Source organism: Neoarius graeffei, chromosome 11 (genome assembly GCF_027579695.1).
Source record: "Neoarius graeffei isolate fNeoGra1 chromosome 11, fNeoGra1.pri, whole genome shotgun sequence".
NCBI classification, from domain to species: Eukaryota; Metazoa; Chordata; class Actinopteri; order Siluriformes; family Ariidae; genus Neoarius; species Neoarius graeffei.
Genome location: NC_083579.1, coordinates 78,800,890 through 78,860,487, shown reverse-complemented (window position 1 = coordinate 78,860,487; position 59,598 = coordinate 78,800,890). Strand labels below are relative to the sequence as shown.

General features: G+C 42.1%; 1 protein-coding gene across 2 annotated transcripts; it reads right to left on the bottom strand.

Moving 5' to 3' along the window:
* Positions 1-4,547: 4,547 nt before the first annotated feature.
* slc39a9 (solute carrier family 39 member 9) lies at positions 4,548-42,961 on the bottom strand. 2 transcript variants are annotated; one of them, XM_060934736.1, is made up of 7 exons: positions 42,372-42,961; positions 34,879-34,987; positions 22,375-22,572; positions 22,219-22,287; positions 21,528-21,613; positions 20,973-21,107; positions 4,548-6,013 (listed from the first exon to the last, which is right to left on the bottom strand). In XM_060934736.1, the coding sequence occupies exons 1-7, from the start codon at positions 42,465-42,467 to the stop codon at positions 5,786-5,788; spliced, it is 921 nt and encodes a 306-aa protein (XP_060790719.1). In that variant the 5' UTR covers positions 42,468-42,961; the 3' UTR covers positions 4,548-5,785. The 2 variants fall into 2 exon arrangements, with proteins under 2 accessions (XP_060790719.1, XP_060790720.1); XM_060934737.1 differs by having other exon boundaries at positions 22,375-22,569.
* Positions 42,962-59,598: the final 16,637 nt, after the last annotated feature.

The window sequence follows — 59,598 nt, the reverse complement described above, 5'->3', positions numbered from 1 at the left end:
AGCTGCAAGGTTGATATTAATGTGCTCTTTCTAATAACGTTATCATTTCTATCGGATTAGCTCATTCGCAATGACTTGTAAGGGTGAAATCTCCATTATTAACAGATTTAAACATGTGTACTTGTTGATAGCATTTTCTGTGAAATGTTTAACACTGGGCTGCACGGTGGTGTAGTGGTTAGCGCTGTCGCCTCACAGCAAGAAGGTCCGGGTTCGAGCCCCGTGGCCAGCGAGGGCCTTTCTGTGCGGAGTTTGCATGTTCTCCCCGTGGGTTTCCTCCGGGTGCTCCGGTTTCCCCCACAGTCCAAAGACATGCAGGTTAGGTTAACTGGTGACTCTAAATTGAGCGTAGGTGTGAATGTGAGTGTGAATGGTTGTCTGTGTCTATGTGTCAGCCCTGTGATGACCTGGCGACTTGTCCAGGGTGTACCCCGCCTTTCGCCCGTAGTCAGCTGGGATAGGCTCCAGCTTGCCTGCGACCCTGTAGAAGGATAAAGCGGCTAGAGATGATGAGATGTTTAAGACTTTTGGAAGGAGTCTCCAGTATCGGTGTTTTGCAAACATGAAAGGTAAGGCTGATATGGTAGATTACGTTTTCCAACATGGGAAAGTCTTCAGGCTGAAGAGCTTTGCAGTTTCTCAGGATCATGTAGAGCCGCCTTTTTTTTTTTTAACCCGAGTGCTGCATTCAACTTACCTCGGAAGTGGAAATTTGGAGCTTGGACTCATGTCAGAGTGGGAGGGTCATGGAAGCCTCATGTTTGTCTTTTGTTAACAGTGATGTATTGAGTACACAATACAGTATAAACAGTTTAGTCAGTGTTATACACGACATTACATCATGGCATTTTAGCAGACAGTCTTATCCAGAGCAACCTGGGGATCAGTTGGGGCTTCGGTGCCTTGTTCAAGCCATTCCTGCTGGTCCACAGAATCGAACCAGTGACCTTTTGGTCCCAAAGCTGCTTCTCTATCCATTAGACCATGGCTTCCCCACGTTATAGACTGAACAAATTAATGCCTACATGTTGATTAAATTAAATACGACTATATATAGTATAAGATTTAAAAAGTAAGAAGCACTGCTTTATTTACTGTTGAGCCTATGAGCAGCCATGTTGATTTGATGTCACTTGCTGAACTAGGAGTTGAGGAGACCATCCATCTATCCATCCATCCATCCATGTTGAGGGGTGTTTTATTTTTCCGAGTTAGGGTTGAGTAACTTCAAGGTGGGGGGGCTGTTAAGGGAACAGCTGGCTACTATAACCTGTGAGCAGGAGCTAATATGTTTGTTTCACAGATGTTCCACATCATATAAAATGATTAAATAATGTCATTCTTTGATAAATAACTTTGGGGCAGCATCACACCATCCAGTCGTGGATTATTTTCCAAGAATGGCAGACCGTGAAGTGTTTTACTCCTTACTTATGTTTTAAAATGTACATATATGTATGAGAGGAAGTAAAAAGTTCTAAGACAGATGTTATCATTTTAAAAGGTGTGAAAGACATCTCCCAGAATTCTACAAAGAAGGAATTCTCCAATGGAAACTTCGCTTGCAGAAGTGTTTAGACTTAAATAGAGGATATGTAGAGAAATAGCCTTGTTATTTTCATAAATAAAGATTTTTTTCAATTTGTCTTAAAACTCTTTGACTTGTATGTGTCTATAGAGGCACTGCCTAAAAGCAGAGCTCCTGCTGAGTGTAAAACAAGTTATTAAATAAGCCCATGCTATTTTTTTTTTAAAGAAAAAAAGCGCACTGGATAAAGTCCCATCTACAACCCCGATTCCAAAAAAGTTGGGAGAAAGTACAAATTGTAAATAAAAACGGAATGCAATAATTTACAAATCTCAAAAACTGATATTGAATTCACAATAGAACATAGACAACATATCAAATGTCGAAAGTGAGACATTTTGAAATTTCATGCCAAATATTGGCTCATTTGAAATTTCATGACAGCAACACATCTCAAAAAAGTTGGGACAGGGGCAATAAGAGACTGGAAAAGTTAAAGGTACAAAAAAGGAACAGCTGGAGGACCAAATTGCAACTCATTAGGTCAATTGGCAATAGGTCATTAACATGACTGGGTATAAAAAGAGCATCTTGGAGTGGCAGCGTCTCTCAGAAGTAAAGATGGGAAGAGGATCACCAATCCCCCTAATTCTGCGCCGACAAATAGTGGAGCAATATCAGGTGGGGTTTACATTAGACTGTATCAGCGGATCATCAGATTAACGTTTTTAAAAACGATTAGTATGCACACAGCAACGCCAATACACGATTCGCGTGCACACAGCAACGCCAATACACGGATATGCTAATCACATGACTAATTCGGCACGCAAGTTGAGAAATGTGTCAGTGCGGCTCATCGCTTCCTCCTCAGTGGCTGCGCTCCAAATTACTCCGCCCTGAACAGCAAGTGCCCTCTGGAGGGTGCGCACTCCAGCCCTGCACAGCTCACAGAGCGCGCGAGGTAAGCGCACGAGCAGTGATTCGGGACTGAGCCGCTGTGCGCAAGTCACTTACCACTTGCAAGTGGAAGGATGGCAAGCTTAAAGACAATCATAACTACACAATGGGCAGTATTTGCATCAGTATTTGCAGTATTTTCATACTTTTATACTCTTTAATGAAAGGTGATACAAGGCGGAAGTCCGCGCCGTTTTTCAGCAGTCGCGTCACATGACCAACGCCAGCGAATCAGGAAGGTGGATGTCACAGTGACGTTGTCCAATGATGACGCCAGCTAGAGCTCAGCACAGCGTATCCGCGTATTCTCAACGTTTACACAGCACCGGAGCTGACACGATCTGGATTGAATACGTGGACCCTGGCGGATTCCCGTTTCCCGGCGTTTTAATGTAAACGGACAGTGCATCCGCGAAGAAAACGAGACAGATACGGTCTAATGTAAACTTGGCCTCAGAAAGGAGTTCGACAGTGTAAAATTACAAAGAGTTTGAACACATCATTATCTACAGTGCATAATATCATCAAAAGATTCAGAGAATCTGGAAGAATCTCTGTGCGTAAGGGTCAAGGCCAGAAAACCATACTGGGTGCCCGTGATCTTCGGGCCCTTAGACGGCACTGCATCACATACAGGCATGCTTCTGTATTGGAAATCACAAAATGGGCTCAGGAATATTTCCAGAGAACATTATCTGTGAACACAATTCACCGTGCCATCTGCTGTTGACAGCTAAAACTCTATAGTTCAAAGAAGAAGCCGCATCTAAACATGATCCAGAAGCGCAGACGTCTTCTCTGGGCCAAGGCTCATTTAAAATCGACTGTGGCAAAGTGGAAAACTGTTCTGTGGTCAGACGAATCAAAATTTGAAGTTCTTTATGGAAATCAGGGACGCCGTGTCATTCGGACTAAAGAGGAGAAGGACGACCCAAGTTGTTATCAGCGCTCAGTTCAGAAGCCTGCATCTCTGATGGTATGGGGTTGCATTACTGCGTGTGGCATGGGCAGCTTACACATCTGGAAAGACACCATCAATGCTGAAAGGTATATCCAGGTTCTAGAGCAACATATGCTCCCATCCAGACGACGTCTCTTTCAGGGAAGACCTTGCATTTTCCAACATGACAATGCCAAACCACATACTGCATCAATTACAGCATCATGGCTGTGTAGAAGAAGGGTCCGAGTACTGAACTGGCCAGCCTGCAGTCCAGATCTTTCACCCATAGAAAACATTTGGCGCATCATAAAACGGAAGATACGACAAAAAAGACCTAAGACAGTTGAGCAACTAGAATCCTACATTAGACAAGAATGGGTTAACATTCCTATCCCTAAACTTGAGCAACTTGTCTCCTCAGTCCCCAGACGTTTACAGACTGTTGTAAAGAGAAAAGGGGATGTCTCACAGTGGGAAACATGGCCTTGTCCCAACTTTTTTGAGATGTGTTGTCATGAAATTTAAAATCACCTAATTTTTCTCTTTAAATGATACATTTTCTCAGTTTAAACATTTGATATATCATCTATGTTCTATTCTGAATAAAATATGGAATTTTGAAACTTCCACATCATTGCATTCCGTTTTTATTTACAATTTGTACTTTGTCCCAACTTTTTTGGAATCGGGGTTGTATTTTATGTAAATAAACAAAGATAAAGAGTCTGTTGTCCCGTAGTCAAGGGTTTATGAGATATGTTGCCTTGAACTTGTGATCAGGTTCCCTTTGGTGGTACATGCACATTGTTCAGACGTACAGATGGACAGCGTATGGTCGCAAAAGCCATCAAAAATCAGGTTGACGCATTACCATATTCTCTGAAGCGTGTAGAGGGCTCTGCTATAAACGTATGGTCCTAATAGATGAAGCTTTGCCACACACATTTAATTAGCTCAAACATCAGGCCAATAAAAAATTCTATTAAATTTTACAGCCCTACATGGTAGTGTAATATACGAAAATTATATTAAACATTTCTAAATAAAAACAGGCTGTTTTATTCTCATTAGAAATCATTTTCAGACAAAATAACCCAGACTCGTGAAAATGTACCATTATTGTGATTCAATGTAAATTTATTACAGTCCCCGTCACTTGAATTAAGCCCCTCGCCCTTATTAACTGTACTAAAAGCCTGAGGATAAACTCAGTACTGTCAGACTACAAGTGAAGTTTTCATTAAGCTCATCTGACTTATTTGTACACAATGCATTATATACAGAGGTTCTGCTTTGGGCAGGCACCACATTAATTACACTAAAAGCATCTGGCCCTGACCCCGGACCCCTTCAGCAGAGCTCAGAGATGCTTCTCAAAGTGAACAGCAGCTGAGTGCGAGTCACAGAAACAAGCAAAACAAGTAAAAAGCTCGAGCAGTTCCTTCCAGCCGATCAGCTTCACCCTAATGTAAACGGTTATGAAAATAGGCTGCATGGTCGATAAATTACACAGCTTTCCACCACTTTTAACATGACATGTGGTCCCTTGTGTGTGTGTTTAAAATCCTTACACCGTTTCACTTTTTCACCACCAAAAATAGACCCCATTTCTGTTTCATGATGTTTAAAAATGAAATATTAAAAACATTTGGCAGATTAGAAAATAGACATTAAATGGGTGCTGTGTAGCGACTAAACCTAAAACTCCTTCAGAACTATTTGTTCATGATGATAAACAAAATGATTTCTTCTCCACAATTCATGAGCAGAAAATACTAAATCGACCACAAGCTGGATGCTGGAAAAACTCTATTGCTATGCAAACGTCTACACGTTATGGCCATACAGCTCAGACATGGAGTCTAATCTGAAGCTCAGATGACTAACACCAAGTCGCTCGTGAAGAACGTCATTCACTGAATCCATACTGTTGTGTTGAGAGGGAGAGGAAAAAAAAATCAGAAAGAAAAACATGGAACTCAGATAGTCATCATCATAAAAAAAAAAAAAATAATCGTGTGACTCAATGAATATACTACACACATTATATTTAAAAAAAAAAAAAGTTGCAGTTCACCATTGTTAAAGAGAAACATTTCAGAAACTACAATGAGAGAAAAAGTGTATAGGAAGGAACAAAAAACACTATTAAAAAGCATGAACCTGTGGCATCACTTGTTTATGTACGGTACGGTTAATGCCTGCTTTCAGCACATAGCACTTTGGGGTTATGGTCATGTGATCACACAGTTGCCCCACAAGTCCATTTCTGTGCCACAGATCTGATCCATACGCAGAGACGTGATGAGAAGTCGGCCACCACTTTTAAAAAAAAGTGTTCACAACAGTCTCTTTTAGTGGTGATGGCCAACAGAGAGCACCAGAGGGATGAGGCAGCCGATGACGAGGGCCAGTATCTCCACCCTGCTCAGTCCTTTACCGCCTCCAGCTGAGTGACTGTGCCCGCCCGTGCCTCCCACCTCGGGCAGGACGTGCACCGTGGCGACGTAGAGGAAGGTACCGGCTGAGAACAGCATGGCCACTCCTGTGGCGTTGATGTCAGATAGTGCCTCTTTACTGCTCTGAATGGAGACAGGGTGGGGCAAAACATGGGAATAATTAAACACGAGTTGGGTGTGCATCAAATCTTCAATAATTCACTAATCCAGGGGAGTTCTCAACCTTTTGTGCTTTAAAGCCCGCCTATAGATAGTTTTCACATGACGTCACAGAGTCGGGGATTCCCTAGTGGCGGCCATCTTGTGGGTCAAGCTTACCGTACGGTCACTGAGCACACATTGTAACGCGCAAGTACAAAGTCTTCAAAAGAACCCAAGCAGGCTATTTAACCTCCTAAGACCCAAGCTGGTTTTTTTCACATGCATTTATTTCTTTTTGCTATTTGGGCTTATTAGAACCTGATTAGAATAAAAACTAAGCATCATCTTTGATAAGATGTACTTTTTGAGAAAAAGCATGTCCACATATGTGGATTCTTGTTCCGAATTTCTAAAAAGTGCTGTCCACGTATGTGACCGCTAGGCCCTAGGAGGTTAAAGCTAGCAATGGTGCACACCTGTTGTATTCACGGCTGTCGTAATAGGTCAGATGATGACGTCAAGCGAAGCTTTTATGGAATTCCCACTGTACGGGAGCACGAAGGCGAGCAAACAAAGAAGCTCAGCATACAAAAGAGAAATCTATGGCTTGCGAGAATCAACCGCAAGGATTATCAGCCTTCCAAACACAGCAAAGTCTGCTCCGATCATTTTATAAGTGGTAAGTTGTTTAAATAAACAATCAATTGTGTTTAAGTTTGTTTTTGGAAACCAAAACATCGTGTAAACAATCTCTGGAGGATGCCTAACTGGAACTGACATGGTACTGTAATACCAATAATGGATGTAAAATTTGTCTTAAATCAACTCGATATTATACACACACATTTATATGCAGTGTTGAGAGCTCTAAAATTCCAATGTTTACATACCTTGGCTGTAATTAGGACACGACTGTCACTTGGTTTTATATGGTGGACTTCGCGGACCCAGCCACAGACAAAATAATTGTATGACTCTAGCGACTTGTATGCTTTGAGGTCGTCAAGTGTGTAGGCACTTTTACTATTCACGAAAAAGTTCACAATATCAGGGTTCGATATGGATGGCAGCCCTGCATGGTCACTTGAAAATGCATCTTTGTCCACTTCGTAGGGGTCAATTCCCCCAATCAAGGCCAGTTTGGCTGCATACCGTTGTCGTGAGATGTCGTCTAATGTATCTATTTACTTCCGTTTGCTTGATTTTGCCGACATTGATCTTTATTTTAGAAAACTGACAATATAACTTTATAAATTCATCCGAGATAACATAGCCGGTAATAGCGATGGTCCGTTTTGTTAGCCCCACAAGATGGCGGCTGGAGGGCGTTCCTCGGAATGCCGTAACGTCAGTGAAAACTATCTATTCATACCTGTAACGAGTCAAGGGCCGGGAGGGGGGATCCACAATTATTTTGTCTCATCTATTCTATTAGAATCTAGTAATCTATTGTAGAGCGGATTAATGGGATGCAACATGAGGGCTCTCCGTTACAGACGGGAGCCCATAAATGCACTGAAAACATTTTTTTAATGCAGGTATTGTACTGAAATCTGTATGGAAACCAAAGCTTGCATGCAGGGCACTCGCAACCAAAAGGGATTAAAGTTGTTTTTTTTTTAAGATTGTGTGTATTTTTAGTCGTTTGTATTTGTAATTATTTGTGAATGTACATGCACGACCCCACCAACCCTGCTGATCAACTTATCACGTTTAAATAAAGTCATTCATTTACATCCGTTGAGTTCCCCGACTACCTGGTGCTGCAGACATCGTTCTACACGGACACACAGATGAAAACCTGGAAGAGCATGGAGGAGTACAGCTTTTTACATGTGGCTGGGGTAAAGAGCTGAGGATCAGGACACTACAGGATAAATCCTGTATCGTTTTTGCCTGGGTAAGGAGGAATTTCTGGGCTTTTATACGCGTCTTTGAGAAAGTTGCTAGGACACGACAAGTTTTAACATCGGCTGTAAACAAACCACAGCTGCTCAATTCTGAAGCCTCTCTGGTCTTCTCTTCCAGCCGGCATCACAGATCCAGATAATTTACCCACAAACATTTATTTATTCTGCACGTGCTCTGTGTGTACCTGTACGCTCATGCCTGCTCTCTGCACGTGTGCACACACGGAGGTTAAATGCAGAGGAGGAATGTGACAAAAATAAAGCTTGTTCATCTTAATTTACCCACAAAAGTATTTATTCCACTTGAAGTGTACGGCAAACCAGCTACCGGATTTGGGACACTACGGCATCCTGAACTATTTAGTATTTGGCTGCAAACTTGGAAAAAAGAAAATTTGTCCCAGTGGTTGAGAAACACTGCACAAGTCAGTGTGCTTACTCAGAGGAAATTAACGAGGCTAAAAAGCAATAACAAAGTAGGGTAAGCTAATATGCATTAACATACACTACCGTTCAAAAGTTTGGGGTCACCCAGACAATTTTGTGTTTTCCATGAAAAGTCACACTTTTATTTACCACCATAAGTTGTAAAATGAATAGAAAATATAGTCAAGACATTTTTCTGGCCATTTTGAGCATTTAATCGACCCCACAAATGTGATGCTCCAGAAACTCAATCTGCTCAAAGGAAGGTCAGTTTTATAGCTTCTCTAAAGAGCTAAACTGTTTTCAGCTGTGCTAACATGATTGTACAAGGGTTTTCTAATCATCCATTAGCCTTCTGAGGCAATGAGCAAACACATTGTACCATTAGAACACTGGAGTGAGAGTTGCTGGAAATGGGCCTCTATACACCTATGGAGATATTGCACCAAAAACCAGACATTTGCAGCTAGAATAGTCATTTACCACATTAGCAATGTATAGAGTGGATTTCTGATTAGTTTAAAGTGATCTTCATTGAAAAGAACAGTGCTTTTCTTTCAAAAATAAGGACATTTCAAAGTGACCCCAAACTTTTGAACGGTAGTGTATTAGCTTAGACTTTAACAGTAGTGTGTTTGAGAATATTTATATATCTTTTTTTTTTGTTATATCATCCACGTCTAGATTTAAAAGAAAAAAAAAAAGCAAACCCCACACTGCATCATGACAGACAGGATTATGTTTGAGTTTAAAATTGTTTAGTGTGTAGGTTGTGGGTGTTTTATACAGACCTGGCAACCTGTAACTGAATCAGTGCAGCCGGTCTGTCATGATGCAGCGCAGGTTTTTTTTTTTTTTTTAAATAAATAAACCTAGAGGTGGATGATATATTAAAAAATAAATAAATAAAAAATATATTTATTTATTTCACAGGACTGTGTTCCTCTGATAACAGAAACAAAGCGCCAGCTCTCTCTGCTTTTAATCTGTTCTTTCAGGATTTATTGTGCATGTCGCTCCTTGTTTTTTTTTATACCCCAGGTTGTTTGAAACCAATCTGGGTTTTCGGTGTCGAATAAGGAAGCGGCTTCACCTGTAAGAAAATCAAAACACTTTCACGAAGGAGCTGACTCGAATGTGAGCAGAAAAAAATAAAATGAGATTCTTAAGCAAACTCTTCCATCCTCACTTCTGATTTTCTGTTTTTGTAAAATACATTTTAAATACAATCGTGAATTTCTCTGGAGTTTTCAGGCTGAGCTCCTCTCCTCGTATTCTTTAACCGCTCGTTTTCATGTTGTTCTTGAAGCATTTGCTTCCATTTGTTAACATTTTTCTTGATAGTGGGGAGACGGTAACGCCTTTTATCCATTTCTCTGTTTGAACAAGCAAAAACAGCGCAAAATTAGCCATACAGAAGACAGATTAAGCTGCTTGCATGGAAGACGGTGTGTCTGTCTGACCCCAGCTGTAATTATCACGTGATGTGTGACATCATGCACAAGGGGTCTATACACAGTATGCATACCATACTACAACAGCGGGGGTTTATAAAATAACTTTCAAAGCAGTAAATGAAACAGAGACTAAGAAAACAGCCAAAACATAATGGCGGATACGTAGTGAGGGACGCTTTTAGGAACTGAAAAGATAAAAAAGCCTCATTTCTGTGGTGCTAGTTCATAATATATGCTCATTCCAACTTGCCTGGTCGGGCACATATCCCACTTGCCTGAATGCATGTTTCAGTTGCCCCGGGCAATCGGGCAGTCCTTAATGTCGAGCCCTGACACAGACCATTAGTTCATGAAAGGGTGCCAACTTTATGTAGCCATCCTCTTTCTCCTCTGGTGATGAAGCATTATACACTACAGTGCAAAAGTATGTGAACACCTGACCAATCCATTTCATTCCAAAAGGTGTTTGGGGGGAGCGGGGACATGAACATGTTGGAAGAGGTTTGGGCCCCATAGCTCCACTGAAGGTAAAGCTTAAAAGCTACAGCATAGAAATACATTCTGGATAATTGTGTGCTCCAACTCTGTGGCATCTATTTGGGCAAGGAACACACACACACACACACACACACACACACGGGTGTGATGATCAGGTGTCCAGAAAATTTTGGCCATGTCGTGTATTTGCTCCGAAGACAAAAATGCAGCAAGTCTGGGCTAACATTTTGGATATGAACTGTGGTATTCTCACATCTGATCTAAAGAGGTTATTCGAGTCCATCTAGCATCTTCATTTTCACTCTGAAGTGTTTAAATGGGAGGTGACTGCACGTTTGAGAACAGGTTTTGTGCTGCACTGTGCTGCGTTTTGCTCAGATTCGCCACCGTTTCCACACACTGTTTCTGGAAATTAAATATTTCAAAATTAATATGCCGAGCACATGCCGCGGGACTAAGCGGAGTTGCTTTGTGCCACTGAGAAATACATTCACCAACCACTTTATTAGGAACACCCATCCATCCACCTGCCGTTTGTTTTCTGCAGTTCTCTGATCAGCCGGTCCCTTGATAGCAGCATGATGCATAAAACTACACGGATACAAATCAAGAGTTTCAGTTAATGTTCAAACATCAGAATGGGAAAAATTGTGATCTCACAGTGAAGTGTGACTTTCTTTCTTTCACTGTGGTATGGGTGTTGGTTTGAGCCAGATGGACTGTTGGTTTGAGTATTTCAAAAACTGCTGATCTCCTTTCTGGGGTTTTCACACACAACAGTCTCTAGAGTTTACACAGAATGGTGCGGAAAACAAAAAACATCGAGTGAGTGAGCGACAGTTCTGTGGGTGGAAACAAACGCCTTGTTGATAAGAGAGGGTCAGAGGGAAATGGGCAGATTGGTTCGAGGTTTTTTGCCAGGAAGGATATAGTAACTCATATAATCACTCTTTACAACCGTGGTGAGCAGAAAAGCATCTCAGCATGCAACAGCAGAACAGAAGAACACAGTGGGTTCCACTCCTGCAGCCAAGAACAGGGATCTTAGAATCAACATGTTCCTATTAAAGTGGCCGGTGACTCATTCATCTCATTATCTGTAGCCGCTTTATCCTGTTCTACAGGGTCGCAGGCAAGCCGGAGCCTATCCCAGCTGACTACGGGTGAAAGGCGGGGTTCACCCTGGACAAGTCGCCAGGTCATCACAGGGCTGACACATAGACACAGACAACCATTCACACTCACATTCACACCTACGCTCAATTTAGAGTCACCAGTTAACCTAACCTGCATGTCTTTGGACTGTGGGGGAAACCGGAGCACCCGGAGGAAACCCACGCGGACACGGGGAGAACATGCAAACTCCACACAGAAAGGCCCTCGCCGGCCCCGGGGCTCGAACCCAGGACCTTCTTGCTGTGAGGCGACAGCGCTAACCACTACACCACCGTGCCACCCGGCCAGTGACTCAATTGGAAAAATTTAAACAAACAAAACTTCTGCAAAAGTCAAAAGCAAGCAGCTTGTTCAAAGCCTGAAGTTATTTAAACAAACAAACAAACAAACGGACTTGTGATGATAAATTCTGAATTCCTAATTTGTTTTGGTCCCCCCCCGTTCATCTTAAACTGTCGTCTTGTAACTTATTTGAAACATAAAGCAGGCACATTTTCCTTCTTGTCATACAAAAACCGATGATGGATACCACTGAGCTCGACATAAAATCTGGAGAGGTCAGAGCCTATTCCCCGCTGCAGAGATGAGTGAAGCCATCTGGCCGCCATCTTACCACTCGCATAGCGTGTATTTGGTTTAGGTGTGAAAGCATCATATACAATCAAACTTGCCCCAAGAAGAGCATCTCCTGACTTTTTATTCCCCTTCATTACCTCCTCTTATTTTCTCAACTTTACCCCCCTATTCCTTACGTATCTTTATAGCGCTCCCCTTTATGGTTTTTTCCTTCTCCAGTCCAGTCTCTGATCATTTTTTTGAACAGCTCTTTTATGACTAATTATTTTTAGGGAGATTATTTCAGTTTTTCCTCTTATACAGTGTATCTTTCTCGTTCGTATATTTCTTCTTCCTTTCTACAGGGGTGATAGCGTTCCGGCGCCGCGCCGGATTTCCGGCGTACCGTGGCTGGGGAAAAAAAACAAAAACAAATCTAGTTCGCCCATTGTCCTGTGTCATTCTGAGATGCGCAGATAGACAGTAAAGGGAATTCCGAATTCCTTTTACTGTCTATATGCACATCTCAGAATGACACAGGACAATGGGTGAACTAGATTTTTATTTTTTTTTCCCCAGCCACGGTACGCCGGAAATCCGGCGCGGCGCCGGAACGCTATCACCCGTTTCTATCTATATTATTATTATTATGGGGCGGCACGGTGGTGTAGTGGTTAGCGCTGTCGCCTCACAGCAAGAAGGTCCGGGTTCGAGCCCCGTGGCCGGCGAGGGCCTTTCTGTGCGGAGTTTGCATGTTCTCCCCGTGTCCGCGTGGGTTTCCTCCGGGTGCTCCGGTTTCCCCCACAGTCCAAAGACATGCAGGTTAGGTTAACTGGTGACTCTAAATTGAGCGTAGGTGTGAATGTGAGTGTGAATGGTTGTCTGTGTCTATGTGTCAGCCCTGTGATGACCTGGCGACTTGTCCAGGGTGTACCCCGCCTTTCGCCCGTAGTCAGCTGGGATAGGCTCCAGCTCGCCTGCGACCCTGTAGAACAGGATAAAGCGGCTACAGATAATGAGATTATTATTATTAACATAACTCAAGTTTATTTGTATAGCGCTTTTAACAATAGATATCGTCGCAAAACAGCCTGACAGAAAATTTAAGGCTTTAAAAATGAGCTAATTTTATCCCCAATTCTCTTATACAGTGCATCTTTCTCTTTCACATAGTTCTTCTTCCAATTTATCTATCCGTCAATCCATCCATCTATTTATTATACTGACACAAAGGCTGGACAATACTTCCTTTCTATTTCAGACAGTTGTTGAAACAGGATTATTTTCTCGTGTTATTTGCCCTTTTCACTTCATTTTCACAGTCGGGTCTTAACAGGTGAACTGAAGGCAAATTTATCATCAAAATTCTATTTCTCTCATTTTATTAAATATCGGAATGCATTCTGATCGCTATTTTGTCGCTGCTATAGCAAGTTCTGAGTGTTTGAAATATGCTCTGTAATATATCAGTCCATATGTCAAAGCAATGGCCGTAAACGAGATTCGTTGAGACCTGTGCGAGACATCGTAGGACGGAAGTAAAACGTACAGCGGAAATCAAAGTGACCGACATCTGCCAGCGTTGTCAAAAGATGCGCGCGCCCTCTTTCGATTGCTGACAATCAAGCCGGAAGTTTTGTTTGCTTTGAAAGCAATCAGGAAAGTTTGATAAAAGTACACAGTAATCGTCATTTAAACTCGTTTTTGTGCAATATTTTGTTTGGAAAACAGTTTTCAAAATGGCGGCACTGACACCTGGCTGACACTTCACGTTTCAAAGTTTCGTGAAGATCGCGCGGATAAGCGACGCCTGCCGTGGACCAAATGAACTAAATTCAACACGGCTAAAAACCGAATAGGCCGATAAGTATAATATTTAATTGCAATTAGTTGCCAATACGAGTCACGATATAAGGTTACTAAAACCCAAAACGTAATTGAATAACATGTTAATTAAGAAATAAAGCAAGTTTAAAAATGACTTCAGTTCCCCTTTAACAGTATTTACTGGTCACATAATTCACGGTCACAATATTCATACAGCTTGTGACCAATAAATACTGTTAAGACCCGACTGTGAGAATGAAGTGAAAATGGCAAACACGAGAAAATAATCCTGTTTCAACAACTGTCCGAAATAGAAAGGAAGCATCGTACAGCCTTTGTGTCGGTATCAGTGGTGGCTGGTAGTCTTTCAAACAGGGGAGGCTGGTCGGTTACGATATTTCCAGATTTTAAAAGAAAAAACATCAATTTTGCCCATACTCTTGCCTCTGATCTGGCTGATTGTTGGCAGCGTCACAAACTGTGAAATAACAGGTTCTTTTGGCCCATTAGCCTACTGTCCAATATACATGATGGTGGTGTTGGGGGGGAGGGGTATATTTTAACATTTTATATTTTAAAATTGTGGCATGTTGTTTAAAAATTGATCATTATTGAAAGCAGCTCTTTGTCAGGAACCTCAGCAGTAACAGCAGAGTGTTCTGGAATAGGCACAAGCACTGACCTTGGGGAGCCAAACATAGAGCTGGGTGCCACACATTTCATTCAATGACACTTTCCCTATATTTTACTTATTTTGACTGAGAAATGTTTTACTGACAATTTTGATAACCCTTCACTTTTAATCCAGGTCTGTAGTGTGAAATGTTCTCGGCTGTGTTTTTGTTTAAAGATGTTTTCCAAATTGTAGCTGTGTTTAATTCATATCCAGAAAAATATATATTCCAATATAATATACTCAGCATAAACATTTTAAATAGATTCTATATTTTTGGTCCATCCATGACATATTACTAAAGTAGCCTATTTACTTTTGTTGATGTGGGTCACTTGCTGTTAGCCAATTCACTTTCTCGTACCAGGAGAGCTGAAAGGAACGAGTATTATTCCCTACCTTTTTCACCAAGTCAATTTGAGGCGTTGGTCTACCCTGCTCTTTAATTTTAATTTTTTCCTCGAAAGGAAGACTGGCAAATAGCTTCGCCAAAATTAAATCAGCAATGCTTGGCATCTGTGCGCAGCTTTCTTGCTAGCTGACTAGCCCCCTCAAGTTCAAGTTCAGTCACTCAAATAAACGACATTTCTGGAACTAAGATAGCAAACTTGACAACACTATATTTACACTTTATTTACAATGAAAATATATACAAACTAAAAAAGCTGGTAGAAACCGTATGTAATGAATGAAATCGAAATGTAAGCTGATCTCTTACAATACACCACAGCACTTGCGAATCCGCATGGGACTGAACTGAAATTCACCGCTGCCTGTCTATATTTGAAACGAGCTGTCAATCAAAGAAAACATCCGGCCACTTTCACCAATCACCAGTCTCCTTGTGGAAAGCTTTGCCATGTCCCTCCCACTGTGAGGCTGGGAGTCTGTGGGCGGGCATTTTCGCAGTATTTGTCCAATAACCGTCTTGCATTTTGATATTGAAAGCGCAGAGCTCCCAAATGCCATTGAAGTCCACTGAGGCTGGGCTGCATCGCGCTGTCACGAGGGGGAAAAACTCACGCACACATTAGGCGAACTGGGGAAAGTTATAACGGAATGATTTCGCACTGTAGTTGGGTTGAGCACATATATTTCTATGATTCTGGATCTGAAATAGCAATGTTATAAGGTCGGCTATAACATAAGCCTAGCGCAATTCATCCTACACGATGTTCGTCATTTTTAGAGGAGGCTGAGCCTCCCTCGCTGTCTTAGAGCAATCGCCCGTGGTCGGTATAATAGATAGAACTACATAAATGAGAAGGATACACTGTATAAGAGGAAAAACTTAAATAATCTCCATTGAAATAATTACAGTAGTAAAAGAGACATTTAAAAAAAAAAGACTGGACTGGAAAAGAAAAAAAAAAAAAACCAAGCCAATAACAGTGAAGGGGAGTGCTATAAAGATATGTAAAGAAGGGGGGAGGGTAAAGGTGAAAATAAGAGGAGGGAACAAAAGGGGGGAAAAAAAAAGTCAGGAGATACTCTTCTTGAGGTAAATTTGATCAAATACGATGCTTTAACAGAAACCAAATACACGCGAGGCGAGTGCTAAGATGGCAGCCAGATGGCTTCACTCGTCTCTTCAGCATTGTATATAGAGCTCAGGGGTGGACACAAATTTGTGCACCCAACTCTGTGACTCACCTGATGTTTACTCATCCCCTTCATTCAATACTCGAGCAACCAGAACGGAAACAGTTATGGCAGCGTTAAACCATACTGTTGCCTAGATACGCATCTCTAGCATGCAGCGCGCCGAACCCTACACCTGAGTTAATAATGCTGGACGGTGGTAAAGTAGCTCTCTTTCTGAATCATTGTGGCTGCATACAGAAATCTGTTAAATCTGGTTAACGGTACATACCAGTGACTGGTCCGACCCGTCTACTCCAACAGGAGCGATATTCACTGCGACATGATTTATTTTTACAGAAAGTATCCTCTGTGGAGCCTTTTCACCTCAAACTGGTCAGACATGTTATATTTACACAGAACGGTTTCAGAAGACCAAAACACCACAGTCCTAGAACCTGCAGGGTACTGCTGCACAAGACCCGTCACACTCCCAGCCCTTTTTTCCCCCCGGACATGTTTCTCTGCACCAAGTTGTCAGTTCGTGTACGGAATAAAACATTGTGACATGCTATTCTGGAAAAACAATCAATGAACTTTAGGGTGGTGTAATGCAGCACAATATGCATGGATGCAAACGGCGTGCCTTTTGGCGGATGCCGCCTTTTTCATGGCTGTCTGGGGGACTTGTGTGAATTGCGCAGATCCGATGAGTTTTTTTTTTTTTTGGGGGGGGGGGGGGGGGGGGGGCGTAGGAGTGTCTGATTATAATTTCATCAAAGTAAATTCTGTATTAAAATTACTAAATAAGCAAATGCCGTTACAGTCCATAAAACATAGGAAGTATAAGTATGAGAAGAAAACAGTAAATCAGAAAGCTGCGCATGTAAAGCCAGTTGGCTGCGCGCCATTATCTGCTGCTGGCTGCAATTCACTGCACGCGCAAGGATTTCCATCAGTCCAACGCAAGTTACGCAATTGGCTTTACGTATTCTTTAAGTTCGTTTCTTAAGACACATTTTTTAGTATGTTACCTCGTTTGTTGACAGTTTCGGCGAACACTTCCGCCTTCTTCAAAACGGTCACCAGATGTCGAGTGGTGACGTGCCTTATCAGCTGATGTTACTCTATGGAGGCGTGAACGTCCCGCCCAATTTGACAGGTAGTTCACGCCTCCTGCTGTCAGGTCGCTGCCCCAGGACGGCGCTCCAGGTGTGTGACAGCGCGTACGCTCCCTCATCCCGGTTCATCGTCCTCTGCGCCCGCTTTCGTATCTCCACTGCCTCCAAAATCCAACGCTGGTATCTATTCTCTTCAGCGCGAATGACTCTGGCCTCTTCCCAATTCATTATATGATTTTGTCGTTTGCAGTGGTCTGAAATGGCTGATTTTAAGTTTTCTTGGTTTGCTTTTTCTTTTTTGGATCTTGTGAGTCTTTTTGTTGTTTCTTTTTCACATTCTAATTGGTGTTCTTTCCTGCGAGTGTGGAAGCATCTGCCCGTTTCACCAATATAGACTTTATTGCATGAACGGCAAGGGATTTCATATATGACATTGCATTTATTGTCCAGTTGTATTTTGTCTTTGGGGTGAACTAATCAGACATAATGAATTTTCACTACATATTTCTGATTTACTGTTTTCTTCTCATACTTATACTTCTTATGTTTCATGGACTGTAACGGCATTTGCTTATTTAGTAATTTTAATACAGAATTTACTTTGATGAAATTATAATCAGACACTCCAACTCCAAAACTCATCGGTTCTGCGCGATTCACACAAGTCCCCCAGACAGCCGTGGAAAAGGCGGCATCCGCCAAAAGGCACGCCGTTTGCATCCATAAATATGAAGCAGGGCTGCGTTTATGACACCGACGCTGATTAGTTTCTGAAAATGGCATGTCCAAAAAGTGTGTTCTTCCTCTGATACCACAGCACTTGATCTATGATTGCACTGCTTTATGACTGAAAGAACACCACATATTTATCAGTTTATAACAGGCTTGAAGTACTCCAGTCTGACTCGTGCCCTAATTTTAAGGACTCGTGACTCGACTCGGACTCGCGCATTAACTTAAGTTTATTAACAAAAAGGTCTGCGTGTTATTAATGTTTTCATTTTTAAGAAAAGGAATATTTTACTTACTTGCCCATTATATTTTACTCCAACCTTTAAAATTGAGTAAATAATTTTGTTAATTAAATACATGAATTAGTTAGTTAGGGAGTTAGTTAATTAATTGTTATTAAAAATACATGAACAGGAAAATGTGGCTTTTTTCTGTTAAGAAAATTTTCATATTTTTTCAAAAATATTGTGAGGAAGACGAATCGTCAACCCGAATCATTACATGCTTCCTGACTAGGGTTGCACGGAAGCCAAGATTCGGTTTCGGATTCGGCCGAATCTTGGCCTTTTTAAAGGGGTTCGGTTTCGGCCGAACCCTGGAGCACCGACCGAACCGAATCCTACGTGCAGCGCACGTGCATGCGATTACGTCGTCAATGTTTAGGAGAAGATAGCCTCCATTGTGCTTGCAGTTGAAATCGAAAATGGAAGCAGTGAGCTGAAAGAGTGTTGTGTGGCAGTGCTTTCAAGTGAAAGAGGGAAATTCAAGTCGCGCAACATGCACACTTTGCAGTAGAGTTGTCTCGTGGTGGGAAAGATGCTAAACAGTACACAACATCTCCGCTGTTAAAACATCTTCGCTCAAAGCATCCGACGGAGTACGAGTTGTGCATGGCCGAGTCTAACGTCAGTGAGGCTTCAGGTACCGCAACCGCACATACCCCTTTTCCACCAAATCAGTTCCAGGGCTGGTTCGGGGCCAGTGCTGGTGCTGGTTCACAACTCGTTCAACTTGCGAGCCAGCTGAGAACCAGTTTGCTTTTCCATCGCTCGCGGTGCCACGTCATTACGTCGCTGTATACGTCAGTTATGTCGCTACGTTTGCATAAACCTTGGCGCGAATATCGAAGCAAAAACAACACGGAAGCAGCAGCAGCAGCAACAACAACAACAATAATAATAATGGATGACTTCGCGTTTGTACAGCTGCTGCTTCTCGTCGCTTAAAAATGGCGATCTTTCGCGGTCTTGTTATTGTTGTTGGTCTTAACAACTCCGCCCCCCCGCTGACGTAAGCGGTTCTTTCCTCTGGCCCAGCAGAGAGTTGGTGCTAGCCTGGAACCGGTTTTTCTGGCCCCAGAGCCAGTTCTTTGTCAGTGGAAACAGAAAACCCGGTTCCAAACTAAGCACTGGCCCCGAACCAGCCCTGGAACTGCTTTGGTGGAAAAGGGGCAACAGTCACAGATAAAAAGTGGTACTCAGACCACCATTACCAACGCTAGCTATAGAACTAGGTTATTAATAAAATAGCCTACGTGGAGACGTGTTCGAGTTTTTTGTGCTACACTTTGTTTAATGTATCTAATTAAGCCTACAGTTGTAAGTGCTTGAAATTGAAGTGAAATACCGTATTTTCTGGACTATAAGCCGCTACTTTTTTCCTAGGTTTTGAACCATGCGGCTTATACAAAGGTGCGGCTATTCTGTGGATTTTTCTTCCACCGCTAGGGGCGCTCTAACCGGAAGTAGAATCAAAAATAAGATAGACGAAAAATCAATGCAAAGAAGAATTAGCAGATCTTTAGCAGATAGAACACGCACGACAAATTACTAACTGGTAATTATTTTCAAATCCAGCGAAGATGATTAAAGTGACTTGTGGTTTCAAACACAGGAGAAATGAAGGTAAATAAATCCCGGTTATTTTCTCTTGGTTCTGTTCCGTTTTAATCAGCAAAGTTGCTGCCGTGTTAAAAGGCACTGTTCGGAAAGAATCTGTTCAGGTACATACATGTACATTTACAGTACAAAATCGTTCTGTACATGCAGTAAATATCTAATTTTTCAACATAGATATCTGTGGCTTATAGCCCGGTGCGGCTTGTATATCTTTTTTTAAAAATTTTTTTTAAAAATAGAGCGGATGCGGCTTATATACAGGTGCGCTCTATAGTCCAGAAAATACGGTAGCCTATAATTTATGTTCCATGAGTGTAAGCATTACACATGATCAAGATCCCCAGCAAGTTTTTTTTTTCTGAGGAAAACAGATTCAGCATTAAATATCACCTTTTTGTTTGAAAATTAAGTAGGCTTACATGTATGCAAGAGTTAAAATGTAAATGTGCTGTTTTGCTGCATTCTATCTGCAGAGATTCTTTTTTTCTTTTTTTGTTCAACAAAGAGCACTTTAGCAACGGCTCACTGTTACTGACAGGCCTTATTCTTTTAGCAATAATGTCACTTTTTGCTCTTTTTCTTTGTTCTTTATAATGGACAGTATACTAAAGCCTGTACACTGAATGACTTTAAGCTGAAAATTTCAGTGGTGTTCTCGAAGTGTGACTATTCAAATACAGAAATAGTGGCAGAAGTTATTGCCTGTTTTTACAGTTTAAAATAAAATATTCCTTCTGGATAAAGTATCTCTATCTTACTATTAAGAAAAGGAAATGTGCAATGTTTTTCACTGCATTATAATGTACTAGCTAATGTTCGGAGTAGGATTCGGTATTCCGTTTCGGATTCGGACGAATCTTAAGCAGTGGATTCGGTATTCGGCAGAACCTTAAAAATCAGGATTCGGTACATCCCTATTCCTGACACTGCTCTAGATTTCAATACTTTACATTTAATAACGTCGCATCATCCAGACTCAATCTACAGATGTGTTTTGTTTTTTTTTTTCTTGAGAACACACACACACACACACTCTCTTTTGGTACAATTTATCATCATCACCCTTCTCCACCACAAGGTGTTCTACCTGGCTGAGGCCAAGGAAGGTGAGCATAGCCAGAACAGGAGCAGCCAAGGCGAAGACCAGCAGGTGTTTTCTGATCCGGTTCCTCTCTAAACCTGCATGCATGAGGAATGAGACGAGGCCAAAGGCAGCAGGAGCCTGTCGAGCACAGAGATAAAACACTAAAGCAACACAGAGACCTGCATTTCCCTCCAGCAAGAGCAAACCTCACAAATTATATATCCTCTTTGGATTCCAATCGAGACTAAAACATGATTTATAAAAAAAAAGTTTCCAAAGAAAACAGAGAATTTTAAATTATAGCTATAAGGATGAAGGACCAAAAAGTTCTGCTTCTTTTGAAACTTTGTACTTCGCTCCAGTCCACTGGAGTTACTTCCTGGATTCCTCTTTGATTTTATGATGTGGTTTATATGAAGAGTAAAAATGTTCAAAAAAAGTTGAACACTTTCATCTCTCAAACTCAAATCTTTCAAAAAGTGTTGTATTTGTATTTATTTTTTAGACTGTTTATTAGGTTTATAAACACAGCTGTACAGGGATTGAAAACGTCTTCACCTTATGAAGCATGATGGCCACGAACACAATGAGTTGGACGCTCGTCTGTGAGGTAGAAGCTGCTGCTCCAAGGGCAATTCCATCAGCTGACGAGACAAAACACATCGCGTCACGTCACGTCATGTATGATGTATACACGTCCAAGCGAAAGCAGGTTCAAACGAAGCATGGAGGACATGAAGTATATCAATCACAAATATTTTAAGTTCGTTTCTTAGACAAGGATATTTTTTAAGCTTGTTACCTCGTTAACAGTTTCGGCGAGAATCTCCCGCCTTCTTCAGAAACAGTCACCAGATGTCGAGTGGTGACGTGCCTTATCAGCTGATGTTGCGTTACGCAGAGGACGATGAACCGGGACGAGGGAGCGTATGCGCTGTCGCACACCTGGAGCGCCGTCCTGACAGCAGGAGGCGTGAACTACCTGTCAAATTGGGCGGGACGTTCACGCCTCCGTAACGCAACATCAGCTGATAAGGCACGTCACCACTCGACATCTGGTGACCGTTTCTGAAGAAGGCGGGAGATCCTCGCCGAAACTGTTAACGAGGTAACAAGCTTAAAAAATATCCTTGTCTAAGAAACGAACTTAAAATATTTGTAATAGTTAGACATAATGAACAGCCACTACGTACATCAATCACATACCACAAAACACTCTGAAGGATCTGTCCTGACTCCATCTACTCACCTGCAGCATGGACAACCAAACCAAGCGTAGTGGTGATTTTAGAGCTGGCTGCCCTCGCTGCTTCTGGATCTGGGAGGGGGAAAAAACAAACGACTCAATATTTGAAGCTCGTCAAATCAAACTATAGATCTGAGAGTCTGTGTTTGGTCCACCGACCATCACTGCTGTGCAAATGTGAGCTGCCAATCTGGTCCACCAGCAACATGAAGACAAATCCCATCACCAGAGAGACGCCGATGAAGGCATGGAGCTCCTCATGACTGTGCTCATGTTCGTGACTCGGCCTGACCGCCGATTCGGCAGCTTTCTGCTCCGGCGCAGAGACCTCGGCCGGACCGTGAGCGTGGTCTCCTGCTGCAGGAAGAAATACGCAATAAGAAACCGGTCTGATTTCATGTTTTTAAAAAAAAATCCTTTCAGCTTTTGTTTCACTAAGGAAAGAAAATAACTCATAGTAGAGCGGCGGTGACAATTATCGACACCTTAACGATCTTTTGGCCGTTGCAAAAGTAGAAAAGACTTTCGTTATGTAAACTGTGCCTGAATAATTACTCAAACTTCCACTGGGGTGCGTGCGTGCGTGAGAGAGAGAGATTCCGGATTACTTAGCGCATCAGATCACTTGACACCGTTCCACAATTATCAACATCTAGATGATTATTTATGAAAAAAAAATAATATTTTTTATATATAATGTGGTATTAAGTTAAAACAGTTCCATAGACTTATATTTAATACAAAATATCTTCTATATAAATATATGGATGTCGGCGTTTTACGTAAACGAGGAAGTAATTCTAATGTTTGTCAATTAATGAACTGATAATGTTTAACCTGCGTCAGAAAAACTCTCCGTTCCACTTTAAGTATTTTCGTAGATCGCATTTTGTTAATCATTTGCTGTTGTTTGTATTAATTTCTAGTTTTGTCGTTTACCAATAAATGTCAACAGCATGGATACAAGTATAACATTTTCAAAAACCTGAAAAGTCTGACGAGGTCAGACGTGCATGGCGCAGCCACGCGGCGGGTTACAAAGGGAAGTGAGCCTAGCCTGGGCCCGCCCATCCTAAGTGTGACGCAACACGGGGGGCTGTTGCGAGCTTAGTCTGGCAAGGCAAGCTATCTCCAGCTCTTCCAAGCTCCCGAAAAATCGGGAGCCAATCAACTTTGAGCATCTCCAACGGCCCTGGGTAGAGGCGTGTTCAAGGCAGTGACGTAGTAGAACTGCGACCGGAAGCCATAGATTGTTTACAGAATCATGCTGTATTGAAAGCATTCAACGGGAAGTTCTCATTGAAAACGGAGCAAAGAGCAGCCCTGGAGGTATTTATTGAAAGGAAGGACGTTTTCGCCTTGCTCCCGACCGGCTTCAGTAAGAGTTTAATCTACCAGTTAGCCCCGCTGGTAGCCAAATCAATGGGGCTGAGTGAGAATCCTATCGTCGCGTCACATACGTCAGAGGAAAGAGTGATGTGATTGGTTTAAGCTTCGTCACAGCCTTTTCTGGCTTCGACCAGTAGCAAACTGAAGCATTTCAGGGAGGCGGGTCAACCACGCGCTTTGGGAAACGGTTGGGCTGAATATCTATGCCAGATCAAATGCTCGCAGAGCTTTGAAGTCATGTTAGCCAGACTAAGCTGAGCCCACCTTAGGGCTCGAAAAAAATTTTAAATTACAAGTTAAAATGGTCGTCTCTCATGCAAACATTTATAATATTAATAGTTATATGATTTGCATATTCACATCAAATGTTTAATACATTATCAATTAATCTGAAATAATATTTCAAGTACAAGGCTTGATATTTCAAAAACATCGAGCAACTACTAAACCATTTTTAAACCATTTGTACAAAATCTTGGGGTAACGTTTGACGGTGGGCTTAAATTTGATAAACAGATTAGTTCTGTTGTTAGAACGAGCTTTTTTCAACTTCATCTCTTGGCCAAAGCGAAGCCGTTTCTCAGTCGGCAGGATCTTGAGAAGGCAATTCCTATTGTAATGCCCTGTATGTTGGCCTCAGCCAGTCTTCAATTTTACGTCTTCAACTTGTTAAAAATCGGGCCGCAGCGTTCTGTACAAGCACGTCTAGACGTGAACACATTACTCCTGTGTTGTCGTCACTCCACTGGCTTCCAGTCCGTTTTAGAATTGATTTTAAACTTCTGTTGTTTGTTTTTAATGCCATCAGTGGCCTGGCTCCCTCTTACTTGTCTGAGATTTTAACTATTCGTGATCATGGTAGGGCCCTGCGTTCTTCGGGTCAGCTTCTGTTAGAAGTTCCAAAGTCGAGATATAAACAGTGGGGTGATCGTTCTTTTGCTGTTGCTGCTCCCAGACTGTGGAACAATCTGCCCCCCGACATTGGCACCACTATTGATCCCGGCCTTTTTAAATCAAAGTTGAAGACCCACTTTTTTAGATTGGCGTACAATCCTGACTAGGGGAGTCTTGTTTTTGAGGGGTGCTTCGTTTCGTCCGTTTTATTTCATGTACTTCTGAAAGGCTTTTGGTCATCTGCAGCACGGTGGCATCTTCCGCAGTTAAAACCTGTGTTTTTATGTGTTTTGGTGTTCTGTTTTATGGCTTTGATGTAAAGCACTTTGGGGACCTTTTGGTTATTGTAAAGGGCTATATAAATAAAATTTGATTGATTGATTGATTGATACTAATTTAAAAGTTGAAACAACCATTTTTAATATGCTTTTGCTGTGATACCTTTTTTACAATTTAAAGCACAGCTCGAGCTAAAATAAGGGGCCACATGTCTTGATGTCCTCAGAAACATCTGGATTTTAGCAAATAAGATTCAGCTTTTTCCATATGCAAAAATATCTATATTTTATAATCCATTACTGACTCCAAATGAGTTTTCAACCCAACAACCACATTAGAAAAGATGATAAAAAAGCTAACAAACTTATTTCAAGACCTACCTTACTTTTATTTAATAATGGAAAGGTAATCAAATGTTAAAAAAAATATATAAAAATATATAAATATAAAAAAAAAATAAAATAAATAATTTCAACTCTAGAAGAAAGCACACTGCATTTGCACATCACAATATCAGATGACAATTTAAAATCACCAATAAATGTTTTGAATTCACTTATTACTACATAGAACAAAAATCAGAAAAGTGATTCGTCTCATCGGCGTGACTTTTAAGTCCCTTCTTCCCGCTGGAGCCGTACTTGATAGTCTTTGAACAGCGGTCACAATACGCAACTCCCGGGACGTCCGGTTTTCTCAGCCATATTCCCAATTTGTCACCGTTTTTGTCACACTCGCTTAACCATTCCCATCTCCATTTATTTCTAGACGTCTTTTCTAATTCTTTTGTATTGGAGCCTTCCGATAAAAACTTCATTTTGATATATTTTGATCAGCAACCAGAGGCAAAGCACGTGGATCTGTCGCAAGGGAGGGAAGCGAAACAAGGCTTATTATAAAAGCTGAAGTTTCATTGGACGGCAGTTAACAGTGAGCCAATCAAAAGCGCTGTTCTAACTTGCACCAAAAGAAACGGCGACTCATGGGAATAGCTGTGTTGATTGGGTCGAACAACGTGCTACGTGCATGAAACATGAGATCACACATGTATAACACCGTGAAACAACGGGCTAGCCAGGACCGCTCGTCGGTGAGCGGCGTATAAATTGAAGGAGGTTTGTGACAAAGACGAGATGAAAAGATTTATCTCGTGCAGAGACTGTACCGCGGTAACCCGGTAATACGCTGAGAGTGAGACAGTGAGAGGGCCACCCCTACACCCCACCCCCCCGAAAATCTCAACGGATTTACACGATTTGGAAAAATGACTTTTTCAGAACCGAAAAAAACCTTGCACCCAGGCAACAGACCTTGTAACCACATGGAAATCCAGGTCAACGGCCGCATCTCATTCCTCAAACCAAAATATAAAATGTCTCCTCACTCATTATCTGTAGCCGCTTTATCCTGTTCTACAGGGTCGCAGGCGAGCTGGAGTCTATCCCAGCTGACTACGGGCGAAAGGCGGGGTACACCCTGGACAAGTCGCCAGGTCATCACAGGGCTGACACATAGACACAGACAACCATTCACATTCACATTTATAAAATTATTATAAATCACAGCACTTTTTTTTTTTTTTTAAAGTACTTCATCTACTTCAACAATGTTACACAAAGATCGATCCATAACAGTTGTAAATGTCGCTTAATTCCACAGGGTGTCGATAATGGTGGACACCGGTGAAAGTGATCACTATTATCGACACCTTACGTGATTCTCAAATGCGCGTTTAGATACAAAATGGCGGCTGTCAAATGAAAAAGAAACAAAGTAGGTTTCGCCGCGGAGATCATGAAATATCGGTGAATTTGATCAGTAAAAACATGTCCATGAGCTTTACACCATGCTTACCTGCGATGATGACGTCCGGGTTTTCCGGAAAAATTGCCGATCATGCTTTAAAAAAAAAATAAAAAATCCATCTCAGCTGTGTCATCCGACGACAAGCTCAAAGGGTGAGGGGGCGGGTCTTCCGGCTGATTGATTAACCAATAACTATTGGAACTGAAACTCACCTTTGTAAGATTATTTTTTATTGGTGTCGATAATTATGGACGGTTTATAATTGTAGCCGCCACTGTAGTTCATGAACAACATGCAAGTCAAGTTGAATGAAGCAGCTTTTTCTTCTTGAATGTTTAAACAAACTGGTCTCACGGTTGTCAAACTGCAACAGTTAGTGATGGTTAGAGGATTGTAACGGATTATCAATCAGGTGGTTAATATGTCGGATGGAAATATCTAGAACTATCGGGTTGCCAAGAAGGCCATGTTTGTCTGAGCGGACACTTTCCTTCACCATCAAACTGCCAATCGCATTTGTACAAAATCGGACAGGTTTCCTGCTGCCCGATTCATTACTTCCTCGACCATTTTGTGATCACTTTCCCCTTTTTCCGAAATGGATATAATTCTCAATATCTAGTCTTTCCCCCCCCCCATAACATTTTCAGGGCTGTTATAGGAAGGAAAGGAAAAAAAATTGAGAGGAAAAAAAAATGCTAAACAAACATCTCCGTACAGAACGCTTTACCCCATCTACAATTATACAAGTCAGCAAACGAAGAATATACATTTGTGAGAAGTGATGAAACAGAAGGAACTCTGTCCTATACAATGAATATTATTATACATACAGGTTTTATAAAGACGTTCTACATTGATCAACCCATAACTGGAACTTATTAGTGCACAAAGAAAGATAAGATCCGATCACGAACCCTTCTCCCAACGTTAACTCTTCCAGACGTTCATACAATTTGTCCAAGTCTTTCCTCAGTGATCAGACCAGATTGGTGTCGATACCTCACACTGATCTCTGTCCTCAGACTGCCCAACGCTCCAATCAGCCGTTCTGATCAGGGCAGTTTTGACGGGGTGAGAAGGGAGCTGTGGCGCTTTATCCTGATGATATTTTGACCAAAGCACGTCTCATGCCCCTTTTCCACCAAAGCAGTTCCAGGGCTGGTTCGGGGCCAGCGCTTAGTTTGGAACCGGGTTTTCTGTTTCTACTGACAAAGAACTGGCTCTGGGGCCAGAAAAAACGGTTCCAGGCTAGCACCAACTCTCTGCTGGGCCAGAGGAAAGAACCGCTTACGTCAGCGGGGGGGCGGAGTTGTTAAGACCAACAACAATAAGACCGCAAAAGGTCGCCATTTTTAAGAGACGAGAAGCAGCAGCTGTACAAACGCGAAGTCATCCATTATTATTATTGTTGTTGCTGCTGCTTCTTCCGTGTTGTTTTTGCTTCGATATTCGAGCCAAGGTTTATGCAAACGTAGCGACGTAACTGACGTATACAGCGATGTAATGACGTGGCTCCACTTAGCACCGTGAGCTATGGAAAAGCAAACTGGTTCTCAGCTGGCTCGCAAGTTGAACGAGTTGTGAACCAGCACCGGCCCCGAACCAGCCCTGGAACTGATTTGATGGAAAAGGGGTAACAGACATTTCAGTAAGACCTCAGGGAACGGTGTAATCTTGTGGAAAAGGGGTATGATATATGACCTTTAAAACGAGTGCGATTAAAAACCTACGATTTTCCTTGCAACCATGAACAACTTTCAGGGCTGCAGTAAGAATCATCATCTGACCAATCAGAATTGAGCGTCCATCGTCACTGTGGTTGAACAGATATTAATTGGATACTGACATCCTTTTAATGACCCGTTACCCAGGTAGGGTTGGTTTGGGACCAAAATTTTGAGTTCAGTAAGGTGCCTGGCATGGTAGAATGGTAATGGTACTCACTCAGGACCAATTCAGTCTGTAAGTAAGTAAATATATTTCATACAAACATCAATATGAGTCGCGTGATGAATCAAGATAGGAAAACGTCATGACTTATGAGACCCGATCAGGAAGCGAACATGGGGGTCTGTGTCACTTTTACAGTAAAACGCCGGCTAACCTGGAGTTTTCGTGCTCGTTGTCATTGGCTGTCCATCGCTAGTGATGATGACTGCTTCATTATTATGCGCAGACACGCAGATAGGCCGTGAAGACTGCACCAGAGTCGTCCGCAATGGTGGCACGAACAGCCTGGCTGAGCTGCCATGAAATATCTGGCTCACATTTACTCAATCACCACAGGGCTTTCTTATTCTCCTCTTCTGACAAAGCACCTTGCACAGTAAGGTAAGACAAGTGATGTCATGCCCCCATTGCGTTGTCTCTCTGGACCTCCAGACCTGATGCCGAGTGGTGCACAAAAGTGCCACAGACCTGATGGGTATAGCAGTTGCCCTGCAGTGACAACTGACTTGTCGAGTGATGCCGTCCATTGGCCATTTGAGTGGCTCTTCCACATGCCATCTGGTGGTGTGCCATTGACCCTGTTGGGTTCATCAACCACACTGCACTGAAAAGCACCCTGCTGCCAGCGCCTTATTGGCAATGTACTATTTAACCCATAGCTGGAACCCAGGCAGGTGCTACCACTCCGGATCAGAGCAGACCTGGGCACAATGGTGATTAAGGGGTAACTCCACTTTCCCCAATACTCAAGTCGTCCCAGACCTGAGACTCCCCACCGATTGCAGTTTCAAGTCACACCCAGGACTAGAGTTTTCATACGAACACGAGGCCAGCAGGGTTTACAAAAGTCTCCGCTTTAGGGGCTTAGTTATGGACGAAGTCTTGGTGCTCTTTTTCTTTTGCTTGGGTGGCACGGTGGTGTAGTGGTTCGCACTGTCGCCTCACAGCAAGAAGGTTCTGGGTTCGAGCCCAGCAGCTGGCGAGGGCCTTTCTGTGCGGAGTTTGCATGTTCTCCCCATGTCCGCGTGGGTTTCCTCCGGGTGCTTTGGTTTCCCCCACAGTCCAAAGACATGCAGGTTAGGTTAACGTGGGGGCGGCCTTGGGCTGAAGTGCCCTTAAGCAAGGCACCGAACCCCCAACTGCTCCCTGGGTGCTGTAGCATATCTACCCACTGCTCTGGGTAGAAGTGTGTGTGCTCATTGCTCACTTGTGTGTTCACGGCTTCAGATGGGTTAAATGCAGAGGAGGAATTTCACAGTGTGCTCAAGTCTGTGCTTGAGTGTACGTGTAACAAATAAAGGCTTCTTGGCTTCTTTAAAAGTTGAAACTGGATTTTTTGGGGGGATGCCATACTCTTTAGACAAATTTGTTGCTTTCTTGCAATGCTTTAGATGGTCCAGGATACGAGGTTTGTCTTTGATGGCGTCATGTCCGCCCAGCTTGAACTGCTACTCATGTACTGTTCACATGCACAGCGCCATTAGGGCTGATAACCATGCACCTGTTCTGGATTAGAGCGCAATCACAGCATGCGCTTATAACAACTCTCACCACACACAGACTTTGTGAAGTACAGTGCCTTGAAAAAGTATTCATACCCCTTGAACTTTTTCACATTTTTCCACGTTACAACCACAAACTTAAAAGTTTTTTATTGAGATTGTGTGATAGACCAACACAGAGTAGCACATAATTGTGAAGTGAAACGAAAATGATAAATGGTCTTCAAATTTTTAAACAAATAAAAACCTGAAAAATGTGATGTGCATTAGTATTCAGCCCCCCTGCGTCAATACTTTGTAGAGCCACCTTTTGCTGCAATTACAGCTGCAAGTCTTTTGTGGTATGTCTCTACCAGCTTTGCACATCTAGACACTGACATTTTTGCCCATTCTTCTTTGCAAAATAGCTCAAACTCAGCCAGATTGGATGGAGAGCGTCTGTGAACAGCAATTTTCAAGTCTTGCCACAGATGCTCAATGGGATTTAGGTCTGGACTTTGACTGGGCCGTTCTAACACATGAATATTCTTTGATCTAAACCATTCCATTGTAGCTCTGGCTGTATGTTTAGGGTCATTGTCTTGCTGGAAGGTGAATCTCCTTCCCAGTCTCAAGTCTTTTGCAGCCTCCAACAGGTTTTCTTCCAGGATTGCCCTGTATTTAGCTCCATCCATCTTCCCATCAACTCTGACCAGCTTCCCTGTCCCTGCTGAAGAAAAGCATCCCCATAGCATGAGTGTACGACCACCATGTTTCACAGTGGGGATGGTGTGTGCAGGGTGATGAGCAGTGTTAGTTTTCCGCCACACACAGCGCTTTGCATTTAGGCCAAAATGTTCAACATTGGTCTCATCTGACCAAAGCACCTTCTTCCACATGTTTGCTGTGTCCCCTACATGGCTTCTTATGCCTGTCTTTCAACAATGGCTTTATCTTGCCACTCTTCCAAAAAGGCCAGATTTGTGGAGTGTACGACTTATAGCTGTCCTGTGCACAGATTCTCCCACCTGAGCTGTGGATTTCTGCAGCTCCTCCAGAGTGATCATGGGCCTCTTGGCTGCTTCTCTGACCAGTGCTCTCCTTGCTCGCTCTGTCAGTTTAGGTGGACGGCCATGTCTTGGTAGGTTTGCAGTTGTGCCATACTTTTTCCATTTTTGAATGATGGATTGAACAGTGCTTCTTGGGATATTTTTTTATAACCTAACCCTGCTTTAAACTTCTCCAGAACTTTATCCCTGACCTGTCTGGTGAGTTCTTTGGTCTTCATGATGCTGTTTGTTCTTCAGTGTTCTCTAACAAACCACTGAGGCCTTCACAGAACAAGTGTATTTATGCTGAGAGTAAATTACACACAGTGGGACTCTATTAACTAATTAGACGACTTCTGAAGGCAATTGATTGCACTGGATTGTATTTAGAGGCATCAGAGTACAGGGGGCTGAATACTAATGCACACCAGTGTTGGGCACGTTACTTTCAAAAAGTAATTAGTTATAGTTACTTTTCCCAAAAAGTAACTGAGTTAGTAACGGAGTTACTTTGTCATAAAAGTAACTAATTACCAGGGAAAGTAATTATTCCGTTACATTTTGTCCCCCCCCCCCAAAAAAAAAATCAAATTCAATTAGTGTAATCATAATAAAAGTGAATGTTAAATGTGTTTAATGACTGAAATGGACACTTAACAGAACCAGTTAGTAACATTATCTACACTATATTAATATTTTTGTGGGACAATGTGAGATAAGACATCTATCAAATGTAATATATTTTTGCAGTTATTAAAATTATGTTACTAATTACTGGCCACTGACGAGGACAAACGCTTTGTTCCTCGACATAATGTGCATTGCACGTAAACACTCTTGCCTTTTATTTCAAGTAATGAAAAGTACTGGCTGTATTTCGAATGTGAAAGCGCAGTGCTGGGCTGACCGCTCGCCATCGCTGGCTCTTCCGATTCAAAGAGCGCGCAGTAGTGCAGTAGGCGTGGCCTACCTACATATGTTGTCCAAATCTACTCTGATTGGCTTACTGTGCCGTTGTCTCGTGTCTCCCCGCCCCACACTAAAGCAGAGTAAAGAAAGGCTGAACGAGCAGCGTGCCAGATGAGAACAGCTTTAATAAAGTAACGCATAGTATTTTATTGTAAGTAACGGGAACGGCGTTATAACGATGTAAAAAGTAATTAGTTAGATTACTCGTTACTAAAAAAAGTAACGCCGTTAGTAACGCCGTTTATTCTAACGCCGTTATTCCCATCACTGATGCACACCACATTTTTCAGATTTTTATTTGTTTAAAATTTTGAAGACCATTTATCATTTTCATTTCACTTCACAACTATGTGCTACTCTGTGTTGGTCTATCACATAAAATCTCAATAAAAAACTTTTAAGTTCGTGGTTGTACGGTGGAAAAATGTGAAAAAGTTCAAGGGGTATGAATACTTTTGCAAGGCACTGTAGCTCGTGTCTCGTGCTATCAAGCCTTCGGTAGCACTGTATTGATTTTCTGGTTTCTGACTGTTTTGCATTTTGCCCTTTGATACCCTGTCCGTGCCTTGCTCGACCATTTCCTGTTTCTCGACTCTGATTTGGATCAGTTTACAGGTGTTTGTAAATTAAACTCTTCCAGCGATTCCGGCTGTCTATCGTCTGCCTTTTCCGACAGACGGAGCATCTCAGTGCAACTCGCTTGCAGAATAAAGTCCTTTTAAAGGATTTTTTTTTTAAGTCAGTGATTGCCGTTCTTGATAAACATTAGTGATTGACACCGAAGCTTTGTTTTATGGCGTTAACACGTATTGTGAACTTGACTACGGACTTTATTACTTCCTGTTTGCCTTTGGTGGGAAGGAGAGCACATGGCTCAGTGATGGTTTTGGTGAAGACTCCGACTCACTGTCATTAAAAGCAGGGGACGCAAACTTGGCTCGTTATATGTGAAAGTTTGTCGGAACAGAGTTCTTTATAGCAGCAGGGTTGCAGCGCGTCACCATATCTCGCTCAGAGAGCCTTGTTTCCTGACAATATGATGTCACTAGTTCTTTCAGCAGTTGCTCAATCCACAGCAACTTCCCAAACGTAGCTAAATAACTCAAGGCAGTGTGGCAGGTCAATGGTCACGGAGTGTGAGAGAGATCTTCCACCGTTAGCGTTCGACTTGCATCACGCCCACGAGCTGCCGGCTTCGGCTTAAAGGGCAGGTGAAAGAGTCTCAGTATAGTACAGTGATAAAAGCAGCAATGCTCACTACTGATATTTGTGAAATGATACTGTACCGTTTCAAATGTCAAATATATTGATTACGCTAACTTGCCGGCAAACGGAGCAACCCGATACCCAGGTTTGCAAAACATCACAGACGTGACTACGGCGTGCTTAAAACAACCCCACGACACCTGTGCTGTTCCTCTGCAACATCAGTGCTGCGTCAACATAAACGGACTGGATCAGATTTAAAAACATGTAAAATAAGATTTGACATTTGATCAAATCAGCGTTTCGGGTCAGGATCAGCCCTTAAACATGCCAGCGTGGAATCAGATCAGTGAATGAACCGGAGCACTGATCCACCACCTGAGGTGATGGGGCAATTATTTTGTTTTGCTTTTATTTGGGCTGACAGTCACAGAGACTCAGATTGCTGGCGCGCCCGCGTCTATTTCAAATAACGAACGGATTGTCGAGAGGGGCAGGGGCCAATATGGACGCGAGCATTTTATACCCTATTTGGAACGTTTCGTGGCGTATTACTTGACTTCATGGTCTCAATATCGAAAATCTTGCACAAATATGCAACTTCCAACATAATTATCTGGATATTCAACAGATTTCAGCATCGGATGAATTTGTTTTGACCGTCGCCATATTGAATATACACATCAGACCCGTTCGTGTATTTACGCCGCCCCGTTTGTAGCGTCCCAAGCGAGTAAAACCTGATCCAAGTCTTTCGCTAGGTGGCGTCTTACGGTCTATGTACGAATATTCGAAAGAGACAAGAAAACATGGATAAGAAAAAAAAAAGAAAAATACATCTATTTTGTCATTCTTCGGCAGAAAGAGAGTACATTCACCTGAAAAAACTGATACCCCTGATACCCAAGGTAGTCAGTCATACTAGATTTACAACTACTATTACTATAACATCAACCACTACTACCACTAGTGACTACTACTACTATAGACCTACACCAAACTGAAAACAAGTTAATCAAATAAATTAATGAAATTAGAAGTAGAGATGATTAGAGACGAGCAGAATTAGACCGTCACAGCATGCAAAAAACAAACCCATTCTTGTGCTATAATTTACAAAGAGGAGATAATATAGATGGGATATATAGTGGCCTGTGGTTGAATTCCAAAATATTGCCACTGATTAAACAATATCTCAATATATTTGGTTGAAGCACTGATTTTTGTCATCTACATTGCTTCATATGGCTTCTAGTACCAAAAAAAAAAAAAACAGAATTGAGAAGAAAAAACCAGCCCCTGGGCTGCCCCAGCTGTTCATTGGGCTCACTTCGCTCACTAGGTTCACTTCAACTGAAGGATAATCACTGGGCCCCCCCATTGTAGAAATGGGCCCCTGTTTTTCCCCCAGGAGGGGCCCTGTGGGCCCCTTGACCTGCAAAACAATCCGAGTCTCTGCAGTCAGAGTTTTGGACTCAAACGTGCAGAAGGAGTGTATGTCAGGAATTTATCGGCTGTCTTCTGACTGACAAAAGAAAGTCTGTATAACTGGTTCTGTCATTATATCGGCTTACGAACGTCAAAACCTTAATATGGGGTTTGAAGTGAGTGAGTGAGAGAGAGAGAGAGAGACTCACCTTCCATCACCTCCTCATATAGTGCATGGACTCCCTCGGGAATAATGACAGCCAGCGCAGTACCACATAACAGTCCTGCTCCCAACACCGTCACCAGCTTCAACTTTTCCTGAAGGTGAAAGAGGACAAGAACTAAGATTCGAATACAGAACCAACTTCATCTCTCATTTACTCAGAATAACAGCAGTTTAATTGAGATTGAAGGTACGGTTAGTGTCACGGATAGAATATGATCAGACAGTTCAGTGTTCCAGCCAGTTCATTTCACCAGGGTGCCACGCCCTGCCCTCAAGAACATGCACCCTGCCCTCAAATACCAGTGCAACACCTATATTTCAATACGCCCTACTCATAATTCTCCAGAATTTTGCAAGCACCCAGCACATACCATCCACCACAGAAAGAAAGTGTGCCCTAACGAGTGTTAGACAGTCACGTTGACCAATCACAGTACACTATTAGCACGGTCACAGTCACGCTCGGTCAACTATTTTGTCTTACTACAATTAACGAATCAGTGCAGCAATATATGTGTTTGAAAAGCACCGATGCCTACAAATACATGAAAGAAAAAAAAAACAATTGGGAAAAGCAGAACAGAAGCAGATGGAGAAGTTGAGGACTGTCGATCCAGAGAAAATCTAGTCGCTAACATTAACGTTAGATGAGAGCTAATCTAATATTAAAGCTATACTGCCTTTCAGATTTTTCAAGTGTCGGTCATAAAAAGAATTTTCCCCGACACTATTTTTGTTTAGTGATCGATAGCTACTGAATTCAAATCACAGACTTCCAATTTTATAAGTTTTTTTTTTTTTTTTAAATAGAACAATTAATGAATTTATCTCCACGTGGCCCTAAATTCTCCGCTATTTTTTCCTGCTTCACCATGACCCAATTCAAGATACTACATCATGAATCACGTGGTGGGCTTTCCCCGTTCACGCAAGGCATTGTGGGATACAAATTTGAAACAGGAGAGAAAAATGGAGGACGTGAGTGTGCGAATGAAACCTGAAAGAGCGACTACAGTAATGGAAAGAAAGTGAGAAGAAAAGACGTTATGTTCTATACGAAGGAAAGGAAACGCAGGACCAAACTAATAAATATGGGCGCTCAGCGAGCACCTCGGTGTGATCAGCTGTTCGTTTAGCGACAGAATGATGGAACTGTCAGTGCACGCTCAAAGGGAAACCTGTAGATGGCAGTAATGCGACACTGTGGATGCCAGCTGCCGTAAAACCCAAAAGAAGAAGGTAAACCTGCGCATGCGCACACGGACTTCCTCTGTCTGCTCGACTGCGCAAAGCGAGCGATTTCATGCACATTATTTGCTTTAATCGCCTCAAATTAAATAACTTCCCAGCCACAGAATGGCCTGATATTTTGTGAAATATTACAGTAATAAACATATCACAATCACCACATTTCAGACGGAACTAAATTTCACCGATTTTATGAAATCGAAAGGCCGTCGAGCTTTATTATCCCAGACTAACACTGATGAATTAATGCTATGAGTATTATTTCTATTATTAACTCATGTTAGACCTAGTCGAGGCTAATTGGACTGCAACCATTTCATTTTAAATAAGCCTAATTGTTTAAAAAAAAAAAAACCCACAGGAACAACGAGAGGGTTTAATCTTTTTGTTTCAGGAATTTTTTCTGATACATTTGCAATAATTTTCACCACTGACTTTTTGTGCCTGATTAATACCGTAATATTTTAAATCAGGATCTCCCACTTAAAATATCAAACTGGAACACAGGGATGAGAATGGGACATTTAAAAAAAAAAAAACTCTGAAATGTCTGCCAAGGGCAGACATAATGCATGCAAAGCGTGCATGGGGGGGTTTCAAAGGGAGGTGCGCCTTATTTATTTATATATCGTGAGCGATAATGGAGGTAACCGTAACCCGTAACGATATATTAGATTCCTCCTGACTCTATCTTTGACAATTTAAGTAAAACGTACCTTTGTGCTTTTTTGTTTATGTGCTCCTGGATGTTTCTAGCTCCTCCGTTTCCATAATTGATCACATCTGAGCACAGAATACACAGAACCTTTCCCGGCACGTCCACTTTTCGGATATGTTCCGTCAGGCACGTCGTCACAGTTTGTGTCCCTATCTGCACGGTAACGCTACTATCGAGCCATGCCCATCGGAAACAGTTCTTTATCCCGTTCGATTTATCGATTTCCCTGGCACGATCCTCATTTTTGCGGTCCAAAACTTTCGCCATATTGGCGAAGTAACTTTGAAAACTAACCAAAATAACTAGAACTTAAGAAGTGATCAAAACCGTGTACGTATAGCTTGTTTCTCCGTGAATTGTAGAAGTGAGATGAAACTAGCGCCAAAACGTTGCTGGAAATCGTCGTGAGTTGTCGTTAGCATAAATATTGAAGAAAGCAATGACGATTTCCGTTATCACAGCTGCAACTAATTTTGTGATGAGCGTTGCCGAAAGATGCTGGCGGGCGGTCGGTCCTGCCTGCTTGTGCCACCACAAGCCTCGCGCCGACCCCTACCCCAAAAAAATTCTCAACGGATTTACACGTTTCACAAAAATGACATTTTCAGCGGGAAAAACTCAGAATTCCACAGATCCGCGGAAAATTCTCATCTCTGGGAACAAGCCGAAAGTTTTTTTTTATTTTTTAAAATTTTGGCTGTAGTTTTTATTTTTGTTGGGAGGGAGGGAGGGAAGGAAGGAAGAAACTGATTAAGGAATAAGCACAAAGAAAAGATGAAAGAAAAAAGTGAGAGAGAGAGAGAAAGAGCCTGAAAAAAACAAACAATTAATTCACTTCCAAAACAGATGTTTGGAACACTTATTTAAAAAAAAAAAAAAAAAAAAACACTTTATTGAAAATGTACAAAATCAATATGAAATCATGTTCCTATTAAATAGAGGGAAGAACAGAAATCATCAAAGGGAACAATCTGATAATCTACTGTAAACCATTCATCATACAAAACTGTAAATAAATTATGGAGGAAATACTGGAGTTAAAGATGTCCAGGGATAGAAAGAAAAAAAAAGGAAAACAAGCAAGAAAACTAATCTCTCTCACACACACACACTCATCCATCCGGGGGAAACAGTTTTCTCTCTGTGATCTAATTCAGTGGGAAAATGATTTAAATTATCAGACCATCTTTCTGCTTTGGTTCCTTTTGCAAATTTTAATGATCTTAAGTCTAATTTTAATTTCTTCAAGAAAGAAGCTGATTTGAGGATTTGATTCTTGTGTATTTAAAACAAACAAACAAAAAAAAAACCCTTAGCCAGACAGAATGATATCGCGCGAGTCGAGAGTTCCTCGTGTTTGTTGTGGAAGAGCATATCAAATCTTTTATGAAACATTTGTTTTGAAAACATTCAGCAGGGACTCAATCAATAAACATTCAGAGCGGCGGCTACAGTCAACAGTCCATAATTATCGACACCTTTTCAGATTTACAAAAAAACCCCAAAATTTGACAAAAGGTGAGTTTCAGTTCCAACAGTTATTATCAGCCAGAAGACCCGCCCCTCCCCCCTAGCCCTTTGATCTTGTCATCTGATGACGCAGCTCGTTACTTGCACGGTGGTGTAGTGGTTAGCGCTGTCGCCTCACAGCAAGAAGGTCCGGGTTCGAGCCCCGTGGCCGGCGAGGGCCTTTCTGTGTGGAGTTTGCATGTTCTCCCCGTGTCTGCGTGGGTTTCCTCCGGGTGCTCCGGTTTCCCCCACAATCCAAAGACATGCAGGTTAAGTTAACTGGTGACTCTAAATTGAGCGTAGGTGTGAGTGTGAATGGTTGTCTGTGTCTATGTATCAGCCCTGTGATGACCTGGCAACTTGTCCAGGGTGAACCCCGCCTTTCACCCGTAGTCAGCTGGGATAGGCTCCAGCTTGCCTGCGACCCTGTAGAACAGGATAAAGCGGCTAGAGATAATGAGATGAGATATTTTTACTAAAAAGTCTATGGAAAAATTTTAAACAAACACTGTTTTGTTAATTTAATGCTACATACTGATTATTTTTAAATAAATAATCTGGGTGTCAATAATTGTGGAATGGTGTCACGTGACCTGATAGCCTCAGTAATCAGGAATCAACTCTTTTTTTTTTTTTTTCCCCCCCAGTGGAAGTTTGAGTCATTATTCAGCCACGGTTTACGTATTGAAAGTCTTTTCTACTTTTGATCGGCCAAAAGATCATTAAGGTGTCGATATTGAATCTCTCTTATCTTTCTGTTTGGCGTGCTGGTTCAACAACCTGTCTTTTAAAAACAAGAATTCCCTTTTTCAAATAGTTAAGTGGTCTGGCAGGCTGACTGGAGAGCCACAACTTAGTCCTGAGACCCTGTACACCAGACAGTTGCAGAGGATAGCTGGTTCCATCTTGGAAGATCGCTCTCACCCACTGTATAAGGAATTTCAGCTCCTTCCATCTGGTTACAGATACAACCTACCTGTCTGCAAGACAAAGCGTTTCAGAGGAAGTTTTGTCCCCTCTGCTATTAGAGAGATTAATAATATAACTTCTAAACAGGCTGTAATAGCACAATTTGTTTTATAATTAATTTTTAATTTGCTAATATAGTTAAGGATCTTATCAGTCTCATTTTATTACATATTCATCAATCTATCATGGCTGGTATATTGCTTTTTTTTTTTTTTTACACAATGTGACACTGTCACTCTAGGACAGTGATTCCCAACCAGTGTGCCGTGAGAGATCATCAGGTGGACCGTGGGAAATTATCCAATTTCATTTAATTGTTCCGAAAATTATTATTTATTTAATGCAAATCATTTGTATTTGTTCATCTATGCCAGCAATGTATAGTGACGGGCAGAACAATTAAATACTCTTCCACTTGATGACAGCAGGTAGCTAATTAACCTGTGTATCTACCTGTTGCCATTCAAACAATAGAATTAGTAATGCTTCAGGTGTGACGGCAGTGATAGCGATGGATAAATATTTGAAAAGAAAAAGTACACAATCCAAACTAGCCTGGGCCCGCCCATCCTAAGTGTGACGCAACACAAGGGCCTGTTGCTAACTTAGTCCAGCAAGGCAAGCTATCTCCAGCTCTTCCAAGCTCCCGAAAAATCGGGAGCCAATCAACTTTGAGCATCTCCAACGGCCCTGGGTAGAGGCGTGTTCAAGGCAGTGACGTAGTAGAACTGCGACCGGAAGCCATAGATTGTTTACAGAATCTATGCCGGAAGCGCTTCATTCACTAGAAACATTACGAACATGGAGCAGCGGCAAGCCTTTGACACAGCGGTAGATGCTGTATTGAAAGCATTCAACGGGAAGTTCTCATTGAAAACGGAGCAAAGAGCAGCCCTGGAGGTATTTATTGAAAGGAAGGACTTTTTCGCCTTGCTCCCAACCGGCTTCGGTAAGAGTTTAATCTACCAGTTAGCCCCCAGTTTCCGTCGCGTCACATACGTCAGAGGAAAGAGTGATGTGATTGGTTTAAGCTTCGTCACAGCCTTTTCTGGCTTCGACCAGTAGCAAACTGAGGCATTTCAGGGAGGCGGGTCAACCACGCGCTTTGGGAAACGGTTGGGCTTAATATCTATGCCAGACCAAATCCTCGCAGAGCTTTGAAGTTGCGTTAGCCAGACTAAATCCAAACTGGGTCCTGGAGAAAATTCTGACCCTGATGAAGGCCCTAGTATGAGTAGAGGTCAGAAGAAAGCAAAAAAGGTGATTTTCCACAACCTATCTACGCGAGCTGGGCTTTTCAAGCATGACTGCTATAAAAACTAAAAAAGGAGAGAGACTCAGAGCTGTTAAGGAAGATTCGTGTGTCTTTCTTCAATTCCTGCGAGTATATCAGCTTTGTGTTCAACTAAACAGGCCCAGGTTTCACACTCAGTAAGTAAATTGAGACGAGATGATCGTTATTTCAGTATATATACACTTTGTGACATTTTTGTTTGGTGGTGTGCTGTGGGATTTTGCGAATGTAAAATATGTGCCGTGGCTCAAGAAAGGTTGGGAAACACTGCTCTAGGATGTGTTACTTTGGTACTGTCTAATGTTTACTGTTTTTAAACATTTCTGTAATATTTCAAATGTTTGTATGTTAAGTGTGTCCTTTGTTTTAAATGTTTGTATGAGTGGAGATCACTTGGCTGCATACCAAATCGACCTTTGGGTACAAATAAAGTTATCTAATCCAATTTTGATTTGATTTGATTCGATCAATGTAAAATGAAGTACAAAATACATTAAAATCAGGATTACACAATAAAGCGCAAGCACTTATTTCCATTGTGGCCCCATTAAAACACGTAAAACAGCAATGACAACGTTATGATTTGACTTAATATTGACTCACTGTACTATGTAAATGGTGAAAATAATAATAATAACAACAACAACCACAATAATAAAATAATAATAATAATAATAATAATAATAATAATAATAAAAATTAGTAAAATAAAAAAAGTGTTATTTTCTTGCTGTCTAAGACCATTAAGAAAATAACACTTTATTTTACTAATTTTTTTTAAATTATTATTATTTTATTATTGTGGTTATTATTACTATTATTTTCACCATTTACATAGTACAGTGAGTCAATATTAAGTCAAATCATAACGTTGTCATTGCTGTTTTACGTGTTTTAATGGGGCCACAATGGAAATAAGTGCTTGCGCTTTATTGTGTAATCCTGATTTTAATGTATTTTGTACTTCATTTTACATTATGATCGAATAAAATCAAATCAAATCAAAATTGGATTAGATAACTATTTGTACCCAAAGGTAGATTTGGTGTGCAGCCAAGTGATCTCCACTCATACAAACATTTAAAACAAAGGACACACTTACCATACAAACATTTGAAATATTATAGAAATGTTTAAAAACAGTAAACATTAGACAGTACCAAAGTAACACATCCTAGAGCAGTGTTTCCCAACCTTTCTTGAGCCACGGCACTCCACTCCACTCCAATCCAATCTACTCCACTCCAATCCAATCCAATCTACTCCAATCCAATCTACTCCAATCCAATCTACTCCAATCCACTCCAATCCAATCTACTCCACTCCACTCCAATCCAATCTACTCCACTCCACTCCACTCCAATCCAATCTACTCCAATCCAATCTTCTCCACTCCAATCTACTCCACTCCACTCCAATCCAATCCACTCCAATCCAATCTACTCCAATCCAATCTACTCCAATCCAATCTACTCCACTCCACTCTACTCCACTCCACTCCAATCTACTCCAATCCACTCCACTCCAATCCAATCTACTCCACTCCACTCCAATCCAATCTACTCCACTCCAATCCAATCTACTCCACTCCACTCCACTCCAATCTACTCCACTCCACTCCACTCCAATCTACTCCACTCCACTCCACTCCAATCTACTCCACTCCAATCCAATCTACTCCAATCCAATCGTAGCCGCCACTCGAGTAAATAAAAGAATCATTATGAGCTGAACTCACCTCTGAGAAGTTGACAGCCAGCGGAATGGTTCCGGCAACATAACAGCCCACTAACATGGCCAGTGAAAGCAGGCTGATTGAACTGAAGTCATCCATTTCACACCCGAACCCGAACCACAAACCTGCTGTGCGTCCTCGGCTCGGTACCGCGTGTTGGATTAATTTCCCAACACCGCACTGCAGCTCAGGAACAGTGTGATGGACAATTAAAGCTAACAACTCAGAAACCAAGTCGCTTTCCTTCGTCCTGGTGAGCAGATTAGCAAACCGTGTTTATTTTACACCCAGTCGAGTGTAATTCACACACGCATTCGGATATGTTTCCTCACACTGAGCTAAACCCGACTAGCCGGTCCACTCAGCCGGTTCTGGTTCGGCTTCTGCCACTGTGGCAAAAACCTGTAGCTCCTTCTCTTCGAGCACTTAGCCTACCTAGCCGGCTAACAACCCGTCATCCGATCCTTTAATTACAGTCTCCGGTGAGACCGGAGTGAGTGATATTACTGTGGAACCGAGAGAGATTAAATCTCCGCCATCACTGCACTCACAGCTGCTCTTTCAGCTTCCGATCAGCGCCAGCGAGGAAACTGTGTAACGTTGGCAAACTGAGAGCACTTCCGGGTCACAGTGTTCAAAATAAAAGCTCATAGAAATAGTCATTCCCAAATAGTGCGATTCGCCCTATTTTACTGCACTACATTAAGGGTCTAATGAAGGACCTGTACGCCCTACCTAGTGCACTACGCGCCGAGTAAAACTCTAATTGAGGTTCAGCCAGGCGGTTTGACAAAAGTCTGAGTCATATGCCAAGAAGTGTTGTTGAGCCTTTAAAAATAATAAAATTAAATGTTTCTAGATTAAAATATATACAATCAAGCCCGAAATTATTCATACCCCTGGCCAATTTTGACTTAAAGTTACTTTTATTCAACCAGCAAGTTTTTTTTTTGGACCGGAAATGACGGAGGCTTCTCCCAAAAGATAATAAGACGATGTACAAGAGGCATCATTGTGGGGAAAAAATAATAAAAATAAATATATATATATTTCTGAGCTTTTATTTACATTTGAGCAAAAATTGGCATGTCCAAAATTATTCATATCCTTTGCAAACTGTCACAGTCTATGGGAAAATCCAAAGTTCTAGACCGTTCCAAATAGTCCAAGCTGTTCTAAAGCATCCTAATGACCCTGATTAATTGGGAACAGCTGTTTTAATCAAGTCAACAGGTGAAAAACAGCAGCTCTCTGCAGTTAGCTTGTGGACAGTCATGGCGAAGACAAAGGAGCTCGTTGAGGGCTTGCGGCCGCGCGGTGTGACTGCGCACAAGTCAGGGAAGCGCAATAAGGCCATATCTAAATGTTTTCAAGTTCCAGTGGCTACAGTGCAAAGTATTATTAAAAAATACAAGATGTTCCGCACTGTGGAAAATCTCAGAGGACGTGGTCGGAAGCCAAAAGTGACACCTGTGCTGGCCGGGAGGATGGTGAGAGAAGTGAAAAAGAATGCAAGGATCACCACCAAGGCCATCCTGGTGAATCTGGGCTCTGCTCGTGGCAAGATCTCAAGGCAGACAGTCCAACAGGCGCTGCACACTGCTGGGTTCCACGGACGCAGACTAGAGGTCTGCGTGGGTCGGATTTTTCAGTCCCGCCCGCGCCCACAAAAAAATTATGATTTTCAGTCCCGCTCCCGCCCCCGCCCGCAAATCCCGCCCGCAAATCCCGCATGATGCAGACGTTCGCGTTATTTCTCAGGAAAGTTCTTGTCTTGACACAGCGTGATGGTGCCCCGCCCCCTACTTTGAGTGGATTTGAGCATAAATATCTACAGCTCACATTTGTTATTGTTTATCTTGTTTCTGAATACAGCATGCAGTATCTCTAATAATAATAATTAGTGCTGTCAAACGATTAAAATACTTAATCGCAAATCGCACATTTTTATCACATGAGAAACCATTGTGATTCCCTGATCAGTATAAAAAAGTGAATGGGCTTGCTTTGTACTAATGTTTTGCTTTTTTTTTACTGCAAAGCAGAGCTAGTAAAAGAAGTGAATTGATTTACTGCTTGCGTTACTCTACAACTTTAATCAGAGAGACAGGTTACACAGTGACGGTAGGCTTGACTCAATGCTATCCTAGAAATCCTTCCTGTAATATGCAAATTTGGCCACCTCTGATTGGACAGCTAAATTTGCATATTACAGGAAGGATTTCTGGGATAGCACTGAGTCAAGCCTACTGGCACTGTGTAACCTGTCTCTCTGATTAAAGTTGTAGACTAACGCAACAAGTAAATCAATTCACTCATGTTTCTCTTGCTAGCTGGGTGTGAACTGCAAGTCATTAGAGTGATCAAAGAATTTCCCCTTAGGGTGATCAATGGCAAGTTTAAGATGCCATTCCTCACTCAATTTGGCAATCTCTGCAAATTTAGGCATCTTAAAATGTTTTTATTAATGCCAAATAAAATATATAGCACAAATGATATATGATAGACATAAATTAATAATTTATAAATTTTATTTCAAGCACGTTTTTAGTTAGCGGGACTGCAGCTTATCACCGCTCCCACCCGCGCCGCATATGTGCACTCCCGCTCCCGCCCGCGCACGCATATGTGCACTTCCGGTCCCGCCCGCGCCCGCAATGAGCTTTCAAAATTTGTCCCGCGCCGCACTGCTTTGCGGCGGGTCCCGCGGGACTCCCGTGGGAGTGCAGGGCTCTAACGCAGACCAAGGAGGACGCCACTTCTCCAGATAAGGCACACAAAAGCCTGCTTGGCCTTTGCAAATGCTCATCTGGACAAAGAAGACGACTTCTGGTCTTCTGTTTTATGGTCAGATGAAACAAAAATTGAATTGTTTGGCCACAATGATGTGTCCTTCATTTGACGTCAAAAAGGAGAAGCTTTCAACCCTAAGAACACCATCCCCACTGTCAAACATGGGGGTGGGAACCTAATGCTTTGGGGGTGTTTTTCAGCTAATGGACCAGGGAACCTAATCACAGTAAACGGCACCATGAAAAAAGAGCAGTACATCAGGATTCTCAACAACAGCAACAACATCAGGCGGTCTGCAGAGAAACTTGGCCTTGGGCACCAGTGGACATTTCAGCACGACAATGACCCAAAACACACAGCAAAAGTGGACTTAAATCCAATTGAGAATCTGTGGAGGGAGCTAAAAATCAGGGTGATGGCAAGGAGACCCTCCAACCTGAAAGAGTTGGAGCTCATTGCGAAAGATGAATGGGCAAAAATACCAGTGGAGACATGCAAAAAGCTGGTCAGCAATTATAGGAAGCGTTTGATTGCTGTAATAGCCAATAAAGGCTTTTCTATTGATTATTGAGAAGGGTATGAATAATTTCAGGCTTGACTGTGTGTGTGTGTGTGTGTGTGTGTGTGTGTGTGTGTGTGTGTAAATATCAGTAAGCAGTAAAGCATGAAACAAAGTCAATATTTGGTGTGAGACGAAATTCCCTTTGCTTTAAAAATTAGTAGTCTCAGGTCCAGTGAGGGCGGCACGGTGGTGCAGTGGTCAAATTAAATTACATAATTAAAGCACATCATTTGCTTTAATCCCCTCAAATTAAATAACATCCCAGCCACAGAATGGCCTGATATTTTGTGAGATATTACAGAAATAAACATATATCACAATCACCACATTTCAGAGGGAACTAAATTTCACCGATTTTATGAAATTGAAAGGCCGTCCAGCTTTCATTGCCACTGTGTGTGTGTGTGTGCATGCATGGTGCCCTGAGATGGCTCGGCGTCTCATCCAGGGTGGATTCTCCCACCTTGAGCCCAGCGTTGCCCCAGACCCACTGTGTCCCTGACCAGGATAAAGCACTGACTGAAGATGAACGACTGAATGAATATTTCTTCCTTCTTTTGTTGATAATTGTTGGATGTTTACTTTTCAACGTCTGTGATTACATCAGTTGTGTCCTATTATTCACATTGTGAACATAATTTCTTCTTTCCCTGTGTGTATCGATCACTTAATGCTCCCACCATCTACTTTTGGCTCGATTATGTATGAACATCTTCCTGTCTGATTATTTTCCAGCTATTTGGTATGATTTCTTAGACAAACCAGATTTCATGCCTCTCTATTTACGATTTACAAGAACGTGTTAATGCCTTGTTGCTGCATTGCTGCTCTTATTCAGCTTCATCTCAGGGTTTTAGCAGACTTAATATCATTTTTATAAGGGTGAAAAAGCAGCCTAAAAGAGGAAAACCAAAAAATAAAATGACAATTCAGTGAATCAGACTTGTGTCAAAGTTTTAAAAATGGAAGGAAATATTGAAAATTATACTCATTCATCTCATTATCTCTAGCCGCTTTATCCTGTTCTACAGGGTTGCAGGCAAGGTTAGAAAAAAACCCAATCAAAACTGTAATTAGAAAATATTCCTTGTGTAAAGATGATCAGTTGTGGTCTACATCAATACAATACACATAAATGCAAAAAACATGAATTATATAGATGTACTGTATTAAATTATGGTTTAATTATGGTTATAATTAATAAGTGTATTCATTTTTTCAGTATCATAAGCATTCATTATACTCAAGTAAAGTACAAATCTCCAAAAAGAATTACAAGCACAAATAGTATTTCTTGCACCATTTTTCTTGAAGCGATGATGATTAATTATATTTGTCTTTTCAAAGGTTCTCTGCAAATCCGATAAAACAGTTTAAACACTTTTATTATGTTTAACGGAAAATGAGAAATCGATTAATATGATGATTAACATGCTGCCTAAAACAGGGGTATGATGATCAAAAGCATTAGAACGGGCACTAGAGGGTACTGCAGTGTTATCTGGTCGTCTTCCTCCAGATAACTTCGGCAGACTGAGGATCCAATCAACTGGCAGCTCCACATCTCTGATACACACCAAACTGTTTTATAACTCCATACTTATCTGGAGACCAAAACAAGAGCTCAAGAGCTTATTATTTTGCTATATGTTGCTCTTGCATGTGATTCCACACCATACGGAGCCACCAAGACCTGCAACTGCTTAACTATTCGTTTCAGATCTGATGTTTTGTTCTCTGCATTTCAAAATGTGCTTGATAACTCTTCCCTTGGTCCATGATGCTAAATCAAAGAAAGGAATGATGTTAACTCATAAACACAAACCTCTATACAAGCACATGTTGGGATATATTAACCTCTCTGGATTTTGTTCTTATCTATATTCTTATTTAAAAAAAAAAACATATCCCCTTCATGGTTTTTGTTGTTTGCCCTGTTGAGGGAACTGTCTAAGATAGTGTGCAGAACCTTACAAGAAAGGCTGTAGAACATCTTCAGAAAGTTGTGTATATGAAATTATGCAAAGCAGACTGAAGAATTGTTTATTAAGAACACCCACACACCTGCAGCAGTTTTCTGCAGTTCTCTCATCAGCCGATCCCTTGAGAACAGCACGATGCATCAAATCATGCAGATATAAATCAAGAGCTTCAGTTAATGTTCACAATGTTCACACATCAGAATGGGAAACATTGTGATCTCACAGTGAAGTGTGACTTTCTTTCACTGTGGCATGGGTGTTGGTTTGAGCCAGATGTATTCTGAAATGGTTTGAGTATTTCAGAAACTGCTGATCTCCTTCCTGGGGTTTTCACACACAATGAACAATCTCTAGAATTTACCCAGACAGAATGGTGCCAAAAACAAAAAACATCATCGGGTGAGTGAATGAGCGACAGTTCTGTGGGTGGAAACAAGCACCTTGTTGATAAGAGAGGTCAGAGATCAGAAAATGGGCAGATTGGTTCAAGCTTTTTTTGCCAGGAAGGATATAGTAACTCATATAATCACTCTTTACAACTGTGGTGAGCAGAAAAGCATCTCAGCATGCAATAACAGAAGAACACATTGGGTTCCAGTCCTGCAGCCAAGAACAGGGATTTTAGAATCAAGAACAAGGTCCTATTACAGTGGCCGGTGAGTGTATGCATCACTGTTTCTTGTCAAACTATTGAGAATGAGATTCAAGCATGCTGAACTACCATAATAGCACAGAGCGACCAAAACAAGGCCCAGGGTGCCAATAATTTAATCTTGGTATCACACAGAGAGCCTGTTGAGTATAGTTGTATAGTTGGCGTGCATTTTTCTGCGGCTGAATCCCAAATCATGTGCATGTAGTACACTCGGTAATGTGCCAATAGATTGTATGTTAAAAGCTACTTGGAGTTCAGCTCGGACATGGCAGGTTTAACGCTGATCATGGGTCATCAATATATTTTAGCAAAATGGAGTTAAATATCAGAGGAAACTTGATAGATAAATAAAAGCTTTTATTCCTTCTACGTTCACTGGATATGGGCAATCCAGCTCAATGCAATGAGCAATGCAGCTGGGAACAGAGATCTCAGAATCAAGAACAAGTTACTATTAAAGTGGCCGGTGAGTGTGTATAGACAGAGATGTATAAAGATGTATTTCTCAAAAAAAAAAAAAAAAACAGACTGGGTGTGTGATGTCTTGTGATGAACTGGTGTCCTATTTAAGGTGTGCTCCCACCTCAAGCCTTGGAAAATGTTCCAGACCCACGACTGTCCTGATCAAGATCAAGCACTCCCTGAAGATGAATGAATGAATGAATGAATGACCCAAATATTGATTTTGCTCTTGCAGCCGGGATGATCTGTACCACATGAAAGGATAACTCGAGACGAATGCTTTTGCTTCAAAGGACAACTGAAGTCAACGCAATGTTTCATTTTCTTAAGATTTGAGTCTGGTGTTAGCCTAATAACAGCACACCCCATGGGACAGCAGTTGTTCATCAAAGCTGTTTTAACTCACTGCTGCTTCCTTCTGTTTGCTCATTAGTTCCAAGAAAATTACTTCAGAGGCTTAGCAGAACACTGGGTATGATATGGAAATAAAAGTCACTCTACTGACATTCTACTGTGACTATCAAAGTATAAGGGCCTGGTCCGGTCCCACGACACCAATAACTCTAACTCTACCTATAACTCCAACTCTGATGATTCGTCTGCCTGAGTTTAGTTCCAGTCTGGAGCAGAAACACCACGACTATAATATCGCTTGGTCCTGACACTCAGGGAAATAAGGGCGGCACGGTGGTGTAGTGGTTAGCACAGTCGCCTCACAGCAAGAAGGTTCTGGGTTTGAGGCTGGTGAGGGCCTTTCTGTGTGGAGTTTGCATGTTCTCCCCGTGTTCGCGTGGGTTTCCTCCGGGTGCTCCGGTTTCCCCCACAGTCCAAAGACATGCAGTTAGGTTAACGTGGGGTGGCCTTGGGCCGAAGTGCCCTTGAGCAAGGTACCGAACCCCTGGCTGCTCCCCGGGCGCTCTAGTGTGGCTGCCTAGGCAGAGGTTAAATGCAGAGGATGAATTTCACTGTGCTTGAAGTGTGCATGTGACAAATAAAGGTTTCTTCTTCTTCTAAATAAATTAAGAGTTTGGTTCCAAAACGCCAAATTTGAAAAACTGAAACTCCCATCACCAAACCATCAGCAATTATCATATCTTACTCATACCCACGCCCGGATCACCGCACAGGCTTCATATGGCTTCAGCCTAGGGGCCCCCATGCCCCCCGCCTCTCAGGGGGGCTCCCAATTGGTCAAAAGAAAAAAAAAAACCCTTCATATTCATTGGCTCAAAATGAATATTTAAATAAACGGACGCTGATTGGGTGAGGCAAATCTGCCTTCCATATACAGTGGTGCTTGAAAGTTTGTGAACCCTTTAGAATTTTCTATATTTCTGCATAAATATGATCTAAAACATCATCAGATTTTCACACAAGTCCTAAAAGTAGATAAAGAGAACCCAGTTAAACAAATGAGACAAAAATATTATACTTGGTCATTTATTTATTGAGGAAAATGATCCAATATTATACATCTGTGAGTGGCAAAAGTATGTGAACCTCTAGGATTAGCAGTTAATTTGAAGGTGAAATGAGAGTCAGGTGTTTTCAATCGATTGGATGACAATCAGGTGTAAGTGGGCACCCTGTTTTATTTGAAGAACAGGGGTCTATCAAAGTCTGATCTTCACAACACATGTTTGTGGAAGTGTATCATGGCACGAACAAAGGAGATTTCTGAGGACCTCAGAAAAAGCATTGTTGATGCTCATGAGGTTGGAAAAGTTTACAAAACCATCTCTAAAGAGTTTGGACTCAACCAATCCACAGTCAGACAGATTGTGTACAAATGGAGGAAATTCAAGACCATTTTTACCCTCCCCAGGAGTAGTTGACCAACAAAGATCACTCCAAGAGCAAGGCGTGTAATAGTTGGCGAGGTCACAAAGGACCCCAGGGCAACTTCTAAGCAACTGAAGGCCTCTCTCACATTGGCTAATGTTAATGTTCATGAGTCCACCATCAGGAGAACACTGAACAACAATGGTGTGCATGGCAGGGTTGCAAGGAGAAAGCCACTGCTCTCCAAAAAGAACATTGCTGCTCGTCTGCAGTTTGCTAAAGATCATGTGAACAAGCCAGAAGGCTATTGGAAAAATGTTTAGTGGACGGATGAGACCAAAATAGAACTTTTTGGTTTAAATGAGAAGCGTTATGTTTAGATAAAGGAAAACTCTGCATTCCAGCATAAGAACCTTATCCCATCCATGAAACATGGTGTTGGTAGTATCATGATTTGGGCCTGTTTTTCTGCATCTGGACCAGGATGACTTGCCATAATTGATGGAACAATGAATTCTGAATTATACCAGCAAATTCTAAAGGAAAATGTCAGGACATCTGTCCATGAACTGAATCTCAAGAGAAGGTGGGTCATGCAGCAAGACAACGACCCTAAGCACACAAGTCATTCTACCAAAGAATGGTTAAAGAAGAATGAAGTTAATGTTTTGGAATGGCCAAGTCAAAGTCCTGACCTTAATCCAATGGAAATGTTGTGGAAGGACCTGAAGCGATCAGTTCATGTGAGGAAACCCACCAACATCCCAGAGTTGAAGCTGTTCTGTACGGAGGAACGGGCTAAAATTCCTCCAAGCCGGTGTGCAGGACTGATCAACAGTTACCGGAAACGTTTAGTTGCAGTTATTGCTGCACAAGGGGGCCACACCAGATACTGAACGCAAAGGTTCACATACTTTTGCCACTCACGGATATGTAATATTGGATCATTTTCCTCAATAAATAAATGACCAAGTATAATATTTTTGTCTCATTTGTTTAACTGGGTTCTCTTTATCTACTTTTAGGACTTGTGTGAAAATCTGATGTTGTTTTTGATCATATTTAGGCAGAAACATAGACAATTCTAAAGGGTTCACAAACTTTCAAGCACCACTGTATAAACGTTAGACGTCACGCACGACGTCACTCCACAGTTTGAACAGGTGTGACAGAAAATGCGAGAGCGGTGCTCAAAAGCGCAAGGCGCAACGGCAAAAAGCCCAACGTGACAAAGCTCTATTGAGCAATATACCAAAACTAACAGGGTTTTTTAAACCTAATGAAACCCAACTGGCAAGTGCAAGTCATCATGACACTAGCGTAGCAAACGTTATGTTAGCTGCAGCTGCAGCCAGTAGTACTACTAGCTCTGGTGAGGGTGAAGGACCATCCCTTTCAGACCCCGTCCCATTTGTGGATGAATGTGCCACTGCCACTAGTTTCACAAACGCACACACACACCACACTCACTCCGATGACACTGACATGCATGATAGCTGGACATGGTTTAATAGTTGTACAAAGTTTAATAATGAAAAAAAAATCAAACAAACAAACAAAAAACTTTAAAATGTAGAAAACAGACAGTTCTTTACAGGTAGATGGGATAAGATGGTGGTGGCCGGGGGGGGCTACAGCAACTTGTAGCCTAGGGGCCCCTGGCCATGTTAATCCGGCCCTGCTCGTACCATATTCAATTTTCGCCAAAACGCAATATCTGCCATTGATTTACACATTGCATTACGGCCTTTCATTCCAAAATACAACAAGCGTCACTACCAAGTTTTCTCAAAACCAGATATATCCATTTGGCCAACCAGAGGCTGCCATTGGCGTGAAGTCTTCTAAGATGGCTGCGCCCATGAAGTAGGAAATCACTTTGGCAACTGTCACATTTATTGGACAATTTCACACTGAATTATGAATAATTTCGATAAAATAATCAAAAAAACATAAAATAATCTATAAAATAAAATAATCTGTCAGGAAAGAACACGGTGAAATGCACTTTAAATAGAAAGGGATCTGTAGCTTTTTTGGGGGGAAATGCCGTGGCGTGGATATGTAGCGACTTGACAAAAAAAATAATTACTTGGTTCAGTTAAAAGCTGTTAATTAGTTCTGGATTTCATTTTTGAAGTTTATTATCATTAAGGAGTTAGTCAATAAATTTTAAAACAGGATACAGTGGGGGCGGCACGGTGGTGTAGTGGTTAGCGCTGTCGCCTCACAGCAAGAAGGTCCGGGTTCGAGCCCCGTGGCCGGCGAGGGCCTTTCTGTGCGGAGTTTGCATGTTCTCCCCGTGTCCGCGTGGGTTTCCTCCGGGTGCTCCGGTTTCCCCCACAGTCCAAAGACATGCAGGTTAGGTTAACTGGTGACTCTAAATTGAGCGTAGGTGTGAATGTGAGTGTGAATGGTTGTCTGTGTCTATGTGTCAGCCCTGTGATGACCTGGCGACTTGTCCAGGGTGTACCCCGCCTTTCGCCCGTAGTCAGCTGGGATAGGATCCAGCTCGCCTGCAACCCTGTAGAACAGGATAAAGCGGCTACAGATAATGAGATGAGATGAGATGAGGATACAGTGGTTTTCCTTTGATCACTTCCTGTAATCAGAAAAAGTGATTGTTCTCGAAACACTGGAATTGGATATATAGCGTTTTGGAACCAAACTCTTCAAACGCATGCAACTTAGGAATAGTCATGGAAGTTTTTTCCAAATAGTAGCACTTTATTCCAGGTCATACTGTACAGCTTGAACTTCAAAATGACCCATGTACACACTCCGGTGGTTGGTAAAATACAGATCAGTCATGGATTATGGAAATATAATTTTTTAAAAAAGGATACAAAATATGGAGTGGTTACAGATTTTAATACGGATGCATCATGGATGCTAATAATTTACGGATTGGTCACGGACGTTTCAGTATATTAGGCTACTATGACACTGTCTTGTATCTTGCCACGTAAGTGGCGGGTGGGTTAAATGCCAAGAAATGAGGCGTATTTTGTCCAACATTAAAGTCCTGTGACGTACACAGCGTTCACAGGTGGGTATGCCCCATGCTGCGTTCGTTGGCATTCATCACAGCCAAGAAAGCATCATCCAGCGAAGAAGTCAGGACCGAAGAAGGGCAAGTGTCACCCGCATCACCCAGCCAGCCCCGGAGCCACCTTCATCAGACACACGTCAACTAAAGCGTTCGCACGGCCTAATAGGTGTTCGAGCAACATTCCTGCTGCATCACTGCTGCATATCTTTTGTTTTTACGGCGTACATGTGACATGTGTATGCTGTATCAAAGCTGCTATGTACGTGCTATGAATTTTTAAGTGCGGAATTAAAAATACGCCGCACCCTGGCGTACAAGGAGATCACGTTACACATCCTAGAGTATTAGCTACATAAGCTGGCGATGCTGTGACGTTCCTTTCTTACTGCCACGTATCCTGATACGCCGTACATACGCAAGGCTGAAACGCCAATGTGTGAACCAAGCATTACAGATTGGTTACTGATTTCATACGGATGTTGCATCACGGATAAAAAAATTAAGAAATGTAAAACAATTAAATGTTTGGACTGACAAAGTTCATAATTAAAATATCTTACCTGCATTTATATGTTTACTTTATTAATTTAATATTGATATTCAACAGAAAATATCACATATCTGTGAATAAAAGATCCGTGCTTTGTATTATATTTTATATTTTCTGTGAATCCGTATTCCGTGACTTCATGATGCAACAAGGATGTACAAAGATGCCCGGGGAAAACTATCACGTGCTCAGACACCGTCACATGGAAACAATGACCTGATTGGTCAGATGTTTTATCGGATCAGGTCCAGGCCTGGAAAAATGGCTCCAGAAGCAAATCTCGCTGATACGGAAAACCCAGGCCTGGGCTATAGGGATCGTTATCGGTCTGCTGTGAGCACCAACCACATAAACTGCAGGAGACTGATTTATTTATAGTCATCGTTATAGTTGTAGTTCTAGTTATCGGTATTGTGGGACCGGGCCTTAATCCCTGGTTTTAGGCAAAAACACTGATCTGCTCAACATGTCCTAACTGTAAAACTAGCGTCTGAAGCTGTCTTGTTGGTCAGTACAAATGATCTAAACCCAAACCCAAAACACCAGATCTGTCTCTACAATACATACAGTGAAGTTGAGATCATATTTTCCAGCACAATGGATTTGAAATGAATCATGACTGTGGCACAACATGATGAAGTTAAGACTGTCATCTTTAATTAGCCTGAAGATATGGACATCCACATCATCAGTCAGAACTACAGTTCATTTTATACATGATCCTGAATTATTATACATACTGATACACACTTTATCCATGGAATAAAAACATGTTCTATTCCCTTCCAGTGGGTTTCATTCATTTGGTTCGATAGCATGCAATATTGTTAGCGTATTGCTTATCCTACGTGTATTACGTCACTCTTACCAATGGAGAATGAGCATTGAATACGGTTTACAAGATTGCACAGTTGGGCGGCACGGTGGTGTAGTGGTTAGCGCTGTCACCTCACAGCAAGAAGGTCCGGGTTCGAGCCCCGCGGCCGGCGAGGGCCTTTCTGTGCGGAGTTTGCATGTTCTCCCCGTGTCCGCGTGGGTTTCCTCCGGGTGCTCCAGTTTCCCCCACAGTCCAAAGACATGCAGGTTAGGTTAACTGGTGACTCTAAATTGAGCGTAGGTGTGAATGTGAGTGTGAATGGTTGTCTGTGTCTATGTGTCAGCCCTGTGATGACCTGGCGACTTGTCCAGGGTGTACCCCGCCTTTCGCCCGTAGTCAGCTGGGATAGGATCCAGCTTGCCTGCGACCCTGTAGAACAGGATAAAGCGGCTACAGATAATGAGATGAGATGAGATGAGATGAGATGAGATGAGATGAGATATTGCACAGTTGTCAAGACAACATGACGTCACATGTTGGAGACGTAAAACAACCGTGCTAGCGAGTGACTGGGACAATTTATAAACAAACATGGCCGCCAGGTTTGCTTCATTAAATACAGAAGATTTTGAGAGAATTTTGAAAGAGAAAGACACGTTGAACACATGAAAGAAATGTATTATAATAATAATCTCATCTCATTATCTCTAGCCGCTTTATCCTTCTACAGGTTCGCAGGCAAGCTGGATCCTATCCCAGCTGACTACGGGCGAAAGGCGGGGTTCACCCTGGACAAGTCGCCAGGTCATCACAGGGCTGACACATAGACACAGACAACCATTCACACTCACATTCACACCTACGCTCAATTTAGAGTCACCAGTTAACCTAACCTGCATGTCTTTGGACTGTGGGGGAAACCGGAGCACCCGGAGGAAACCCACGTGTACACAGGGAGAACATGCAAACTCCACACAGAAAGGCCCTCGCCGGCCCCGGGGCTCGAACCCAGGACCTTCTTGCTGTGAGGCGACAGCGCTAACCACTACACCACCGTGCCGCCAATAATAATAATAATAAAAATAATCCCCCCCCACACCATGTAGGTAATATACTTGAGCCAAAGCAACGAAATCTCGTTCTGGTGTGTATTGTTTGATGCAAATCTGAATGACAATAAAGAAAGTCTAAGTCTAATATTGGCTGGCTTTTTTTCGTGGTCTATCAGATATATTCCATTCAGCTACTCGTCTTCAACTCATTCAATATCATGCTAGCTGAATGGAATAATATATCTGATAGACCACTCAACACCAGCCAATATTATTGAATTAATATTTCGACCCGAACACAAATCGGAGCAGTGGTGGATGAGTTGATTGTTCAGGAAATCTACCAAAATATCTACACAGGTTGTTGTTTCTTTGTAAGTGTGAATGCTCGTAAAGTAAGGCACAGTGAGGCAGAAGGAAAGCTGAGAAAAATAAAGAAAACCTTAGACGTACCAAACTCAAACTGTTTGATTCATTTCAAAACAATCAGAAGCCTCCTTGAAAGCTTAGCAATACAAAATCCTCTGAAAGCTTTAAAGTACCTGTGCAAAAGAAAAAGCAGGATACAGACGAGTTTGCTAAAATGCACATAAAATACCCACAAAGTCCTGAGATGAGAGGAAGATAAATTTCTCCCACACTGAGGGAATAAGAAAAATGTGTAGGAAAATAGAAGTTCTCATGATCCAAAGCAAACCACTTCATCTGTGAAGCATGGTGGCGTGAGTCTGGATGGCTGTGACTGGAACTGGCTCACTTGTCATTTATAATGATTTTACCGCTGACACCAGCAGTAGAAAGAAATCAAAAGCATCTGAAGATCCAACTGAATGCTTCAAATCCCAGTGTATGGTGCATTATGCTGCAGAAGAATAATCTCCAGGAACAAGCTGCGACATCAACTGTGCTGTTTTTGAGGCCGAAAAAAAGTGGAATGTGTTTTACTTTACTGGCCGGTGATGCACTTGACTTGAAGCTCACTGGGAACTTAGCAAGATTGATACTGGAGATCAGTGGCGGCTGGTAGTCTTTCAAACAGGGGAGGCTGGTTGGTTACGATATTTCCAGATTTTAAAAGAAAAAAGAAAAAACGCATGAATTTTGCCCATACTCTTGTCTCTGATCTGGCTGATTGTTGGCAGCATCACAAACTGTGAAATAACAGGTTCTTTTGGCCCATTAGCCTACTGTCCAATATACATGATGGTGGTGTTGGGGGGGGGGGGTATATTTTAACATTTTATATTTTAAAATTGTGGCATGTTGTTTAAAAATTCATCATTATTGAAAGCAGCTCGGGCGGCACGGTGGTGTAGTGGTTAGCGCTGTCACCTCACAGCAAGAAGGTCCGGGTTCGAGCCCCGTGGCTGGCGAGGGCCTTTCTGTGTGGAGTTTGCATGTTCTCCCCGTGTCCGCGTGGGTTTCCTCCGGGTGCTCCGGTTTCCCCCACAGTCCAAAGACATGCAGGTTAGGTTAACTGGTGACTCTAAATTGAGCGTAGGTGTGAATGTGAGTGTGAATGGTTGTCTGTGTCTATGTGTCAGCCCTGTGATGACCTGGCGACTTGTCCAGGGTGTACCCCACCTTTCACCCGTAGTCAGCTGGGATAGGATCCAGCTTGCCTGCGACCCTGTAGAAGGATAAAGCGGCTAGAGATAATGAGATGAGATGAAAGCAGCTCTTTGTCAGGAACCTCAGCAGTAACAGCAGAGTGTTCTGGAATCGGCACAAGCACTGACCTTGGGGAGCCAAACATAGAGCTGGGTGCCACACATTTCATTCAATGACACTTTCCCTATATTTTACTTATTTTGACTGAGAAATGTTTTATTGACAATTTTGATAACCCTTCACTTTTAATCCAGGTCTGTAGTGTGAAATGTTCTCGGCTGTGTTTTTGTTTAAAAATGTTTTCCAAATTGTAGCTGTGTTTAATTCATATCCAGAAAAATATATATTCCAATATAATATACTCAGCATAAACATTTTAAATAGATTCTATATTTTTGGTCCATCCATGTCATATTACTAAAGTAGCCTATTTACTGTTGTTGATGTGGGTCACTTGCTGTTAGCCAATTCACTTTCTCGTACCAGGAGAGCTGAAAGGAACGAGTATTATTCCCGACCTTTTTCACCAAGTCAATTTGAGGCGTTGGTCTACCCTGCTCTTTAATTTTAATTTTTTCCTCGAAAGGAAGACTGGCAAATGGCTTCGCCAAAATTAAATCAGCAATGCTTGGCATCCGTGCGCAGCTTTCTTGCTAGCTGACTAGCCCCCTCAAGTTCAAGTTCAGTCACTCAAATAAACGACATTTCTGGAACTAATGCCGCTTTTCCACTACAAACGCAGCTGAGTTGGGCTGAGCCGTGCCGTGCTGAGTCGGGCTGAGCCGTGCCGTGCTGAGTCGAGCTGAGTGGGGCTGTTGGAGTTGCATTTCGACTACAACCACGCTGAACCGTGCTGGCTGGAAGTGGGTGGACACATTGGGTGGAGTTAGCGAAAGTGGGTGGACATCAGGTGATGTCGTTAAGCAGCGCAAACAGTGACATCAGTGAGCTTTTAAGCGGTAGTCTCACGACCCGAATAGTAAACAATAAACATGGAGGACATGGAGTCGTTAGTGTTGCTGGTCTTGGTGCTGTGGCTTGTTGTCACCGACAACACGGACAGATACTGGCAAGAGCGTATAGATGAGGCGAGGCGCATAAGGCTTCAGAAATTCTCGTAATTCGTAATTCTTCTCCTTCCGGGTTTGCGGTGTTTACAGATCCCAGCGTGCTCGCAGGGCGTGTGTGGGCATGTGAGGACACTCCTCCTCACCAATCAGTGCACAGGGGAGTGTCTCCTCATGCCCCCAACCTCACTCGGCACGGCTTGGCTCGCTTCAGCCCTACTCCAAAACGGTGCGAGTTTTAGGGGCTAAGCAGGGCTGAAGCGAGCTGAGTCGTGCTGTTCTTTGGTAGTCGAAACGCGAGCCGTGTCGGGCTGAAGTGAGCTGAAAAAGGGTAGTGGAAAAGGGCCATTAGATAGCAAACTTGACAACACTATATTTACACTTTATTTACAATGAAAATATATACAAACTAAAAAAGCTGGTAGAAACCGTATGTAATGAATGAAATCGAAATGTAAGCTGATCTCTTACAATACACCACAGCACTTGCAAATCCGCATGGGACTGAACTGAGATTCATCGCTGCCTGTCTATAGTTGAAACGAGCTGTCAATCAAAGAAAATATCTGGCCGCTTTCACCAATCACCAGTCTCCTCGCGGAAAGCTTTGCCATGTCCCTCCCACTGTGAGGCTGGGAGTCCGTGGGCGGGCATTTTCGCAGTATTTGTCCAATAATCGTCTTGCATTTTGATATTGAAAGCGCAGAGCTCCCAAATGCCATTGAAGTCCACTGAGGCTGGGCTGCATCGCGCTGTCACGAGGGGGAGAAACTCACGCACACATTAGGCGAACTGGGGAAAGTTATAACGGAATGATTTCGCACTGTAGTGGGTTGAGCACATAT

What these genes read in the sequence shown, in the direction of transcription:
- slc39a9 (XM_060934736.1), bottom strand. Translation starts at nt 42,467, where the DNA reads ATGGATGACTTCAGTTCAATCAGCCTGCTTTCACTGGCCATGTTAGTG. An exon ending in TTTGGTTGTCCATGCTGCAG is followed by an intron (nt 21,614 to 22,218) that starts GTGAGTAGATGG and finishes TTGTCTCGTCAG; the next exon opens with CTGATGGAATTGCCCTTGGA. An exon ending in CCTTCCTTGGCCTCAGCCAG is followed by an intron (nt 6,014 to 20,972) that starts GTAGAACACCTT and finishes GTCTCCATTCAG; the next exon opens with AGCAGTAAAGAGGCACTATC.